Below are 72,089 nucleotides of genomic sequence, written 5' to 3'. Positions count from 1 at the left end.
CAAAATAATTTAATACTTCAGTATTTTAAAGCTAGAATTTTAATTAAGTTTGAGATACTTTTGCAATAAATGCAGTTCAACTATTCAGAAATATATGTTCTTGTCCTAGCATGTAATAAAGTTTTTTTTCTCCCTGACCAAGAATATTTCACAAAAAATCTGGGGGGATGGTGGGGTGGTGGTGGTGTTTGTTTTCTGTTTATTTTTTGCTGTTCCTATAGAACATAAAATAGATTCCAAGACAGTCACCCATAGATACCTTAAAGTTTTTATTAGAACAAGTATAGTTTTGACCTAAATATAGTGTACACAATATTTACTGTGAAATGATGCAGATTTTAACCAAGAGAGAAATACAGTGGGTTTATAAGTGCCTTAAGAGCTCCCCCGCAGAATTCAGATTTCTGAAGAACCTTGGTGAATACACCGACATTTAATTTATAGCACTCATAAGACACGTTGAAAAGTACTATACTTTCTCTACTAGCATATCAAGAAAAATATTTTGTCACAGTTACTGCCATGAGTCAACATGAAACATTAATGCTTACTTAAAATGACACTGTTCAGAAAATTGTGCGCGTTCTCAGCATTGCTAATGACAGATCAAACCCAGAAATATTTCGTGCACACACTGAATAATGTGGCAAAGGCATACCAATGAAGAGGCAGATGAACACAAAATGAATCCTTTTAAACTAGCAGAATTTGATGCTGAACTAATGGATAAAACCGACTGGAGAATTTTTAAAAATATTTTTTCTATTCATTCTCTAAACTCTGACACTAAACAAAAAAAAATTTGACTAAGGAAGCCTTAAGTACAGACTTGATTTGAATCTACTTGTACATGGCATGGAATAAACAATAGTTCTAGAGAAGCTAAGATTTGTGTATTCCCTGTGTTCTCTCATGTTTCCCCTCTGATCATCTTCCTATCTCTTCTGGTAAGTGTTTCAGTACATTTATCGCTCTACATCGGATACCACCCTGTGAAGCACTGAAACTCTCCTGCATGGAATGTGGGTTAAGTAAGAGCCTGTGGGAACAGCATTCCTCATGGATGGGGGTACTGGTGGATGAAAAGCTGGACAAGAGCTGACAATGTGTGCTTGTAGCCCAGAAGGCCAACCTTACCCTGGGCTGCATCAAAAGAAGCGTGGCCAGCAGGTTGAGGGTTGCCCCTCTACTCAGCTCTGGTGAGACCTCACCCGGAGTACTGTGTCCAGCTCTGGGGTCCCCAACATGAAAGGAGATGGATCTGTTGAAGCGAGTCCAGAGGAGGGCCGTGAAGATGATCCAAGGGCTGGAGCACCTCAAAATGAGAACTGGGGTTTTTCAGCCTGGATAAAAGAAAGCTCCAGGGAGACGTTACAGCAGCCTTTCAGGATTAAAAAGGGACTTATAAGAAAGATGGGGACAGAGATTTTAGCAGGGCCCATTGCAACAGGACAAGGGATAATGTTTTTTAACTAAAAGAGGATAGATTTAGACTAGCTATAAGAAAGAAATTTTTTACAATGCGGGTGGTGAGACACTGGAACAGGTTGCCCAGAGAGGTGGGAGATGCCCCATCCCTGGAAACATTCAAGGTCAGGTTGGATGGGGGCCTGAGCAACCTGATCTCATTGAAGATGTCCCTGCTTATTGCAGGGGAGTTGGACTAAATGACCTTTAAAGGTCCCTTCAAACCCAAATTATTCTATGATTCTATGAAGGCAAGGCAGATATGGCCTGGAGTACCCACCATACAGAGAGTAGCACTCTCACCTGCCACAAAGATGCAAGTAAACTGTGACCATTTATTTTACCTGATGAAGGCATGCAAAATTATCTCTGGAAAACTCTGAAATATACCCTCAAAGTGCAGGAAAAAAAAAAAAAAAGGGAGAAGAAGAAAGAACTCGATGTATGTGTCCAACATATTGCTAAAAATTTATAATAAACCTAATTTGCAACTATAGATAACTTTTACAGGTTTCTGTATTAAAAAAGACAAAGTATTTCTATTAGGTGCGGCTGCCCCGGTGCCGGCGGCGGGTGCTGCGGGGCGGCCCCTGTGTTGCCGGGCCGGGGCTGCCCCGTGCCGGACACAGCCGGTTCCAGCCGGCTCCAACGGCCCCAGCGCAGGGCACAGCTGAGCCCCTCAGCCACGGGCGGGCGCCGCGGGGAAAGCCTGGCTCAGAAAGGGCAAAACGCTGCCCGGCAGCCAGGGCTGAGGGAAACCGGGTGAGAAACAGCCCTGCGAGCCCCGAGGGGAGAGCGGGAGGAGGCGAGGAGGGGCTCCGGGCGCCCCCGCGGAGATGCCCCCGCGGCCCCGGCAGAGACCCCGCTGGGGCAGATGTCTGCACTGTCGCCTCTGTAGGACCCCATGACAGAGCAGGTGGATATTTCCTGAAGGAAGATGAAGCCTGTGGAAGGACCCAAATAGTTATTTTGTGTATAGCTAATTACATCCTTCTTCAACATCCTTTCTGTTAATGGGCCAAATAGCAAATTTCTGAGGATTTTATTTTTTAACTTTTTTGGGGGAGTTTGTAAGGACGACCACTGTACTCCAATAAAGTAATGATAATATAAGACATTTTACTCAGGTTCTCATATGAAATGGTAAAAAACTTGCACCTTTGCAGAGTACCCTCCCCTATGCCCCAAAGGTTTAAATATCTACATGCAATACTCAGACAACCATATGACAGAGAGTTAGCTTTTATTCCGGTAACTAAAGACAACGCCTTCCCTCCAGAGGAATTTAAAAAACATTTCTCTTCAACCTTTCATATATGGAGCAATACCTTTAATTATTCTGTTCCAGAACAGCTTTGACTACTTTCCTGTTATTCACAGTCATGGTTTTTTGATTCAAGTTTAGCACAACTCCTTGATTCTGATACCAATATCAAAGGAATAGCAAGCAAATTTTACATCTGCATACGGGACAGTGACATTTCAGAGAAGAGCTTGCTATACTCACCAGTAAATGGATTATATCAATTTGAAGATGCAAATATTTATTTTGGAGTATGAAGCTCAATTCACAGTTTATTCAGGAAAACTATGGTAAGTAAAATGATTCTTACTACACTCTAAATTTTCAGTGAAGACGTAATATCCCTGGTCTTACAGAATGTGCCTAATGCACAGTGATTAGGAAAAAAAAAAAAAGGAACTTAGTGAATAAACTGATTTTTAAATATATTTCTTTTCATTTGTAAAGTTTTCCTTGATTTTCTTTGTTTTACTACAATGTCTGCATAGAAATAGCCAGATTTAAGAATATATCATACAAACTAGACATACTTTATTTACTTTTTAAATTCATTATTAAAGCATTTGGCACCCTTACTTGCTTTTCTTTAAAGAAAACAAATAGAAAAGGTTTTCTTCCCTGAAAGTTCCATTAAAATATTAAAAACATTAACAAGATCATACTATTGAAGTATGAACTACAATATGATCAACTTACTGTTGATCCAGGGGAGGGCCTGGTCCAGAGGAAGGCCATGAAGATGATCAGGGGGCTGGAGCACCTCTGCTGTGAGGACAGGCTGAGAGAGTTGGGGTTGTTCAGCCTGGAGAAGAGAAGGCTCCGGGGAGACCTTATAGCAGCCTCCCAGTACCTGAAGGGGCCTACAGGAGGGATGGGGAAGGACCCTTTATGAGGGAATGCAGTGATACGATGAGGGGCAATGGTTTTAAACTGAAAGAGGGTAGATTTAGATTGGATATCAGGAAGAAATTCTTTACTGTGAGGGTGGTGAGACACTGGAACAGGTTGCCCAGGGAAGCTGTGGCTGCCCCATCCCTGGAAGTGTTCAAGACCAGGCTGGATGGGGCTTTGAGCAACCTCATCTAGTGGAAGGTGTCCCTGCCCCATGGCAGGGGGGTTGTAACAAGATGATCTTTAAGGTCCTTTCAAACCCAAACCATTCTGTGACTATTTCTATTTTACAAACTGTTGCTAAAGCAAGTCTGAAAATATCTGAAGTGGTTGAGTCACCATCCCTGGAGGTATTTAAAAGATGGGTAGACATAGTGCTTAGTGCTATGGTTTAGTGATGATTTTTGTCAGTGTTAGGTTGATGGTTGGAGTAAATGATCTGAAAGGTCCCTTCCAACCTAGGAAATTCTATGATTCTATGAAAAAGTGTTGAAAAATGCATTAAAAACTAAAAATATAAGGGGTTTTTGCATCTACCTGTGGCATGAAAATATAGCTACTAGATGCATATCTAGTGCAAATTCAAGGCTGGATAAAGAACAGCTGCATCAAAAAGTCCCAACAGGTGGAGATTCTTCACAGATTCTACAGGCACTTAGCCATCAAAGAGGACAGAGTGCTGTATGACACCTGATTATGCAAACTCTTTTGTTTTGCCACGTACTAGAAAAGAAATGCAGTCACTTGAGTTCAGTATAGTTGAAATCAGGAACACCTATGTTAAAGACTGGTGAATAAATCGCATCACATATGCAATTATGATAGTGATAAAATCACTTTAATTCTGATAGTTTTGAACTAATAAAGCAAGTCTTTAATCACATCTGACTGATATGTATTCACAATACTCAATAGCTGGACAGCAAATGATAAAATATAAACACAGACTTTTAGCAACATAAGTGTTTGCCCTAATTCCTCATTTGGTGTGATTCTCTGTTTTTAAATAAATGATTTCCAATGTAATTGATTTTCAAATAATATAAAGACTTCAAGCAATACTAGTCAGAAACATATTTTAGGATAAAAGTGAACAGCCTAGAAAAGGCTACTGCAGTTTATTTTCATTTTTAGGTCTATGCAGAAATACAAGCAAATCCTACATGCAGTTCTTCTCATCATACTGGTTACTATTTGGCAAGTCCCATATCTGTTTTTCATCACGTAGCTAATATAATTATATAATTCCTTTATCCCCTGTGACCCTATTTGGTTGGTTTTGGTGTTGTTTTTTTTTTTTTTTTAAATAAAATATGGACTGCCTGTTGTTCTTCTCCAGTTGCCTTAGGACTCAAGCTTACTGGTCCTCAGCAGAAATAAAATGAAGACTAAGTGTGGACCACATATACCTGTTCCTGCTCCTCTTCTCATTTCCTGTCTGAATTCAGGACAATGGAAATGAACCAGGTCTGTTAGCTCACTGGTTCTGATGTAATGTTTAGTAACTAGTTAATAGTGACTTTCTGTCCCAAATCCTGAGTAGGTATCTTCTCAGATAAGCATTGTGTACTCCTGAAGCAGGAGCAGATTAAGCAAGTTATGCTTGACATTTGCTTCTGTATTGGGCTTACATGGCAAGGTTTTGGTAGTGGGGGGGGAGCTGCAGGGGTGGCTTCTGTGAGAAGAGGCCAGGAGCTGCCCCTGTGTTGACAGAGCCAGGTCCAGCTGGCTCCAAAACAGACCCACACTGGCTAAAAACAAGTTAATCAGCGATGGTGGTGGCACCTCTGTGATAACATATTTAAGAAAGAGTAAAAAATTCTGTACAGCAGCTGTGAGAAAAATGCGAGAGCATCAGGGTGAATGCAGAGGGAGGGGGAGAAGGTGGTTCAGGCACTGGAGCAGAGATTCCCCTGCAGCCCATGGAGAAGACCATCATGAAGCAGGTTGGCCCTCTGCAGCCCATGAAGGCCAATGTCAGAGCAGATATCCACACTGTATCCTGTGGGAGGGACCCCACGCTGGAGGAGGCGAACAGTGTGAAGAGGAAATAGTGGCAGAGACAGTGTTATGAACTGACCAGAACCCCCTGCGTTGCTCGGGGCAGGGGAGTATGTAGGATAGTTAAGAGTGAAGTGGAGCCTTGGAAGGAGGATGATGAGGTGTTTTTGGTTTTATTTTTATTTCTCACTATCCTACTCTGTTATTAATTGGCAATAAATTAATTTTCCCAAGTTGAATCTGTTTCATCCATTACAGTAATTTGTGAGTGGTCTCTCTGCCTTTATATCAGTCCACGAGCTTTTTCATTGTATTTTCTCCACCCTTCTGTTGAGGAGGGAGGATTAAGAGAGTGGCTTGGTGGGCACCTGGTAGCCATCCAAGGCTAACCCACCACAGCTTCGCTTGAACCAAGGCATAGAAACACGGATAACAGGTGACTCTACATAAGCTTTTGTTAACACTGTAATGCCACCAGGTATAAATAATAAGCAATCACAAAAGGACAAATAGGGACTTGTGTTATAGTTGTCCAAACAAGGTAGAGGAAAGCATGCACATAGTAAAATATGCAAGATGAGAACCAAGGATGAAAGCAGGCAGGAAAGATATGTGGTAAAACCAAAATAATCCTGCAGAAGGGTGTCTGGTGCAACCAGAATAATCCTGCAAAACAAACAAGAAAAATTACTGACAAAACCAGAATGAGTCCTTAACCGAAAAACTGAAGATGAGCTACGTCAGAAGCAGACAGATTCCCCCTGTTTTCCCCTGGGAAGGAGGCTGAGGAACATAAAACAATGACACTGGAAAGGTGGGGAATAAAGAAGTAACCCAGAGCAGTTCCCTCATTGAGAGCTCTCAAGCCTCATTACTTTGATCTCCACAGCTAAGACCATCAAGGATCACAGCCATCAGTGCTAACTTTATGGCATCAGCTCCCTGGTGTAGCATACTAATGGTAATGGGTAAGAAATAATTATTAGCAGTGTGTATTGTTAATTAATGTCGATCCAGTGGTGTTCTGAAATTTGAAACTCACCTGACTTGTCAGTCTTTTAAACACTCTAAAGACAGTGATCCCCGTATGTGTATAGATAGGCATGTATTCAGTTGCAAATACCGCACAAATCCCAGATTATCTATTTTTAAGGATTAAACAAAAATTTAGTGTGCTCAATGCCACATTACACTCCTCAAACATCAAAACTTTTGATGCATATAGAGACAATAATCCTTCAGAGATGATACCCTAGGAGAATAACAAGGTGTACCTTTTTCTGAGCAACCAAAAAAAAAAAAAAGCTTCAATAGCAACAACTAATTACTGGTCTCCCAGTTTTGCCATTAGACCTAGCTGCTGTTACTAAGTGTATAATGTTGGGAAAAACTCCATGTTTCTGTCTTGCAGCTCTCAGACTAATTAACTGCTCCTTGATTCCCAAGAAAGGCTGACATGCACACAATGAAGTGAATTTTTTCTATTGTGTCAGATACAGTTACAAAGGGTCTGAAAAGCAAAGTAGATGTGTAATACTATCCTGTAATACAGCAAACATTCTAGAAACAATACAATATATTCATTCTCTTAACATTAAATATGCAGTGTACGCTCTCGTTCTTCTGACAAGCAAATCTCATTGCAGCTTTAGAACATGTCATAGAGGGAAAAAGACATACTCTATTGAAATTCATCTAGTTGAGAGAGCAAGAGGAGGTCTGTCCTGTAGGGAAAAGGATGCACTACTCGTATTACTGAATACTTGCATCTAAGCATAGATTTTCAATTGCAGCCCTTCTTTCTCCACAATTACTCAGGGCCTAAAGCCACTTAGGGTCTTACATTACTAGAGCAATACCACAGATGCTGCAGCAGTGGCTGAAGGGTCTACTTGTAGAGGTTTCTTTAGTTATTAACTGTCTCTTTGACTTCATCTTTTTGAGTACTACTGTGTTCTCAGATGGGAGTTTTAAGTAAGCGTCTTCTGTCTAAGACATTAAAGTTAGATAAGGGACAGATAACATGTTGCTGATTGCTGAACGGTACGAAGGTCAGGATTTCATCTGGAGAAGATCAAGCTAGCCCTAAAAGTTAAGGTCAAAAAGTCTTCTAGATTTTAATTCTCATACTAAATATTAGCAAGGTACCTGGGTACAGAAATGCCAAGTGCTTTTTTGAGAGAAATAAAAGATCTATGTTTTCTGTGGTAATGATATAATGACAGATAATGCCGTATTATTGAAGTAGTTGGTCAATACCTATGGAAATCCTAGCTGGATCCAAAAAAAATCCTAACGCTGAGATATTTAGGATGTAATTTTATGCCAGGCATCTGTACTTCTGTTTGCTAAATCTGTATACATTCTTCTTGTAATAACACAGACTAGGAAGTACTGATGTACCTTGTTCTTATATACAGCAGTTCTTATGCTACTCCCTCATTTGCCGTCAACCATCTGGTCAGAGACGTCATTAGGAGGTCCAGTGACCTTATCTTATATCATGAAAAGAAGTATCCTTAAGCATACTGCAGTATACTACAAGGATAAGCCTAGTTTGTCTGATGTTGACTAGCCCACCACTTTCCCAAGTGCTTTTACTGATCCTGGGGGCCAAATTTTTCTTTGTAATTACAGATACAGAACTCAATCTGATGTCACAGCTGGCAGTCTTTGTAAGACAGGTACTAAGTAGTTACTAAATGATAAGCACAAAGACGATTGGTTGTGGCAGAAAGGAAGAGTGAAACACTAAGTAAAACTGAGCAAACGGTAAAAAGTAAAGCAACAAGTCCCAAGAAAACTAGTTAGGGTACTGTCCTGGTTTCAGACAGGAAAGAGTTAATTTTCTTTCTAGTAATTGCCCTGAAAGGAATGTCAACAATGCATATTGTTTTAGTTGTTGCTAGGCGACGTTTATACAATGGAATGGCCAATAGAATGTTCCATATGTAGATGTCATGGTCAGTATATACATGGGGGTTGGGCAGGGGGAGGTCCATGATCACTGCTCGGGATGGTGCCAGTTCACCGGGTGGTGAGAGTGACTTGTGACATTATTATTATTATTATTATTATTGCTATTGTTATTATTACTGTTGTTGTTATTATCGTTGTTGTTATTATCATTGTTGTTATTTTCCTTTTCCATTATTGTTCTGTTAAACTGGCTTTATCTCAACCCACAAGTTTTTTTTTCCTTTTCCCTTTCCCCTCCTTTTCTCCCTCTTCTCCTCCCTCTTCTTTGGGGAAGGTGGGGTGAGCGAGCAGCTGCGTGGTCCTAATTCCCAGCTGGTGTTAAACCACAACAGCTACCTAACATAAAACTGCCCAAAGTTTGATAGATGCAAACTTTTGCCCTCAGCTCAGAAACATTACAATGAACTATCCCTGTCTACTAGGTAGAGTATGAAGCATATAAAAACAAGTCTTTCCAGCTATAAAAATTATGTTGACAAAGTAAAATAGCACTATAACTCTTTATGGTTTTCTCATTATTACTCAAAATAAAGGGGAATTACACCTTGAAATAACCTAATGAAAAAAAAAATTCTATCCACATCTCCAAAACATTGATAAACTCCTCCATTAGAAGTATTCTAAAATTAAAATTCCACACCTTACTGTCATTTCAGAGTTAGGTTCTCCGCTGCATGTTTTCTTTATATGTGCACCTTAGTATTCATACTACTTTCTTAATTTATCAATACTGCAAAGATACCCTCCCTTTACTAAGTCTCTGGAAACTAGACATAGTATTTTTCTTTGGAAACACATACACTAAGGCCCTATGTGAAGTTTCAGGGACTGTATTACGAATCCTTCTACTTTATCTCATCAGAGGTGGAAAATATTGATGTAAGCTGCCATCTGCTTCCTTGCTCCAGTATCTCCAAAATACTGGTATCCATAGCAATAATAGATAAACATTATGATTTTAGCTTGTATTATTTTATCTCATATTATTTTGTTTATGAAGCTTTAGAATAGTCACAGATGAATGAAATAGATAACTACCATTAGCTAAAAAAATAAAGATAACAAGCTAAGTTTACACTGAAATGTCATTCAACTTACAGAAACATCAAACAGCATCAGAACATTTGTCAAGATAGAATATATGCTAAATATATCTAAAGTCTGCAAAGATAAAATAAAGCAAACACTGTTTGCACAACAAGTCAAAAAACTAAGAGTCAGAAAACTAATGGGTCAGATTTTATCATCCAACTGCAGGAACCAAGAAGTATGGTGTCATGGTAAGGATATGCTGTAAACTAATAGTAAATGTATTATTTTCAACAAAACACCTTAAAGGTCCAAATTAAATTGGTAATTTACATACAGTTACACAGGTGAGGAACAGAAAGCACTGAGAATAGTTACAAGGAAGACCAGCTGACAGAGGCCAGATCTGACCTTCCAGGACAGTACAACGGCAAATTTCTATAAGCTGTAACAGTGTGATTGTAAAGAACAAGTGGGAAGCCACATGTGATCTACACATGTCATGGTTTCAGTTGGGATAGAGTTAACTTTTTTATTAGCAGCTGGTATAGGGCTATGTTTTGGATTTGGGATGGGAAATGTGCTCTGGTGTTTTCAGTTGTTGCTAGGCTCTCAAGGCTTTTTCTGCTCTTCACACAACCCCACTAACAAGCAGGCTGGGAGGGCATTAAAAACCTGGGAGGAGACACAGATGGGACAGTTGACCCCAACTGACCCAAAGGATATTCCATACCATGTGATGTCATCCTCAGTATATAAAGCTGGGGGAAGAAGAAAGAATGGGGGGATGTTTGGAGTGATGGCGTTTGTCTTTCCAAGTAACCATTACACATGATGGAGCCCTGCTTTTCTGGAGATGGCTGAACACTTGCCTGCCAATGGGAAGCACTGAATAAATTGCTTGTTTTGCTTTGCTTGTGCGTGCAGTTTTGTTCTACCTACTAAACCATCTTTATTTCAACCCATGAGATTTTTCTCTCACTTTTAGTCTTCTGATTCTCTCCCCTATCCAAACTGGGGGGAGTGAGCACACAGCTGTGTGGTTCTAGCTGCTGGCTGGGCTTAAACCATAACAACATGACTCGTCTTAAAACCAGATGCAAGCAGAGCAAGCAAGCCTAGCAACAGAAATAGAAAAAAAGTATATGCTGAACTTGAGGAACTTTGAAATGCTTTGGTTCAGGACACACAGTCCACTCTCCTACTGAGGATGCTTGAGAGGGGTCCCCAGAGGATACAGGTAATTGCTGGCAGAGTGGTTACCTGATGGGATGAGAGGACTCCATCGATTGCTGCACAGGAAGAAAGCAATAGTGTAATACAAATAAAGATAACACTCTTGGTCACTTTCATTTTCTTGTGGGAAGGATCCTAGTTGCATAAGGGTGCATATCCTATGCATATCCAAGGCATAAAAACTGATACAGAAAACAAGAGAGGAACATATGTTTAATGACATAAACCAGTGTAACTAGACTTGAGAATTTGCCTTCCAGTTTGGAGATGATGGGCTGCAAAAAACATCTGAAGATTCAGAAAACCCTGAAGAAAAAATGCCCCGGAAGAATGAAAAAAAAAAAAATCAGGTAGGTGAGTATTCATTTGGTTTATTAAATTGTCTAGAAAGATAGGGGTTTGGTTTTTTAATTATTATTAGGGTAAGAATGCATTTATTTTAGACTGTAGTCTAAGATTTAATACATTAAATCTTACTAGTTCCAAACAAACAACGAAAACTCTAAACTTCTAAACTAGTTTAGTTCTTTCATGAAATGATTCACTGGTACTGCCTAATGTACAAGTTATTAAAATACATGGGGTTTTGATTTCTTAATTTGCCTGTTATTTACAGTTTACTTACTAATCCAGAGACCAGGACCTCTTTCTCATCTTTCTTGAAGTCTATGACAGATGTGAGAGGTGTTCCCATTCTGTAAAAGTGGGAACAGGCTCTTTTGTCTACAAGCCATAATCAAAACAGAGAATTGGCTTTTTACATGTAATAAAGTCTGGTATCCTCAATATGAATATTTATACAGTACTGCTGTACTCCATATTTAAGTTGTTTTGCTATAAGAAAAAATAGAAAACAGATGGTGGTGCACACAAAGAAAGCACAGAAAAACTGCGGAGTTTGCAACATGTTTTAAAATCTGAGTTCAGAGGTTCTACACTGGTACCTTTTAAATAGTAGCTTGCATGGGACTTTGAGCTCTTTATTGTACTAATTTGGTTTGTCCTTTAAAACCAACCCATCACCATCATTATTTCCAGTATATAAAATGAAAACAAATATTCCTCAAATTGCTTGTTAAATAAACAGTAATATTTCTGAGACTGACAATTTCATTATTAGCTCCGTGGTTTTGTCATGTAACTCTTAACAAATACATTGCCTCCCTAAAACAGTCCTCTAGAAACCACAGCTCGACCTACTGTAACAAAAATGTGAAACTTTTAGCAATTACTTACTTAAGCATGATTTCCTATTAAACTGTATAGTACCTCTTCTGGCTCAAAACATTCTATACAGTGGTATTACCAGTCCCTTCCCAGTAGTAAACAAGTTTTACTAATCTGCTTGACTGTAATTTAAATATAAGGCTATCAGGAATTATAAAAAATGCAGCTAAATTGTAGGGAGATAAGATCCTCCTAGAAGCTATGCTAAGACACATGGAGGACAGGGAGGGGATACGAGACAGCCAGCATGGCTTCATCCAGGGCAAGTCCTGCCTGACCAACCTTGTGGCCTTCTATGGTGGAATGACTACATCAGTGGACAAGGGAAGAGCTATGGATGTCATCTATCTGGACTTCTGTAAGGCCTTTGACACAGTCCCCCACAACATCCTTCTCTCTACATTAGAGAAATATGGATTTGATGGATGGACTGTTTGGTGGATGAGGAATTGGTTGAATGGTCACATCCAGAAGGTAGTGGTAAATGGTTCTATGTCCAGATGGAGGTTGGTGAGAAGTGATGTCCCACAGGGGTCCGTATTGGGACCAGTACTGTTTAATATCTTCATGAATAACATAAACAGTGGGATCAAGTGCACCCTCAGCAAGTTTGTTGACAACACCAAGCTCAGTGGACCTGTTGGAGCTGGTCCAGAGGAGGGCTACAAAAATGAACAGAGGGATGGAGCACCTCTCCTCTGAGGACAGACTGAGAAAGTTGGGGTTGTTCAGCCTGGAGAAGAGAAGGCTCCGGGGAGACCTTATATCAGCCTTTCACTAATTAAAGGGGGCTTATGAGAAAGATGGGGACAGACTTTTTCGCAGGGCCTGTAGTGATAGGACAAGGAGTAATGGCTTTAAACTAAAAGAAGATACATTTAGACTAGATATAAGGAGGAAATTTTTTACGATGAGGGTGCTGAAACACTGGAACAGGTTGCCCAGAGAGGTGGTAGATGCCCCATTCCTGGAAAGATTCAAGGTCAGGTTGGATGGGGCTCTGAGCAACCTTATCTACTTGAAGATGTCCCTGCTCATTGCAGGGGGTTTGGACTAGATGACATTTAAAGGTCCCTTCCAACACAATCTGTTCTACGGTTCTATGATTCTATGATAACTGCAAGTTATCACAATCAAAATGGGTTGAGGTAGATATATAAACAGAAACCAGTGCATCACAGCCCCTATATATAAATGGGGTAACTTCACCACTGAGTTTTACATAAATATATTAACTGCAAGATTACTCAAACTGTAAATATGAGTAAACATAATTCAAACTCAAACATGTATATTACTTGCAATTTTCCATAGATGTTGGTGTTTTCCACCTAGCCTTAACGAAAAGAAGTAATTGATTATAAAATAAATTCTCATTTTGATGGAGGTAATAGGACAGCAAGACCTAAATCAGACTGCTTTTTTGTCTAGACTTTCACAGACAGCTAGATAACTAGAAACAGTTTACGATTTTCTTCTTTTCTCCATGGCTGTTATAATCACATTGAAGAATACAGAAGCATAACCTTTATTCTTATGAAGTTAATTTAAAATGAAAGCATGAAACAGTGAATGAAAAGTCCACTTGATACAGAAAACTGAGGTTTTGAAAGGAGTTTTTCACACGAATCTTTTTTAATCCTGCAGTAAATCTGAATATTGAGATGATAATTCAGGGATAGTTTTGAAGATCACAGCTGCATATAACCTATTCAAGGTTAGAAATCATTAAACGCTTTTCCATCCAAGAAAGTTTCTAGTTTTACAGCGTAAGTCATACATGGAAGAGACAGAAAGGCAACCGTTCCCTCTGTAGCTACAAATGAAAACAAACAAACAAAAAACCAAAAAGCAGTACAGATTTTCAACTGCAGATTTTTTTGAGAAAAATTATGAAGTGCTTAATGTTAAAAGGATAGGTGTATTTTCAGAGGTACAAACAGAGACAACACCAACACCTCTGACTGCCTTCTAATAAACCATAGTTTCTCTGAACATAATTTCAGCCACCCCACCTACCAAAGGCCTCGCAGGTAATCTAATAAAAATTCTGGACAATCATTTGCCTTGTGTCATTAAAATGAAAAGGGATAAAATTGAGACTGCACTTTGATGCTATCCACTCTGGGGTAAAAACTGCATCACTGAAGAATTAAAGAGATACACTTAACACAGGGAAAGATGAAATAATACTGGGTTTTCAGTGTTAGGGAGGCCTTGTGAATAAAGAATCAGTTTTCCTTCAATTCTCAAACGGTAACAAGTCTCAAGAGTAGCACTATTCAAATTTTGTAGTGGAAGCTCTCAACCAGTCACCAGGAGTGTTAAAATAGCATAACTATTTTCACATTCCTTATTGATCAGAAAAAAAAACCCTATTACGAAGGACTATAATTTAACTTGTTCTCCCCACAAACTTCCTTTACTCAATGTGGAAAGACTAAACAGCTTGCCATTGCTCCAGTAGCCACTAGATGCCAACAGAGTCTAACAATCTAACACACTGTGCTTTGTATTTTAAATGAGGTGCAAAGAAATAGATTTGAAGCTATCTTTGTTACACGCATTTGAATTGATATATGCTTAAGCAAATGTATACTACTTGGCTCCATACAAAATCCAATCCAATCCAGTCCAAAATCCAATCAATTTAATGTAGTGGAAGAATAGTAATTATCCCCCCTCCTTTCCCAAACGCTTCCAAGTTCACACAGGGACATGTAGCTAATCATGATGTAAATACAATTTCTGAGGTATCATCTAAATAAGCTGATCTTCCTTGCCTGGATAAGAAGTGAACCAGACCAAGTGCTCACATTCTACTGTGAAAAGGCTAGGATAATTCTTCCTTTTCTTACTTTAAGGTCTGTGCAATTTTATGCAATAAAAGCCAATGAAAAGAGCTGTGGCAGATTTGCCATGACCTACATAGCATATGCAAATGGGACACTTTCACCCTCCGTGCTTTCTTTCTTGAGCACCTTGCTTCTTTATGACACATTTCTGTTATGCTAAAGTACCTTTGTCTACTCTGAGTTGAGAGATGGAGCTGAAGCTTTCTTACTTTTGTGCTCATCAGGGAAGTTGGAAGGAAGAGAAATAGAATCTTCCCTATGAGAAGAAAAAAAAACACGGAGCACTCCTTCATTCTGACAGGAAAGGGGAGGCTTAAACTTACACTGCCAAGAACTAGAAAATTAATGACCCTTTTTCTCTTTGAAGTTCACTGGCCTAAATATCAAGATGAGCATATACTCTGATGACAGCCTCTCTCTCACAATTGCACCAATTTAAGTGATAAGAAACCACTCCAGATCTAGCTGATGTCAACAGATGCCTCAGCTGTTTATCAACCAAAATAAGGAGGCCACAAAAACCACCCAGTATGTGTCCTAGTTTGAATCTCCTTCCACATTTTGATGAATTATTTTTAAAGCATTCAGATTCTGAACAAAATTATTCCTCCTGATAACAGATCAGGTTCCAGATAGGATATCTGCCAGTCTTTAATTTATAGTATTTCTAGAGACACTTGTAACTGTGCAATTGCTAAATGTGAAACCTAGTAGAATTTTGTAATAATTCTAAAATCGGCATTATTACTCTGGTAGTTAACCAAGAATTCATACCACAGCTGTTTCAAAGAAAAGCTGATTAGAAACCCTGGGATCCAAAACGTCTCAATGCTATTAATTTTGTTCAAAAATTCTATGGTATATTACACTTTCTTTTAATTGTGAAAACATTAACATACACATGCTTTCCATTTACTATCAAATAGCTCATTCCTCAAAAAAATTTGTGATATTTTTCCATGTCTAAATAAAGCCAACTAGGAATGATAGACTGTATAAATAAAAGGGCATATATAACTTCCAAAGAATGAGTGAAAATGTGAGTTCTAAATTTCTTTCCTTCTGGACTTTTGAATAGTCAGGTTTAGTACCTTACCAGATGAACACAATACTCTTCAGAAGAAACCCCTCTGTTGCTTCTTTCTGAGTTGTTGCAGCAAGTATGCTGATTTTTAAAATTTCTTTGGAGTAGCAAAACATGCAGGCATAGAAGCAGCATCTGAACTCTGATGCAGATATCAGGGAAAAAAAGCCCATAACCTAGAATGGACAAAAGAAAACAAACAAAAAAATTGCTTCAAATCTACTGAGCTATCAGTTTGTTTTCTTCTTTCCTAATAATTGTTGATGAAGTTTAAAACCAGATAAGTTAACTACAAGCAGGGAGAAAATGCTGATGACAAAGCAGAACATACGAAAAGATTCAAAGATCTTGCTTTTGTTCTCTGAACTTCTTAAAGAGCATTTTCAATTTAGATTTGGAATTAAAGAGTTAAACTGGTATGATGTATTTTCTTTTTCAGTCTCACTTTTAATAAGAATTTCTAAGTCTCACTCATTGTCCTGGTTTGGGGTGAAGCAGAGCCAACTTTCTGTTAAATCCTACTCTATGAAGGATTTGAGAAACATGAGGAAAGACTTCAGTCATCAAGAAGGGGAGACGCTTATCTCCTGGTTGCTGCAACGGTGGGATAATGGAGCTGTTTCTATAGACTTAGATGGTAGAGAAGCTAGGCAGTTGGGAAACCTGGCCAGAGATGGAGGTATTGATAAAGCGATTGGGAGAAAATCAAACACTCTCAGCCTCTGGAGGTGACTGCTATCAGCTGTAAAGGGCAGGTATCCCTTCAAGGATGATATTGAATGGGGCCTCCAGGAAGGATGGGGAGGGACTCTTTATCAGGGAGTGTAATGATAGGACATGGGGTAACGGCCTCAAACTGAAAGAGGGTAGATTTAGATTAGATATCAGGAAGAAATTCTTTACTGTGAGGGTGGTGAGGCACTGGAACAGGTTGCCCAGGGAAGTTGTCAATGCTGCATCCCTGGCAGTGTTCAAGGCCAGGCTGGATGGGGCTTCGAGCAGCCTGGTCTAGTGGGAGGTGTCCCTGCCCATGGCAGGGGGGCTGGAACTAGATGATCTTTAAGGTTCCTTCCAACACGAACCGTTCTGTCATTCTGTGAATGCCGTCCAAGTAAGTGGACAAGCATGGAAAAAGGTATCAAGTTGGCTGTGTGAGAGGTGATTCATGGTGACTGGCAAGTGAACGTAGACCCTGATGAAATGCCATGCAAACAATCTGTGCTAAGAAAATTTGTGCAGAGTGCACCATTGATGTATTCCCATACATTGTCAACAATGGTTTCGGGAGGATTTGATGTTGATGCACCAACTGTTAATGAAGTGGCTAACAGGGTACGCCAGTATGAAGATAGCCTCTCTCGTCCCCTCACTGTGGCAGCTGTACTAAAAACGACTGAGAAAATACAAGCAATGACCAAGACAATAGCTGAGCAAAATGAGGCAATACCTAAGAAAAATTATAAGCTGTTTGAAAAACTGTCCAAAAAACTGTCCGGGATGGAGAAAGAATCCCCCTCTTCCCCTCAACAGGCCCATGTCTCAGTCATTAAGAAAAAACACCCTCCTACAAAACCAATTCAAGAGAAACAGGACCTGCTCCGGGATTTCCTGCAGTTTTGCCTCTGGAACTATGGAGATGATATGAGTAAATGGGATAAAAAACCTACTTTGGTCCTACAAGCACGAGTGCTTGAGTTGCAAGGTAAAGCAGATGGAAGAAAGAATTCTTCCAGCAGGATGGCTGCTCCAGCTCAGGTTAAGCAGTTTTCTGGTCTGCACAGGAGCTCATCTGCTAATCATAGATGGTGTCCTCAACATTAGAGGTGCCCTGCCTCCAGCCAGGAGGAGAGGGATAACCGAGTTTATTGGACTGTGTGGATTCAATGGCCTGCACATTAGAGCCACAAAAGTATAAAGCCCTTGTGGACACTGGTGCACAGTGTACCCTATTGCCATCAAATTATAAAGGGGCAAAATCTGTCACTGTTTCTGGTGTGACAGGCGGGTCTCAAGACCTGACTGTTTTGGAGGCCAAAGTGAGCATAACTGGGAATAAATGGGGGAAGCACCCAATTGTGACTGGCCCAGAGGCTCCATGCATCCTTGGCATAGACTACCTCAAAAAAGGGTATTTCAAAGACCCAAAAGGGTGTCAATGGGCTTTTAGTATAACAGCTGTAAAGACTGAGGATATTACACAGCTGTCTACCTTACCCAGTCTTGCAGGTGATCTTTCTGTGGTGGGACTGCTGAAGGTTAAAGAACAGCAGGTGCCAATTGTTACTGCCACGGTGCATCAACAACAGTATCGCACTAACCGAGACTCCCTGATTCCCATCCAGAACCTGAGAGCTCAGGTTCACTCCAGACCCAAGGAGTGATCAGCAAGACTTGCTCACCCTTTAACAGTCCTATATGGCCAGTGCGAAAGTCTGGCAGAGACTGGCGACTAACAGTAGACTTTCATGGCCTGAATGAGGTCACACTACCACCAAGTGCTGCTGTGCCAGACATGCTAGAACTGCAGTATGAACTGGAGTCAAAGGCAGCCAAGTGGTATGCTACAATTGACATTGCTAATGCATTTTTCTCTATTCCTTTAGCAGCAGAGTGCAGGCCACAGTTTGCTTTCACTTGGAGGGGCATCCAGCATACCTGGAATCGACTGCCCCAGGGGTGGAAACACAGCCCTACTATTTGCCGTGGGCTGATCCAAACTGTACTGGAGAAGGGTGGAGCTCCAGAACACCTGCAATACATTGATGACATCATTGTGTGGGGTAATACAGTACAAGAAATTTTCAAGAAAGGGAAGAAAATAATTAAAATTCTTCTGAAAGTGGGTTTTGCTGTAAAAAGAAGTAAGGTCAAAGGACCTGCACGAGACATCCAGTTCTTGGGAATTAAATGGCCAGATGGTCGTCGCCAGATCCCAATGGATGTGATTAACAAAATAACAGCTATGTCCCCACCTACTAACAAAAAGGAAACACAAGCCTTTTTAGGTGTTGTGCATTTCTGGAGAATGCATATTCCAGGTTATAGTCAGGTTGTGAAACCTCTCTATGAAGTGACTCGAAAGAAAAATGAGTTTACGTGGGGTCCTGAGCAATGACAAGCCTTTGAGCAAAATAAACAGATTATGCATACAGTAGCACTTGGACCAGTCCAAACAGGACAAGACATTAAAAATGTGCTCTACACAGCAGCTGGGAACAATGGCCCTACCTGGAACCTACGGCAGAAAGCACCAGGGGTGACTTGAGGTCGACCTCTAGGATTCTGGAGTCAAGGCTATAAAGGCTCAGAGGCCAACTATACCCCAACTCAGAAAGAAATACCAGCAGCATGTGAAGGAGTTCAAGCTGCTTCAGAGGTAATTGGTACTGAAGCACAGCTCCTCCTAGCGCCCCGATTACCAGTCCTGGGCTGGATGTTCAAGGGTAAAGTTCCTTCTACTCATCGTGCCACCGATGCTACCTGGAGTAAGTGGGTTGCCTTAATAACGCAGTGAGCTCGAATAGGAAACCCAAATCATCCAGGAATTGTAAAAGTAATCACAAATTTGCCTGAAGGCAAGGAATTTGGAATGCCACCAGAGAGGCAGTGACCCGTGCTGAGGGTGCCCACCATATAATGAACTCTCAGATAATGAGAAACATTATGTTCTATTCACTGATGGATCATGTCATATTGTAGGAAAGCATTGAAGGTGGAAAGCTGCTGTATGGAGTCCTACACAAAGAGTTGCAGAAGGGACTGAAGGACAAGGCGAATCGAGTCAATTTGCAGAGGTAAAAGCTATCCAGCTGGCGTTAGACATTGCTGAACGAGAAAAATGGCCAATACTCTATCTCTATACTGACTCAGGGATGGTGGCAAATGCTCTGTGGGGATGGTTAAAGCAGTTGAAGCAGAGCAACATCGAAACAATCGGAAAGTAGATCAAGCTGCTAAAATTTTCCAGACAGATTTGGACTGGGAACATAAAGGTGGGCTATTTTTAGCTCGGTGGGCCCATGACACTTCAGGTCATCAAGGAAGGAATGTAACATATAAGTGGGCCCATGATCAAGGGGTGGATTTAACCATGGATGCTATTGTGCAGATTATCCACGACTGTGAAACATGCACCGAAATTAAGCAAACTAAAAGGTTAAAACCATTGTGGTATGGGGGATGATGGTCCCTCAAACCCACCAGGGTAAGCGTTATGTGCTTACTATGGTGGAAGGAAGCATCGATTGGTTGGAAACCTATGCCGTGCCCCATGCCACTGCCTGGAATACCATCCTGGGCCTTGAAAGGCAAGTCTTGTGGCGATATGGTATTCCAGAAAGAATTAAGTCAGACAACGGGACTCATTTCAAAAGTAGTCTTATAAGTACTTCGGCAAAAGAACATGGCATTGAGTGGGTATATCATATCCCCTTATCATGCACCAGCTTCAGGGAAAATTGAGTGTTACAACGGACTATTAAAAACTACCCTGAAAGCAATGGGTGGTGGAACCTTTAAAAATTGGGACCAGCATTTAGCACAAGCTACCTGATTAGTTAACACCAGGGGATCCATCAGTCGAGCTGGTCCTGCTCAATCAGCCCTTTTACATACAGTAGAAGGCGATAAAGTCCCTGTGGTGCATGAAGGGAATATGCTGGGGAAAACTGTTTGGGGTTTTTCCTGCCTCAGGCAAAGGCAAACCCATTCAGGGACTGTGTTTGCTCAAGGACCTGGATGTACTTGGTGGGTGATGCTGGAGAATGGAGAAGTTCAATGTGTGCCTCATTTAACCCTGGGTGAGAATACTCAACCCTGAGTCTGCTATGATGGATGAGACTCTGCAATTATGAACTAAATGGACGTAATGAACTTTTGTGTATATATATGTATATGTATATATTTGATGGATAAGAAGTATTAGGGATCTGAGCATGATGCAAATGATTTGCAATAAGGGGTGGAATGTCCTGGTTCAGGGTAAACGAGAGCCAGCTCTGTTTGGTGACAGAGACTCTTGCTTACACTTGTTGGTGTGACAACCAGGGTCAGCTGACCTGGTTGTTTACCCTGTGGAAGGGTTACACCTGTGGATGGGTCAGGTGACCCAAACTGACCAATAAGGTATTCCATCCCATCTGCCACGCTCAGTATAAAAGCTGAGGGATCAAGGGGGCTGGGTTGGCTCCTCTCCAAAGCTTATTTTCTAAGGGCTCTTCTTCTTTGGATCTTCTCCAGTGGGCTCGTCTTCAATGGACTGCTTCTTCAATGACTGATGTCTGAGGAGGACCCCGTCAGCTCATCTGCCTTTTAATCCTGGTCAGTGTGTTCCAGTTCCCATTTGTTCAGTCTGGAACTTCCTCAGTACCTGCCAGTGACATCTCCTTGGGAGCTTGATACGGTTTTCTGTAGATTTGTACATATTGTATCTATTTCACTATTTCTTTTTTTTTTTAATTTTATTATGACTATTTCATTAAAGTAGTTTAAGTTTTTTTCCCAAACTCATAATCTCTTTATCTCTCTTCTTCCTCTCCTTGGAGCGAGAAGTGGGGGAGAGCATCTGTTGTCTTGTCATTGTCCAACCTGGCCCAAACCATGACACTCAACTATTCTGGCTTTTAAAGCATTCCATTTGCTCCAAAAAGCTCAACAGCGTTCAGTTACCTGACTAAGGTTATTTTTGCTGTCATCAGCATTACAGGAGAGACAGCCATATTGGTTCTCTTCTCTTGTACTGCTCTGAGTTCACACTAATGGGTCTTTTGCTCTTTGGTCCATTTCAGCTGTGGTAAATTAAACAACAAACAAACAACACTCCTCCCCCTCCTTAAAATCATATTATTTGCACTGACATACTACTGGATGCTTTGATATGCATTCTGAAGAGACTTCCATGCAAAATTATTTCAAATTAATGCCATGTATCAAACTTTGAAAGCTTGGTCTAAAATGTCTGAGAAAAAAAACCCTGGCGTTCAAAACTGCCTCAGTTATGATGACAATCCATTTCAGCAGTTTAGTAACAGGGTGCCCCTTAAAAAATTAAAACCATTTTGTGGTGCTTTGGAATTTTTCCAATTAAAACTAAAGATGCATTTGTATGGAAGTTGCACCTCAAGATTACAAGTACCTAGAGTTATTTAAAAAAAAAAAAGTTTCACTACCATGAACTAAAATAGCTCCAACATACAAGAATTTGGAATTCCTCACTGTACTGCATCTACCTTAGCACCCTTGAAGGTGAAGGTTTTGACAAACAATATCTAAACAGCTTTCCACATTGATTCCAGAAGAGATAACAATGATAATTATAGCACAAGAGATTAAATCCCCCAAGAGGAAACTGGAAGGTGTGACAGAGAGGAAGAAAAACAAAAACAAACCCAAGAAAAACTAAAATCATCACAAAAAGCCTCTTAGAACAGTATGAAGAATGAACCTCTTTAAGTATCCAGAAGATGATGACAGGAATTGGAAGAAGGGAAAAAGAAGCAATGATGGAAAGCAGCGGCTATTGCAGCAACTCATCTTTGACAAAGACTACAGAATACTTATCCCTTTAATGAAAATCTGACAAATATAGAGGGTTACCATCAGCATCTTCTACCTGCTGTTTTTTGTACTCCTATGCCAGAAGAAGAGTCTTGCTTTTGCGAAATAGAATGGCAAAGCTGTTATTAACGTAGATTCTGCTTCAGAGGCAGCTGCACCACCAAAGGCCACACTGTTTGGACTGAAATTCAGTTGCTCTTTGTTAACTCTTCCACAGTAACATAGTTGGTCAGAGCCCTGGCAAGCTGAGAAAGTAAGATTGATCGGTATATAAACACCCATGCAGGTATATTTGTACGTGTATATATATATTTATACATATATTTTTCCAGTAACACATCTCCCTACAGCAAAGGCCTTGCATGGTGTTGACAAACTTCACCTCAAGGCATAATTTCTGTCTTCAAACAGTCACAAACAAAATCATTGTTCTGTTATTTGTGTTTATACACAAGGGAAAAAGCAGAGTGGATTATAAATCCCCTCCCGTATCCATAAGAATAGATGGTACAGGATGAGCCCTATAAATCCTGTCTCCTGTTTCATTGTCTTTCTCTAAATAACTAGACTGTATGTGATTTTGCACGTGCTGTATATCATTTCTGAATGACCAAGGCTGGCAGAGCAAATTTCATTTTCATATGTATTATCTATTTTATGCATGCATGTGCACATGTCAATCAAACCATAAAGTAATTGGGACAAAGACACTATTATTTTCATTACATAGTAAAAGACTAATTTTATAGTCTTGTAAAGCTGCTAAATTTCTCAAAGAGCTGTATAGCATTACATAATCCATAGCAATTAGTTTAATCAGGCAATAAACCTTTCATGAGCAATGTGGTACCCAGTAAATTATATCAGGAATGAAAATTTGGAGAATGACAGGTTGACATATACAGTGCGAGAAAAGAAACGAATATGTATGTCTGATACAAATCCAAAGCAACTTCATAAAAATCAAGAAATTTACCCCAGCCTATCTGAGAACCACCCCACGTAAAATAGATTACAATGGATCATATAGTGACTCTTTTTACATGCAGAGAGTATATAAACATACTATACTTTTATCATTGTGAATATTAACAAGAAATATAACTGAGAACACTTGTCTTTTTTTCCTCCATTGTGCTAATGTTCCCAGTGCATATGAACTACAAAGTACTCCAGGCACAATGCCGGAAGGTACTAAAAAACACACCCCGCTTTCTTCTCCACGTCGCTTCTCACTATTAATAAACAGGTCTCAAACAGGACTAGACAGCCTCCCAAGAAGAAAACTTTTGACATCTGTGTACACATCACATGGAAAAGGCAATGCAGTCATATCAGCAGAAAAAAATCCATCTGTCAAAAGAAGTCATCTGCACTGGCTTAAGGTCTGATAGAACTTCTATATCAACAAATTACAATCCTTACAGTTTAGCTAAAACTTTTCAATCACTCTTATTCTCAAACTGTCAGGTTTTTTGCTGATACTTTTCCTTGTAAGACTGCCTGAAAATTAGTTTATAAAATTATGTAACTGCTTTACTTTAATAGGTCTCTTGATGAAGCAGTTACATGGACAAGTGAACTTCTTACCTAGCAAAAGAAAAAAACAGATCCATATTCCAGTGTTACACTGCACCACTTCCAGTCCAGTGCGAGCAGGACAAAATTGTACAATCAGGTTTCCTTTGCTTTTCTTATATTAAAAATATTAGAAACTTCAAGCACAGAAAAACAAAACAGAAAAGGATTGCATAGTCATCACACTCATTGATCACAATCATTCATTGTGTTTGTCATTTTAAAAGAATAAGATCAGCTTGTGGTTCCTCCCACACACATCTTTTTCTAAAAGCCACAGAAAAAATAAGACTTAGGATGAATGGCAAAATAGACTAGTCATCAAAAGGCTAGGGTTGTCTCAATGTCTCTTACTCCTTACTTATATATCTGTCACTGGGAAAAGAAACAAGAAACAGGAAAGAAACTGCTCCATTTAACTTGCCCATTTTACATTTAAAAGAACAATATGACAAAGTGCAACCAGAATGAGCTGTATATGCTGCTATATAACATGGAATATATGAAAGGAGGTCGCTGTCACAGTGTGACATAAAAAGGTTCAATAATTCTAAATTACAGAAATTACAACAAATTATACTAGGTTTTATTTCAAATTTCTTCTAAAGGCACAAACCAATCACTATCTGAAATGTGTCTGGAAGAAATTTCATTTAAGGTCTTTATTGTTCGTTATGAAGTCTTGCTTTTTTCTGTGGAAGAGGTGGTATCAACCACCATTAGATGGGGGCTACTCGTGTCACCTGTGGCTTACGTGACCTCATTATGCATAAAGTCAGCATGGATTTTTTCTGAAACCAAAAAAATACCGTTTTTTTTCCCTGCTCGCATTTTGGATGATAAATTTAGGATTGGCCAGCTTAGAAGTATCTGTGACAACTGTGAAATTCACATCAAAGTGTTCAAGAAAATGAACTGCAAATAATTTGAAAGGCATAGGATTTTAAGCTAGCTTTTAAGAACTCTGCTTTGTTTGCTTATGACATCTTCAGTTATGACTATGTGTTTAAAGACCAATGTCTAGTACACTTCCATCAAAGATTCTTTATAAAAGAAACAGTGCTTGTGCTATGTCAGTTATGGAAAGGATTTACGATGCGGAAAAATGTGTGGAAAAACACTGACAACTCTGAAATTTTTGAGTGTCAATCACAAGATAAGTAAATATATCTCTGTCATTAAATATTAATCACCACAAAACTAAGTTACAGGAAAAGTATTAATCAAGTAATATCAAAATCATGATGAATGCAAATAGGTATAGTTTAGCTTCTCTCAGGGGAACTACATAGATTTGTTCTTGAGACTCTCTCTCTAAGTGTAAGAAATTAAGGATGTTAGAAAATGCTTGTGAATGTAAGTGAAGTCTAAACTTTGACTGACTCCTTAGTTCCTTAGATATAAACTTTTGTTATGGATTTATGGAATCCCTTATTAGTTCAGGGTGCTTCGTCTCTGTCCTGGATTATCCATGCCACAGACTACTTTCAAGAAAGATGAAGCAGCTCTGAATTATTTTTTTTTTATTTTTACCTTTAAAATTTCCTATATATTGATACAAGAATCACCATCAACCAAAGCCGCATCCTAGTCCTGAGTAACAAACTGATAAAAAACAAAAGAAAAATGAGTTTTCTGTCATAGACATTTAGATATCAATAGTTTGATTTAAACAAGGGATTACTAAGCAAATCAAAATGAAGACAGCAAGGTATAGCAAGAAATTATATGTCTGAATAATCAGCGATGCTTATGATCTTTCATTTTGGAAGCTCTGGCTGGTTAAGGGCAAAGCTGACTTAACTGAATGCTTTTCTCTAGATTTGCTTGTGCTGTTTAACATAAAAAAAAAGAATGGTAAACAAAAATGTTAGCACAAAAAAAATTCAGGTCATATACTATAAAACTGTTTAGATAATCATTCTATCCCCCCGTATATAATGGGAAAAAAGTCCTTTAAGGAATCCTGAAGTAGAAAGTTTTATAGCTGGAAATAATATTTTGAACATTTTGGGGATCTATTAGCTAAACTAACATGACCAACTACTGCAGTGAAGGGACAAGATTTATCATTCTTTCATTATTACAATGTAGTCTCAGTTTATATCAGAGACTTCTTTGGAATCAATGCATTGGCCTCTCATCAGATTTATAACTAGACATCTTATGACTTGTCTCAAAGATAGCATACCCAAAGACATACATAAAAATAATGTTGCAGCATTTTTTTCTAGCGTGAGCTTTAAGACTTGATTATTCCCATGACAGGAAATGCAATATTTAAAAAAATCATCATATTTCCACTAATATTACATCTGCACCTCATGCACTCTAGTTCATCTTCTTGACTAAAAGTACCACCTGATATCCAGAGTTGTATATCAAATGACCTCGTGCTTTTTAATGGGTAATGCATGAGATAACTCAATCAATTCTCATTCCATCAATGTGGAAAACAGGTTTTGTAAGTCTCCCAAACTTGCAGGAAACAAGCCAAAGAGTCTACTGAGGAAAACAATAGTCAATACAGAGAATTTCTTCCAAAATTAGGAAGGGCAGCACATGCAGCCAACAGAGAAAGGAGGGTTTGGCATGTCTTGTCATGCAGTTCAAAATAGCTCCATTCATGGTGGCTATTGGAATGAAATTTCCTTTTCACTCGCTGTCACGAAAACAGCAATAGCATTTGAGGAGCTCATGACTGTGCAGTTACTAGTTTGTCATGGCCAAGATAAGGTGCATTTCCATAGTGAATGCTTTCTTTATACAGTCAGCTAAGTTCTGAAGTATCCATGTAGAAGAGATCATTGCTTTAAAGCTCCAGAAACATTGCTACTAGTTGATGATAGAACGATGCTTGGGGAGTGAAAAGCATAATTTAGAAATGCTAGAGAAGAAAATGCAGCCAGCTGTGATTGCTTTCTGCAGAATACAAGGGAAAGACTTAATTTTTATTTTTTCTAGCGTGCTACTTCTCCCCTGTCCAGCACAGCTGCGCGGCCACTTTGCCCCATTTATGCATGCTTCACAATGCAGCTGCCCAGAACTCTTGGCCTTGGGCTGACAGGTGGGACTGTGGGAGGTGTATACACCTGCCAGCCCAAATCGGTCCGTAAAGGCCTGGGAATTAGACCATTTCATCATAAAACATGTTAATGATACAATACTTACATGAGAAAGACTATTGAATGGCACATATATCTTTCTTAAATAACTACAATCAGAATCACGCAGATCAGATTATTACCTATCAGGAGCTATTAACCATATGCCAATGCCTGGCAGTGTATTTATTCATTAGAAGTATGAGCAATAGAAATTGACAGAGAAGCAGAAAATTTCTGATTTGATCGTTGTTATCAATTTAGTCCTGCAGTGAAGACAAGGCTGAGAGTAGAATTTCTCTGATTTCTTTTACAACAGAAACATACTCGCAGGACTAGGTAAGTTGAAAGAACAAAGCTCTCAGCCTTTAGTTGTTCCTTTTGCAGTAACTTTTCAAACAGCCAGTAGTACTCTTGCAGAACTGTAACTCTTCATCTCCTATGACCATTATCAGATCTGAAATATGAACATCCTCACTATGAAGCTTTTTTCTCCAGACCCAGTATCTTACTGGAAGATTTCTGAATTACAATGACCTGTAGGATCTACGGTGCTAGTATGCAAGAAAAGCAAGCTGTTTCAGTGGAAGTTATTGTTACAGTCAGTCTGTTAGAGACAGACTCCCCTTCCAAAGTGCAGAGTAGTGGTTGTGGCCTTCTGGAAATGACTGACTCTCTCTCCAGAAAAGCAAAAAGAATATTTCTTTTAAGCTATAAGACATGTGTTAGATGCTACATCTCATCAGCATGTAGGACTAGAATCAGAGGAGCAGCTAACAAAAATAATATTGGAGTCAGAGAATTTAACGAGATAAATACAACAAACCTGCTGCTGAAGGTGCCATTATCATGCAGTATTAAGAAACATTGCCAATGCTCAGACTTTTTCTTTTTTTTTTTTTTTTTTTCCTTTACGGTCCTGAAGAGACACCAGTGACAAGAATTGACCTTTTGGAAAAGGCCATCGTTCCATTTGAAGTCTATCTCCAAGTTTGATTTCTTTCAATAGTGGTCCAACAATAGTCATTCCCAGTCATGGCATTCCACTACTACTTAATAAAACATACTTTAAAAAAATAATAATAAATGAAGCTTATTTAAGCTTCCAGATGTCATATTTCCTGTGCAATTCTGAATTTTCAACAAGTATTCATCAGTTCTTCATTTTTTCATTTTTTCAGAACGTGCGTATATATAGCATACCACATTATACATGTTGAAATATACCTCCTGACTTGATGAATTAATATTTTCAATCTCAGTGTAAACAATTACATTGCAAACCCAGAATACTAAAGAGTATGGTAGTATTATCTGTATCTTTCTTTCTTATAGTTACATAAAATGAAAAATGGATCTTATTACTCTACTTTCTCAGCAATAAATCTGTCCTGCATTTAAGCTTCCAGTGGTAGTTTGATTCAGTTTTTATTTCTTCCATATTCCACAATCCTTGGGGGAAATACTGATAGCTTTTGTTATCCCTGTTTCCTTCCATCTGAAAGGACTGTGTTAATATAAAGAATTAACAGAAGAAAACCCTGCTCCCACTCAAGAAAGTGTCTGATGTGCTCAATTCTTGACCGGTTGAAGTCGTATTAAGCTCACTCAGTGGTCGATATTCCAAACTGAATATATGTTTATTGTTTCGTATTTGTGAATCTAAACCCAGAATACTTCAAGGTAGGGAGCAGATTTATTTATCAGAAAGAACAAAAGAAAATTTCAAATAATTACATACTGGTCTAACACCTCTGTGCCTTAGAGAGGCCTAACTTTTAGAGGCTAACCTGACTACAGCGATTAAATCAAATGAACACAGATGGTTAATGGAGTTGATTATGAACATAAGCCACACTCATATCCACCTTTATTCATTATTCCATCTCATTTCTAAGAACCCATCATTGCAGAAAGAAAATTAAAAAACCTGACTAAAAATGTCTAATATTATAAATAAAAAGAGCAAGTGGGAACACATTTAATGTACTCCATGTTGCACAAATAAACTACAGAAATAAAATAATATCTCTCTACAATATACTCTGAATGGGAGATACAGTGGACAAGAATTTTTTTTTGCAGACCTCTAGCACTTAAATGGCTAGTAAAGTAAAAATGGAAAGTAAAAATGAAATATCACATGATCATTCAGATATGAATATTTACAAATACCGGCATTTTATTAGAGTAACATCTGTAATGAGTGCTCAGGACCATAAAGAAACAAAAAAAGAAACACTTTGCTTTGCATTATACCTAAAAATCTTCAGTATTGCTTAACAATCTCAAAGGAGTTTGGATCTCTAACTGAAGAAATAGTCTAACAACTAAAACTCAAACAATTTACCCAAACTTGAAGTTTCTATCGCAGAACTACTACAAATTACTTAGCAGAGTTTGTGGAATGATAGATTTCCACTGTTACTACTGTTATAGACTTCCCATTTCAGAACAGGAATCAGCCTTGGTTCTGCAACCCTGCCCAGTCAGCCACTCAGTAACACTCTGAATTATGTTCCACTCTCTTTTTTCCCTATTTCTTTTCTCCTATGCACTATTTAATGGTGTAGGCCAACTACTAGGAGATGTGTATCCAAACAGATGTTATCTTCCTTACTACACAAACTGTATATTTTATTATTTTCTACATAAATAAGCATTACCCTAAGACAGATTAATGCGTAAATTGGTATTTAAGCAATGTTTCAATGTTTGTATCTCAGTCAGTCAAATATTATCACTCAACACTGCTAGAAATAAACAGTGGAGAAAAAAAAAAAAAGAAAGTTTTGAACTCTTGGCTTCTCTTTTGATGTGTGTACATACCTCAAGGAAGTGCATATCTTCTTAAATGGATTTAAAAAAACCTCAACAAAACAAAACAACAAAAATTACTACTCTCTCTCAATATGAAACATGACTAATAAACTTTCAAATGCACTACCTTTTAAAAATCCGTTCTGATAATAATTTCACTCTCTACCTTATTTCTATACTTATGATATTACAGAGTGAAGCTCAGAATCTCTAATTGAATCTCAGAGAGAGGGCTGCTGCTGATGGTGCAGTGTTTAATATCAAGGATTCTGTGTTAAAAGATCTTAGCTCATCATACTTCAGAACTACTCTGAGGTGATACAACCCTGCTTGCCAGCATATTTCTGACAGCTGTTTTGCTTGTTAAGTTTGTGAACTACCAAAAAATCCCATGAATAAATAAGACAATTACTATGCCTTAATTATAATCAAATTCCAGCTAAGATATTTTTTTACTTCTTAGTTTTTCTCTTAGTCTTGTGAAATGATTTCAAGTCCCTATCAGCTTGCATTTGTAAATTTTACGTCTCTTTATAGATTACCAAAATTGAAATACAAGGTAATCAGATATTATGGTAATAGGTGTCCAAATGAAATACTTGGTTTATAGATAATGAGTTTTCAGTACATATGATAGGTAGAGGCAATTAGAAAACAGGCTTTGAGAATTATCATTATCAATTTCATTTTTCAGCCAACCAGTTGTATACCTATTTGTCAGCATGGAATACTTCTGTGATTATGTTCAGACATGCAAAATGTTTTGCCAGATTCTTAATAGGGTCTCCAAAATTGACTCAGCACCATTATTCCATTGTTTTCTCTTATTTTCAAAGGATTAGGAAAAGATTCCTTTGTCACTGGTAATGGTTTTGGCTGGGCTAGAGTTAAATTTCCTCATAGGATCTCATATGGTGATTTGTTTTGGATTTGTGATAAAAACAGTGTTGATAACACACCGGTATTTTAGCCATTGCTGAGCAGTGCTTACACAGCGTCAGGGTCTTTTCTGCTTCTCATGCTGCCCCACCAGTGAGTAGGCTGGGGGTGCACAAGAAGCTGGGAGGTGACACAGCTGGGACAGCTGACCCAACTGACCAAAGGGATACTCCACACCATATGACATCGTGCTCAGTAATAAAAGCTGGGGGAAGAAGAAGGAAGAGGGGGATGTTCAGAGTTGCGGTGTTTGTCTTCCCAAGTAACTGTGACGTGTGATGGAGATGGCTGAACACCTGCCTGACGATGTGAAGTAGTGAATGAATTATTTATTTTGCTTTGCTTGTGCACACAGCTTTTGCTTTCCCTATTAAAATGTCTTTATCCCAACCCATGAGTTTTCTCCTTTTCCCCCTTCTAATTCTCTTCTCCATCCCACTGGGTGGCAGTGAATGAGTGGCTGTGTTATACTGCTTAGTTGCCAGATGAGGTTAAACTATGACATCACCTTTGTCTATAAATTTTGTGGACGTTCAAGCACATTAATGTTTGCACACATTCAGGCATCTAGAAACTGTATGCCCCTGTGTCTTTCCTTCAGAATCAAAAGCATCACACAAAAATATAAATTCATATAAGGACATTGTCTACTTATTATATTTATTTAACATTTTTTTTTATTTGTTTTAAGGTTGATTTTAAGTTGTACTTCCTCTGTTGTTCCTCTTGAAGCATCACAATTGAGGCACAAATCAAAATGAATAGAGAACGTATTTCAAGTAAACCACGTATTCTCTGATTACCCAGGTCTGTTGCACTTCATCCTAAGGTAGTTAAAGAGCTGGCATGTGTGATGTCAGAATATGGCCAAGTATGTCCCAAAGTATGTCATATCACACTGCGGTCCAGGAAATACAGAATTACCAGGAAAAAAAAAAAAGAAAGAAAAAAAGAGATAGCTTTCTGAAGGATCTGCTATTCTGTGAAACATACAGAAAAGACAACATCAGTCTCTTGGAGTGTAGTTCAATTTTATAAACCCTGACACATCAGTTAAAGTTGTGTGTGTTATCCTAATCTCTTTTTTGAAAAGAAATATCTTGACATGTCTCCCTTATTTGACTTTACCAAATACATTATTAATCAGAATAAGACTATCTGTTCCTCATCTTTGCTATACTCAAGACTCATGTCACATTTGGTGATTTATGATTCTCATAAAAACCTTCACCATCTTTTACCTTTTCAGATCTTTGTTCTTGCTCCTGCGTTGCTCCTGTCACCTCTAATGCCAATACAAAAGTGCTTGTGCAACATTGGCGTGATAAACCTTGCTACTGAACACTTTTTTAAAACAAGAGACTGCTCAAGAAACAACAGAAGCCCAGCAGTAGCAGCACCCAAACTGGGGCCGAAGCTGGATCACAGCAGGCAATCTTAGGCAAACCAAACCATAGGTTCAGCTGGACAGAAATCTGGCTTTAACTTGTAAATGGCAGCATGCTGTTGCACCAGTTCTTGCTAGGAAAACAGAAAGATATCCGATGAAAGGCAAGATGTATTTGAATAGAGAGGTCCAACACAGGGAACCCGTTGTACTACTACTTAAACTGGCTTATACAACAACATACCTGTCTCGTTAGTACTCGTGAACAATAACAAACAAATGAACTGTTGGATAATTCCCTAAATACTGATACTTGTCTTATGAGATAACTTGAAAATTACTCTTTTGTTCTGCTGAACAGTTCTGCTGAATTGTTTTGCCAGCTGAACTTTGCATAGGAGAGGTGTTCTTTATTATATAATCTTTATTTTAGTTTTATTTACATAAATTATTAAAGGTTTGAGAGTACAATACAACACTTTTAAGTTGTGGAAGAAAAAGAAGAGCCAAGAGTAGAGCCTAGGTAGACCTAGTGAAGAGGAAGCAGTAAAAAGCATTTAGAAATTTAGCACGCAATCAAAAGCTTCTGGACAAAAATCTTTTTTTTTTGAGATGTATGAGAAAATTTGGACAAAACTGGTTGCTTGTACAAATGATGCAAATACACTATCTCTGCTGAAATATTGCAGTACCTATTGAACATCAGTGTGATCAAAGATGCATCCACTCTGAATAAAACATAGACCTTGAACAAGTTTCTTCTTCTCCCAAGAGGCAGTTAAACGTGTTTGAAGTGAAAGTATTTAGAGCACCATCTTGTATTTCCACATAACGTCTAAACTTGTATGGGCATTTAAATTGATTTCCCACAAAAGATCAAGAAAGAGAGAATTTGAAGGACAGCACCCCAGAAAAATTATTTTCAGATTTGTAGTAACTGTGACAGATAAACACAATCAGAAAACAAGTGAACTAGCCAAATGCATGTTTGAGCTCTAAGTATGCACTTACATAAATAAAAAAGCTCAAATATAAATTGCAGAAAAATTGATATGCAAGGTGAAGGCTATTTGAGAAGCAGTTTTATTACAATGCATGGATTTTTAAAGTCAAAACATAAACAAACCCTCTCCTCAAAACACCACAGAAAACTCTGGCTGAATAAGTTCATTTCATGTTTAGATGACAAGGGCTTCACAAACACTCCATCATATTGATTTGCGCAGCCTGTGCTGAAGCCCAGCCTAGCTGAAGGACTACTGAGAATATCCAGTCCAAAAATGAAGAACAGAGGAGACATCTGCATTAACAGTAATTCAAAAGGACATTTTCGGGTAATTTAACATTCTTGCAGCACACAGTACATTTGATTTGAATAAGCAAACTAGAGGTCCTGCCTCTATTAGTTCCCATTTTTCCTTAGTTTAAGCAACACAAAAAAACATTTATCGTACAAATAGCTCCGCAATTATGTGGAATCTTAGAGAAAGGCTACTATTTTTTTAGTTCACTTCGCTCACCAAGACTTTGTTATCCAAATGATAACAAGGAAAGATAATTCTGAACTAAGATCCAAATTCATAATCCAATCAAATGGTTAAAAGCACATTGAACTTCTAAAACTAGCTATTGCTCAAGAAAACATTAAGATTGGTACTAAGATTATATCAATATTCCTTTAAAATATAATCATTAAACATGAAAGCCAGCTTATTTTATCTCCAACAGATGCAATTTATATTCCAAAAGGAAATTAGTCAGATCACTAAAAGACACATAGGAAAAGCCATCTGCGCAGAAAAGGATTTTTTCATTTAAGTGATCACAAAAATGACAGCCACTGAAGTGTCTTTGTACACATCAGGAATTATCACAGACATGTTCAATCATGCTCTGCAATACTGAACAATATACTTATTTTTATGTGAACTAGTAAGATCTATGGCTTGTGTTTAGTACTCATTTTAAAAGGTACTAAAACAGAGCCAATCATTGTACATAAGATGAAGTGATAGTTTGGGAAGAAAATGTGATGAAATAGTAACAAGAGAGGGCCTTTACTAACCCCAATGTGATAAGAAAAATACTTCAATAAGTGAGATATCAATTTGTCAAAACTAAATTATAAGAGCTGTTGAACTGGAACCTAATACATAGCTGATGGTAAATGTGACGACGTTTAGGAAAATAGTGTCTTCTATTAAACTCTTAGAGATATGTCAGAAATTTCATTGCTTATTCCACATTATTGGATGAGTGCAGATAAATGAAATAAACTGCAGTATTTTCCAAAGTTTCCTAAGATTGCTTACCTATCCCTGCTTTGGCGTGTTAGACCAACTCAGCATAATCTTAGCAAACTTTTGACCAATTGAACTATTTCAACCAGACTTGCCAGAACAATAAAGACCTCAAATAAGAATCAAATTCCCACAGGCTTTGTAGAGGCAGAGCAAGTCCCTGCAGTGGGAAATGCAAGAAGAATGCAGCCATCACACATGATTTGGCAACAGACATTGGCCATAAGAACCCAATGATCCACAAGGGCAGAGCCACTCCTGTCTTCTGTCCAGTGGCAGAAGTTACAAACTTGAGGAACAGCCAGGAAACCCTAGAGGATGTAGAGCACTTACCCATAGGAAATGTGACTTTATTAGTTCAACTACTTTTGAAACAGTAGTCTTTCATGTTTTGTCTGCTAGCATACGAAAAAACTAGAACTGATCTTGAGACGGAATGCTTTGGGGAAGCAAAAGACGTGAGATCCAAGTGTAAAAATATCCCATGAGAGCTACACATATTCTGAAGTAACACAATACATCAGATATAAACAAGTATAACAAGAGACACCGATTTATGTTGCTATTTCATTGGCAATAGCCTCTCACTGTAATTATTCACTCAGATCTTCTGCAACTGTAAGTTTAGGTTGAAGATAAAAAGCCAATTTAAAAAAAGCAACGAGAAAATCACATGTACACTAGCAAAAAACAAATTCTGAGTAAAGGAAAACTATTCATTTACAGATAAAATACTTACACTGTAAACTACTTTGACTTGAAAAACTGCTTTTATATCAAGCTGAGAATGTAAAGGTTTGCTATTTTCAGTATTATAATTACAAAACAAAGAGAGATCACTAATGATGCTGAAGGCAAGTCTAAGACCTTTAAAATTAATATTTCTAAAAACACACTTCCTGAAATTTTTAAAGGCTTCCTTCCAAATCATTATTCTCCTCAGTTAAACAAGGGCATTGACATTAGCGCACAAGCCAAAATTTATTCCTGAGTTGGACTTCCCAAAAGATCATCAGCTGAGATAATTGGTAGGTACTTATCAACTTTCTACTGTCAGTTATACCAATGCCAAGTATGCCAGTAATTTAAATATTTGATAACATAGGAACTGATCCACTAATTCTAAACATCTTTTATGAACACGCAATCATCCGTTACGGTTTTATCACAGTAGACTGGTACTCTTGATTACATTAGATCACATCCAGTTGTCTGAACAGTCATGCATTTCAATGCTATACACAAAAATAATTGAAGGAATCTTTCTCTGTCTTGCAAAATCGTTTATGTTGTTAATAAATGCAGAAGATCCTTTGAAGGAATCTCATTTCCCTATTCAGTTTGAAAAAAAATTATTTTGTTTTTTTTTTAACAGACGTCTCTTTTTTTTTTTTCATCATGTAGAAGCAAACGTTCAGAATCTATCATTGTCAACTGGAACATTTTATGGGAAGTCTTTTTAACATATTTTCATAGAGATAGCTTGCAGACTGATTGCAAGCAATGTCACACATTCATTGTTTGCTTTTGCAGCAGCAGTGTGGGTGACACACATCTAGACAAAGTCTATCCCAAAGTGACTGTCTGCCATTTCAGTGGTTTCCCTACTGTAATCCCCCCATCGTTCACTTCCTTTCCGCTAATTACTTCACTACCTTCTTTAGCTCTTATTCCCCTCCCAACATAGAAAGGGAACTGAAACCATCTCCATATCTAGTAAACAGATCAAAACCTTTCCCTAGCACAATTGCTTCCTCGCTGATTGCTCTTCAGTGACATATGTGACACACATACATATAAAAATCAGCATTTACCAATATTTTTGTGTACTTAAAGTTATATATATACACTACAGAGCATTGTATCATCTAATAGGTAAAATTACATTTGTTACTACTAAAGCCATGAAACAGATTTTCATTCATTTTTGTGTCCTATACAAATAAACATTCAGGAAATTGTCAAGCATTCATTAATATGTCTCTGTTTTTAAGAAAAGCTGAATCAAATCACAGCTCAAGGTGTGGATTCACAGCAGCAGCACATCATGAATGAACCATGGTAACAGGGGCAAGACCAGGTCTAGCTATTATTGCTACTGCTAAGAAGATCCTTAACCCTGCTTGTGCCTACCTCCCACTAGTCAGAGGGGCAAGCAGAGGCTCAATCTGATACCAGATCCTATTACCAAGCATAACCATGTCAATGTCACCATGGTTCAAAATATACTAAGTCTTTGAGGGGTGCAGATATAGCCCTCTCTTCAGTCCGCTTGCTTAAAACTTCCTGCTCTCCACACAGAGGTTTAGCTGCTTGTGTATCAAGGATCAAGGCCCAGCTCTGATGTGACAAAGCTGCATGACCCTAGCTCAGATTTCACTAAAAATCGTTAAATAGTGGGGAAAACGGTAGGAATGCTTGTATAATAATAGGCTACAACTCCAGACAGAGGTTAAATTGAGTGAGATGGGGATCTTTAGCAGCTAAAGATTCAAGAGGAAAAGCACCAACAGGGTATGGTATAAAATAATTTAAAAATAAATAAACGGAGAGGCTAGCTGGGATACATCTGGCCAAGTCATCAGCATCAGAGCTAGTGGCAGAGTGCAATGCAGGAATGGTGAGGCCATTGGAGACAGCCCTTCCCCTCCTGACCTCACGTGAGGAAAGCTTCTTGGATAGCTTACTGGTGTTGGTGAACATAAAAATGCTTAACCCAACATCTCATTAAGCCCTGGCTGTCTTTTATGTACATGTGTGTACCAGTAAATAGTTAATTTATACATTTAAGTTGTATATAGCCTGTCTGCAAAATCTCTCTGCACTCATCTCGCTGAGGCAAGCAGCTTTGGTGCTGGCATGACCCACAGCCGAGCACTCTAGTGCAATGCACAGGAAGTTCCCTGAATGAGGGAAACCTCCGGGGAGCAGAGAGACCCATCAGGATCCCACAGCTCACATGACAGTGGCTGACAAGACCTGGGCAGGGCCAGGAGCAGTGGTGGCCAAGCCCCCACACCTATAAAAGAAACCCCAGGGAGCACCAGCAGCTGCCCAGTTCCTGCCTAGTGCAGCAGCCATGTCTCCTCCGTGGCTACCCCACCTTCCCAGGTGCCGTTCCGTAATAGGTACAAGGTTCTGTAAGCGGAACCAAACAATGACGAGGACAATGGTCCATGCAGGTTGGAGGAATTGCCAAGGTTAAGTCGGCCTGCGCCCTGCATCAAAACCACTTCCATAAAGAAAAAAAGGCGGGTCATTGTTGTGGTAGACCCTCTTCTGAGGGGAACAGAAGGCCCAATGTGTGTCCAGAGGAGGGCGACCAAGATGGTGAAAGGCTTCCAGGGCAAGACTTATGAGGAGCAGCTGAGACCACTTGGTTTGTTCAGCTTGGAGAAGAGCTAAGGGGTGACCTCACTGCAGTCTACAACTTCCTCAATGGGGGCAGCATATGCGGAAGTGTTGACCTCCTCTCTCTGTTGACCAGCAATAGGACACGAGGAAATGGAATGAAGCTGCTTCAGGGGAAGTTCAGATTGGACATTAGGAAAAGGTTCTTCACTGAGAGGGTGGTCGGTCACTGGAACAGGCTCCCCAGGAAGTAGTTTCAGCAGCAAACCAGTCAGAGTTCAAGGAGTGTCTGGACAACGCTCTTAGTCATATGGTTTAATTTCAGGTAATCCTGTGAGGAACAGGGAGTTGGACTTGACGATCCTTATGGGTCCCTTCCAACTCAAGATATTCTGTGATTCTATGATTCTATCTGAAGATCTGTGAACACAGTGGCCTAAAAGAGGGGTGGCAGCACTGCTTGCTTAAATCAACACTCATTTTAACCTATTACATCAATAGGAGGAATGCTAAGATATCCAATATGTTTATAACCAAGTCTGAATAAATGAACAAAGTAATTGAAAAAAAAAAGCACCATGTTTCCATTGCCATAAGAGAGTGAACAAGATACATCTAACCAAGGTAAGTGTCAGCATGTGAACATTGGAACAATGCACAAAGAAGCATGCGCAGAAGTCACCAAGAAATGATTCATTTTGTCTCCATCCCTCTCAATTCACTCTTCTCAACCGGCTCCTCCTCCCCCTGCAACACTAAATTCTGTTCTCTTAAAGAATCAATACTGAAGATTTAATGTGATCAAGAGCTAAGTTTCTTATTGGAGCAGTTCAAAACACCATATATAATTAGACATGTATGAAATATTGTTGCCAGTACAACTGCATGTTAGCTTCCCAAAACAAAACAAAGAAATAGTTTTAAAGCAAATCAGTATGACAGATAAAGTAGGTCAATCAACAGCTTAAGTTGGTCAGGATATGTCAAAGCAAGAAACACAAGTTACATTCATAAGACTTGGCTAATAGCTAGGTATCTATATTAAGCATCTAGACAGCAGGTGCCCTGATTTTTCTTCAGTAAAACAGATAGGAAAAAATTAGCTATATGTAGGGTTCCATATATATGTCAAGAGTCCTTATATACTTAATAGTTTTCTATTATTTTCCTAGATTAAGGAATTGATCATCACAAAGTATTGCCTATTGCTTAACTAGCTTCAGACAACTAAAAGGTATTCTAAACAGACATTCCCAAGAACATCTAACTTGAATTTTTGATGCAAACTCTGAAGCTGAGATCTCTTCTCCAGCTCACACAGCTCCAAATTCTGCAAGCATGGAAAAAGCACATTGCAAAGAAAATTTCTATCCAAATTTTATGCCAACTCATTTCATAAAATAGCAAAGAGCAGATCTTAAAGAAATCCAAACAGTTTGTAAGAATGAGTCTCATGCAGGATGTTGAGCGTAATGCATGCTATGAAGTTAAGAACTGATAGTCAAATACCTGTTTTAAGAGACCAATAACACAAAATTTTAGTCTATGTGCAACACAACTAGTTCAAATTATTACAGGAAAGTCTCAATGATACAATTAAATTTCTTCTATATCAAAAAACTTAACCCTGTCTCTACCCCTTTTGCTTTGATGTTTTGCTCACCCTTCCAGGGTTCCTCTTGCTCCTAAAGCAGAGAGTTTCAGTGCCCAGCAACAAGAGCGGGGATTGTTGTAATAAGGCATCCCCTTCTTGAGATTTGTCCCAGGAGAAATATGGTGTTCACTATCTATGGAAGGGAATTTCTCCTCCTCAGCTCTAAGCCTGCCTAGGTTTATTTTCATACCTTTGTTCAGAAACCCTCCACATCCTTCTCCAGGCACCTAAGGCAGCATGGCTGGTGCTCGCTGGCCACCCTCAGCCTCTGGTTCACGCCAGGCTGGAGTTTGTCATGCAGCAATGACCACTGCTGTCACACCGTTAGCACAGACGGTATCGCACAGTCCCAGTCCACCCCAGAGAGGCAAGAGTCACCCCCAGGGTGTCACAGCCAGGGTAGCCAGCGCCACCTGCACCAGGCCCAGGCTCTGCTGATCCTAGACCCTAGACCCTACCCCTCAGGGCACTGGGTGGTCAGGGAAATTCTGCTAGTGATGGCAAAAAATATAACATTTGCTGGGCTATGTGTGGAGTTCCCACACTTTCATTCTGTTCTTGAGAGGTGCTTCAGCTTTCCTGCAATCTCATGGTGTCATAACTTGACAAGAACACTGTCTACAGCCATTTTCCTGCATGTTGTCACAGTCAACATCTTTCTTAAACTGTGAACTAAAGCTTATTTCTTACTAAACCTTTTCACTAAAAAAAAAAAAGTCCTGGAGTTATCACATTTACAGAAGCCTTGTGGAAGGAAACAGGAAATAAAGTTTTCTCCTTTGAGGCAGACAGAGCAGAAGTGAATTTGTAGGAGCATAACTACATCAGGCACAGGATGTCCTGAAACATGTCAGAAGCACAGCTCCTGTGTCATTTTTAGCATTTCCAATACCTTCAAGACCTATTTGAGAAGCATTTTTCTTATACAATTAAAGGTTCTAACAGGAGTGAATTCAAAAGCTGTATCCTCCAAATATTTTAAGACACCATTTTAATATTTGAGTGCATTGAAATAAACCAAGTGTCACTGAACAGCTTTTGACAACAAGTTTAGGGACTCAAAGCTGATTTTTGCTGGCAAGGTCGGGTAGAAGATGTATTTAAAAGACGGGTAGACGTGGCGCTTAGCGACATGGGTTAGTGGTGGTTTTGTCAGTGACAGGTTGATGGTTGGATTGGATGATCTGAAAGGTCCCTTCCAACCTAGACGATTCTATGACTCTGTTGCTGAGAGTTTAAATCAATGTTCTCTGAAGTAACAATAAATGCAATACCCTTTTACCTCAGGGTAGCTTGCTGAAAATTCAACTATGACGTTGGTGCTTGTTACAAGCTGTATGAACAACCATCACTGCAAACCAACTTTGAAACTAATCTGCAACAAATCTCAAATTGCAATTTAATAGATAAGCCTACAAAAAATACCCTACAGTAAGCTAAATAAAAACTCATAGTACTACAGAAGTGATAAGTGAAGAGTTTAGGAGTTTCAAATATGTGTTGTTTTCAAAGGTCTGTGTAATGTAATTTCCAAAGAGATTCTAGAAGGCTACAGTAAAAATTTTACAAAATAGGACTCATAACAATGAATCTGTAACAAAAGATGCGTGACAGGCCCTGACTAAAACTTTTTAATTCCTTTTCAGTGTACTTCTCTACTGGATGTCCATGGCAAGGTGTTGGTGGGATGGTCTACCGGGTGGGCCCCTGTGCTGCCGGGCCGGGGCTGCCCCGTGCCGGACACAGCCGGTTCCAGCCGGCTCCAACGGCCCCAGCGCAGGGCACAGCTGAGCCCCTCAGCCACGGGCGGGCGCCGCGGGGAAAGCCTGGCTCAGAAAGGGCAAAACGCTGCCCGGCAGCCAGGGCTGAGGGAAACCGGGTGAGAAACAGCCCTGCGAGCCCCGAGGGGAGAGCGGGAGGAGGGGAGGAGGGGCTCCGGGCGCCCCCGCGGAGATGCCCCCGCGGCCCCGGCAGAGACCCCGCTGGGGCGGGGGTTTCCCTGCAGCCCCTGGGAAGGGCCCGGCCTGGAGCAGATTTATCCTGAAGGACTGTGTCCCATGGAGCAGAGAAAAGTGCGAGGAGGCAGGAGCGGCAGAGAGGAGCTGCCGTGGGCTGACCGCAGACCCCCGTTCCCCATCCCCCTGCGCTCCTCGCGGGGAGGAGGTCAAGGAGTTGGGAATGATGGAGTGAAGGTGAGCCTGGGGAGAAGGAAGGACAGGGGGAAAGTGCTTTAGTTTTTGTTTGTTACCCACCATCCAATTCTGTTTTAATGGGCGAGAAACTAAATTAATTTTCCCCAAGTTGAGTCTGTTTTGTCAATGATGGTAATTGGTAATTGATCTCTCTGTCTTTATGCTGACATGCCTTTTTTATCCTATTTTCTTCCCCTGCCCTGTTGAGGATGGGGAGTGAGAGAGCAGATGTGTGAGGTCTTGGAGATGGCTACGGTCAACCCACCACATCATCAACATTGACTGCAGTGGAAGAGGGCTGTAGTGTTTTTGCACAGTAAACAAAGTATTGCAGTTCATTCTTATAATCTGAGCTACCAAAATAATCACAACATAAATTATATAAAGATGAGTAATTTGACCTCTGACCTTTTTTCCATCTGATCTTGAGAAAATTTTTAGGATTTTCAAAAATTGAAAGCTGATACATAACATAGCTCATTCAGGTGGCAAATAAGGCAATATCACTAATGGCTATAAAAGACTGAAACCTTTCAAGTGTTCTTGGAATTAGAAGCGGTTTCCAGGAGACTATTTCTAGGGAATTTAACTACTATAATTACTATATCAGAAACTACTTTGATTTCAATGAATCATTTATTCAGGTAAAAAACCCAGCAGCAACACAACCTGAAGAAAGAGTAGGGTAACCCAGTAACCAAGCAGGGGGAATGAAAACCCTTTATCATCTATGACACTATAAGGTTTAGAGAATCATCACAGAAGTAGTTTTCCTTCCTTCTGGAAATAAAAATTATCAGTAAAGCTATGCAGCACATGAATATCTAAAGATATAACAGGGGAAGAGAAGTGGGGGGCTTATATGGGAAATTACCCTGTATGATGCACAGAGCAGTTGAAACGAATCTGGGAACTGTCAAAGGTAACTTACCTCCTTCCTCAATAATAAAAGACTGGGGGGAGAGGGGAAGGGGAAGCCAGGGAATATTCTACCCCTTTAATTAGTTTGGAATTTTAAAAAGATTTTTTTATCATAACTTCACACTGAACTTCATCAGATGCGCTATTCCAAAGGAATTTTAAAAATTTCCATCAGTGAATTGAGTTCCTTGGTTAACTCCATCCATAGTTTGTAAACATTACTTTTTGGCTTGAGTTTTAATCACAGCCTGTCAATATTCAGAGTTCCATAATGGATTGATTGATTTAAATTTTTTTAATTAACTCTCTCTGATGACAATACAGTAATCACAGTTTCACTCAATGACTAAACAATAATTTTATGCTATTAATTATGATAGTTCCATCCTTAAGAAAAAGAGGGGGAAAGATATGCGTCTGTTCATTCGTTTATAGCCCTTTTTCCTTTATGTGCCTTGCCAGTACTTTGACTATTACTACTTAATGAATTCCACGTGCCACAGTAAGAAAAAAAAAAAGGATTATATAACTCAGATAAATAGCAGTCATGTAATAAAATGAGACAGCAATCATGCAGAAGAAAATGGATACTTTTTTTTTCCTTAAAAACAATCAAAAAACCTCAACAATAAAAAACAGCTGCAGCCTGGAGTGTTGAATAGCTTACAATGTCAGTAGGAAACATAGTCTATTAATTTTCAGCATGCTACTGCTTAGCAAAATTCAGTTGTCCTATCACTGGTACCAAAGGGAAGATTTCAAAAAAGAACATAGATCAGCTATATTGGCAGTTGAAAAAGAAACATCACAAAGATCATTGCTAGTGACTTGGGAAACAAATGATAATTTTAGAGGATTTGTAAACACTTGGAAGAGTAAATGAAAAGAGGTTTTGAAAACTACTGATGGGAATTCATCAAAATGAATTCCCAAGTTATATAAACTACATCTATTCCCCTGATTTGATAACACTGCAAGGAAGGGACTTAGGAAAAGAATACAGCTTTAAAAGAGGAAGAAAATGCTGACAGCAGGGTGTATGGGGATCTGTAAGGCACTTTCAGCCTTTAGTATCTCACACGCATGGGAGAGAATTTAGCATAGAACGTATAGCTTATTGCTGATAAAAACATGTCACATTTAGAAATACCCACAAATAAGAAACAAATCCAAAGATTCCAAGTCTATAAACAGTCTCTAATTTTGTAATGGGTGGAAAGAAAAGTAGTGATTCAAGAGGGCGTGTTTGACCTGCTGAGACATACTCCACCACCGATATTTGGACCAGTCTCTAGAGGAAGCAAGCTGGTATTTGCTTCAGATCTTGATCAAGTCAAGTCGTTATTTTCCCATTTTAATTAATCACTTACATGCATTTGACTTTTATCTCGAAAAGTATGTTAGGATTAATTGATACAAAGCAGTTGAAGTATTTTTAAGATGCAAAAGAAGTGATGACAGAAGATATTAGAGATCAAAATCTCTTCAAGTCTCAGAAAAATTTAGGAAGCTATATCTGTATGTCTGCTATAGCAAAATGCAAGCATATTAAAACTAAAACAAATAAAGCATATTAAAACTAAAACAAATGACACTAATAGGTGTCGAAGTATTACCTACATTAAATTTCTGAATAGGATGAGGCAGACTAGTACTATTTTAAATTAATTAATCTTAACCAGGCTTCAGTTTCTCTTATCATTTCTTCTCCCCCCTAAAAAGGTCGGATTAAAAAAAGGACTTTGTTCATCTCCTTGAACCTTTAGAATTAATCCAGGAAAACTGAAAAAAAAAAAACAACCCAACAAACAACAAAGCTATGGCAAAGTAAACAAATGTATTTATTTATTTTATTTACCCTCAGTAATTATAGTTGAACAAGTCACATACTTAGCATTTCTAATCTTTCACTTTGACTAGAAGAACCGAAAGACATGATTCACAGTGGATATTTCTTAAATATTTTTCGATTCTGCACTTGAGAACTAATGACTTTCTGTCTTCAGACATAAAAAAAAATAATTAAAAAAATCAAGTTACACCATAGTAAGAAGGAAAAATACCAGCACCACAAGATCCTTAAGGTGCTTTAAATACACAGCTAAACTTTTTTTATGCATTTGCAAGAATTGAAATGCAACCAATTGATATCTGATTTTGTATGGAGTAATTAATTTTGTACTAAAACAGTTTTAAATATGCCTAAAATCAGGTTCAAAAGAGTTGATACTCAAATACTTGAGTAAGAAAAGTATTCCTACACAAATCTTCATCAAATAATTAAATGATTTTGGCAAGTGTTCTGTGGGTCTTTGGTTTTTCAAAGCCTCAGGTTACTAAACATAATTTTTGAGAGCATTAGCAATTCATTGAACTAAGACCTATGTGTTGTTTTTCTACTTTTCAGTTTTGTACAAGGTCTATTACCAGGTTCTACCTCAAACTTTTTCTTTAAAAAAAGCGAGGAAACATTTCTTATGGGAATTGCTGTATTGGCTATTACTAGTAGAAGTACTAAAACCAGTGAGAGTTTCATTTAAATCAGCCTTCTCTGATGCCATCAGAACTTCTACAGAAAGACACCTACGAAGATCTTTTACAAGGTACCAATGAGGATTATTAATCACTACGACTAAGAAATGACATTTTTTGCAAGTACTGAAGCATTCAAAACATTAGTCATAAGCAAGCAGCCTTAAACACATTAGTGAAGCCATCTATCAGGGACAGTTTCTCCCTGTACAGTCCCCTCTCCAGCACCACAGAAACCAACTTACCCTCCCTCCAGGTCTCGGGGAGTTGGACACAGCTGCCAGCAACGCTCATCCAAGCTGGATCCAGCTGACCCCCCATTTGGGCAGGAGGTTGGACTAGAGACTTCCACGGGTCCCTTCCTCCCTGAATTATTCTGTGATTCACTGCAGCGGTACTATAGATGCTCCGAAGGGAGCTCAGTTTCAAAGTCTCATTCAGTCACAGTGGTCTTCCTCAGGAAATTTGAGGAGACTCAAAACCAGAGTTACTTCACAAAGTCCTCCCTTCATTTGAGACCCTGTTCTTACCTAAGAAATACTCTTAGAGATCTTCAGCAAAACCAGTACATTAAAATGTTCTTATGCAGCTTGCTAATGCTTGAAAACAACTTTTTTTTTCTTATTTAGAATAAGTTGTGATTGTAAGTAATGATAAAAGCCTAGTCAAGAAAACCTCTTTGCAGTGATTGCCCAATTAATGTATATACCATATCTAAAGGGCAAATATTGCTACGAAAATATTCAAAATGCTTGTTTTCCACATCAGAAATAATTTAAAACAGCTTACTATTCAGTTAATTTATTGCTGTTCTGGTTTTTAGAGGGCTAGCAAACCTCTGCATCCAAAAGAGTGCTACTTTATCACGTGAAAGTTTTTAAAAAAATAAATTCCTTTCCAGTACTCGAATTGAATGATTGAATTAGAGCATACATTGCAGTCTTTTAATTCACAGACAATTAAATTAATTTTTTCCACCTGATTTGTTCCCCCCAAGTTTCATAATGGGGAACCAAAGGGATTAGGGTGTGTGGCAAAATATATCTAAGAAGGCAGAAAATACCCTGTGATGTGGAAAGCATGGTAGGAGGAAAGCTATGAGTCTGTGCTGATGAATTTTAGATAACCTCAGGGACACAGTTCTCAGCACAGGTTCATGAAAATTTTTTAAATTTTTTATTATTCTTTTCTAAAATGTAGATTGCAAGCAAAGATTGTGAAAGGGAAAGATCACGAGGGAAAGGGAAAGTCTGTTTACTGTGACTGTGATACAAAAAGCGCTTTGTGTTCGTCTACTTGTTTTAATTCATGACCTATACAGTTTGACTTGCGATGTAGAATGGTAGATTCTTTTATTCAGCAGAAATTTAGTCTCCGAAGATAACCATGAAGCAGAGCACATATATTGGGAGAGACCAGTGGAGTCATACTAGATATATCTAGATTAATAAGAATAAAGTAGAATAGAATAATTTAATTAAACTAAACTTCAGGAGAAAATTATTCTAGTTCAGTAACCTTTATATTATGTTCCAAGGGAAACAAATCTTATTCACATAGCTTAATTTCAAAACAATAAACTGCTACAAAGTTGTAATACATGATTTTCAATAGGTAAAACAGTATCAAGGCTCTGAATAATAAACTTTCTTGTTGCTATAAATTTATAACAAAATTAGATGGGAACAGTGAAAAACAAGCAAAAGGTCTTTTTTAATATTCTATTGATAAAGTATTATTCAGTGCTACGTCTGATCTTTGGAGCTTTCAAAAGAGATGGAGTGTTTAATCTTTCAAAAGGAGGACTGTTGTATAACATTAGTTGGAGACAAAGAACTGAAAAAGACTTCCATTCAAGTATTCAGTTGTCTTTTGTTTTCATTTTTATAGTTCAAAAGTTAAATTATGTATACATTAGTTACTTGTGTGTGTGTGTATGTGCTCTTCTTAGAAAGAATACCGGAGCAGCCTCAAATACTTTCTCAAAAAAAAATAAATAGCATGGTTGAAATAACCAGTTTAGTTGAGAGCTAAATCTTTTGACCACATACTTAGGTGCATTAATAACAAGGATTTATTAGTCAAAATATTTGTAGAAGGTGTGGCGGTGCGCTTCCCCTCCCCAGGCATCAACCTGATCTTTATCTCCTGTAACTCTGCCCAAGCGATAACCACCTCTGGTGGTCATAATGTGTGCATCTAGTCGTGATGGCAGCACCAGGCTCAACGAGGTTTCAGGGAGACAGATAACAACACAATAGGCAAGGGCTAACTTGAACAATACTGGTACTGTGCAAATATGCAAATATGACTATAGGTCAATCATCTTACCCCCATAAATAGTGAACAGCTTAAGAGCCCTTTGAGCTCTCCTGCATAGCAGCGGACTGCATGCCAGGATCTCATCTTGAGCAGGGATGGCGGCTCAAGGTTACTTCACGAGATTTAGAGATTCCTTGCAGCAACAGATGCTTGCTAAGAGATTAATAGATGCTAAACTTGGAAATCTGAGCTAAGTGATATAAAAGATTGATTGCACATGAATAATCCTTTAAACATAAACCGTTGACCAAGTCTGGGACTAGGATTGGGTCCAGACGTACCTAGAGTCCTCTCTGAGAAGGAGTTTGGAAAGCAAGGGGGTCCTTTCTGAACCTCGTGACTCAACGGGAGGCTCTCCCTGACAGTTCTGTCTGACCGTGTCCTCTGTGCAGTAAATAACCAAGTGTGCCTTGCCATCTCGAATCTTGTTAAACCACTGTCACATTTACCATCAAACTTTGTTCGATCCCTGTTTTGTATCAATAAACGTATTGCTGCTTCTCTCTACAAGTGAAGTGCATTGCTCCGTCCGTGACAGAAGAAGAGAGAGAATGGCATTGCAAAATGAAGCTGTTTAAACTGACCGATAAGAAACACTAAAAAGAGGTTATTTCTGAAATTCCACCATTGTTCCAGACATCAGTGCAAACTGAATTAAGTGACTTCTTGAGTCTAGGAATCAGAGCTTGAATCTTTTCCTCTATTTGACTCCTAAATTGTTCTTTGGTGTACATCTGACTGATTTGTCCCTTCCTTTCAGAACAGGAAACTTCCATGGCTAGGAACAGGTTGATCCAGCTTCCATGTTTTTGAAAGCCTGAGGATCAAAACCATATTTTTGATATGATGTAGTTATCTGTCCAAAAACTGCCTTGTCTTGGAAGCTCTGCAAAGGAGTGAAAAATGCACAAAATCAAAAAGAAAAGGTGTGACAATATCCCAGTGTGTGGCACCTTACTTCTTTTTCCAATGCTGTATTTTATCTCATAGCAACCTCTTCCAGTGCCTCACCACCCTTACAGTAAAGAACTTCTTCCTGATATCCAGTCTAAATCTACCCTCTTTCGTCTTGAAACCGTTACCCCGTGTCCTGTCATTACACTCCCTGATAAAGAGTCCCTCTTCAACCTTCCTGTAGGCGCCCTTTAGGTACTGGGAGGCTGCTATAAGGTCTCCTCAGAGCCTTCTCTTCTCCAGGTTGAACAGCCCCACTTATGTCAGGGAACTTTAAAAATTCTTTTCAATAATAGGACAAAACTCCAGCATATCCTTCTCAAAGAAATCACAATGTTTTTAACCATTTCTATTTTAGTTCAAACTATGAAATATTTCTCACGTATCTATAATAATAATAATAAATAAGAAGTTGTGCAGCTGAAAATAGAAGCTGACAACATGACTCAAGAATGTGAGGAAAAGTTGATCACATTTGGAAGAGTGCTTCTGATTTTCTGTCAACTTTGAGCAACATCAGGAATCTCCAAATATATGTTCCTTAGGGATAAGAAGTGAGGAAGAAGTAGTAATTTATTTCTTCCATTCCCATATCAAATTAATGACACTATTTCTTAATACAGCACAGATTAAAAAAAAAAACAAAACAAAACCAAAAAACCTTTCCCTGCAAATTCTGCTACTATGATAGCATCACAGGGTTAAGTGAGTTATAACATTGTAAACTCCTACCTATTATCATATGGTAATGTCACAGTTGAAATTGTGAATAACGTAGAATACTTTTTTTTTTATAAGGAATTAGTTTAGCAGCAGTCGGTGTTATTATACTCTAACTTCGAATCCAAATTCCAATTAATTCATTGTTAGAATTCTGGCAATGTCTTCATGCATTGCTTGTAAGTCACAGAGCAGAGAAGCTTTGTCTCAGCCACAACATCATTTTTTTTCCTGGAAGAGTTGTGTTTTGTTTTCTCATTTTCCCAGCAAGTACATCATGATATTTGATATTTCATGTCAGGTTTCATCAGTATGTTGTCTCACAGCTGATGCTGACAGACCTTCACATGTTCTTGTGAGAAAAACATTTTTAACAGTCCCTGTTCTGGCTTCCGTCTTTGAATTCTTCCCAAAAATGATTAAGGTTACATGATGTACTTAATGTCATACGTAATCCTACAATTGAAATACGTCCCTCAAAAAAATTGACATCTAGAAAAGCTCATTGGACTGTTACATGAAAAAACAGCGCTTACCCAAACTCTGAAAAATCTTCCTCAATTTAAATCCAGGGCTTCTTTGCACAAATATTTTAGGCTCATACTTGTCACTCCTACCTCACAGCATTAACTCCTTAATGAATTAATACTGATGCAAAACAGTAGAGCAGACTTTCTATTCTAACATCTAAACCAAGGGAACCACCGTGTACTATAGTTGGTTATCAAACACTTGTTTGTATTGATTAATAAGAGCACAACTTCTTCAGTTGTTTTCAGGAGGTAAGCAAATAAGATCAGCAAACAGCAAACCTAGTTAGTCGACTAACAGAGGAAGCAATCCAGACACAGCCTGTCACACATGGTACTGGCATCCTTCAAGTATACGCGCTGTTGCTCTTGAGGAAGGACATATTCCATGAAAAGGCTTAAAAATCTAAAATGGAACACAGTAGAGCATTATAGACACATAAGTATGGGAACTATATTTCCAAGCACCCTCTAACTCTGCAGATCCCAAAGGCCATTATCATACAAGTCACTGCTATTAAAACTCCAGACAAAAAGTTGTGCTTCAGAACATAGCGAGAAACAATTTGTCAGGGCTTGAAACCTCTTTGTTTTTGATAGAATTTCAGACACCTCCATGAACCTGTAAAAGTCAGGAAAAGTTAAGTGCATGACTAGAATATAAACACCTCTGTTTCAGAGGAGGCCAAAGTGTATTAAAAACACTTTTCTTCTGCATTTTTGTGCATCTGCTTATGATGATGCCAGCTCTGCAGGATGAATTCTTGTACAGGGAACCTATGTGACCCTCTAATGGGCTAACATAACATATAACCTAAAAGTGGATTTAGGCCTACAGGTACAGCAGACATTTGTAAGGCCTGCAATGAATGTGCCTAATAACTCAACATTACTATTAGTGACTGGTATCCAGTATCTCGTATCCTTACCCTTATATTTCTACTGAGGAAAAATGATGCAGTTGTTCCTCTCGAACTTCACTGCATGCTTATGTAACCCAGTTTCTACGGTCACTCCTATTTGCAAGATTTAAAGGCCAGAGGTTTTAAAGTCTCTGGAGTTCTAGCAATTAAAATATTTAATTCCCAGTCTCCTAAAATGGGGCAGATGACCTAATAGAGAATGTTAAAGCGAGGAACCAAAAAGATTACGACAGCCAGGTTTTCCTATGAAAAACAGCACCATGGTTATTATAGTGAATTACTGCAATTGGAACACTCTTAAAGCAAATTCAAGTCTTCTGAGTCACTACAGCAAACTGTAGTTTCTGGCATGGAAGTAGTTCGTACACCTTGGTAGAAAGGTTGACCAGAAAAGCAAAACAAATATTTTATATGCAGTGCAGTCAGGGCAGATAATATGCCTCATTTGCCCATTTATCCATTAGCACGTTTAAAGAGGCTAAAAACATTTTCCTCCAGCACAGGATATGTGGTTTACTGCATCAACCAAACCCCTCAGCCACAGAACACAGCAGAGAGACTAAGTTTCATGTCCTCGAGAGACCGTGCCCTTCTTGTCAAAAATAATTTATGCATACTATACTCTACAGTTCCATACCAGCAATTACGAGACATGACAAGCTTGGCGTTACCAAAAGCTGCTTCCTCAACTAGCTCCTTTTCAGAGTTCATTCTGCCAGAGGTGAAGGAGGATCCTGGTAATACCCTTGCAGGGAGCCAGTTCATCTCAAGGGTGAATCTCAAGGTTATGATCTATGCCAAAGGCACCACAATCAAGTCTATAGCTGCTTTTATTGTTTGAGGAAAACGTTCTCCTTGTCAAATGTCAGGCTTCTGTGAAAAGATCCCATCCCAGGTAGGAGATCTCCTCTTCTGGGGTGAAGAACCATGTGGCTCCAATACAGATAGGATCCAGAGTATTATGAAAGATCAATTAAAAATCATATGAAAATCACTGAAATCTTTGGGAGTGCTCTGACCTTGCTCCAAGAGAAGACTGTTGTCCCCTTCTGGCAGTAAATACTTTTAACCATTTAACTAGTTTATGAGATAAATGGGCAAATGGGTGCTTGCAGACAATTTGCAGCACTCATGAGCTATATTATGTCTTGATTCCAACTCTCATTCAAGCAGTCAGCATAAGCTCTTCTTCAGATCCAGGTGCCACTTGGCATTAAGTACTTCACGCCTCAATACCAAGTTATAGCAAAAAGTGCCAGAAATCTTCATATTGCCATCTCCCTTTCTACTTGATACAGAAATCACTCGTTGCAGAGCAAACAGCTGACCTGCCACCACTCGATGTGTACTGAATCCAGACTTGGCAGTTAGCTTTAAACACAATGTGCAGAGCCAGCTCAAAATTTTATTCCAAAATAATTGTTTTTAATAACATTAGATAATGTCGAAGTTTTTATTACCACAGGAACAGAGGAAAAAAATAAACGTTTAATATTCTTCCCTCTGGATGTTAAACATCTATTCAGCATCTACTCAGATGATATACTAAAATTTTAAGATAGTGGTGTCTGTTTTGAGTCTTCAAACAGTACAAATTAGCAACCAAGCATGGGAAGCCAGGCACTTGGCCAGCCATAGCCACATGCAAATACTTGGTCTGTAATTGCAATCAAGACATTTTCATGCATATAATTATATACGTACACATATTACTGAAAATCATTCACATTACCTTAGACTAAAATATTATCAGATGTCACAAATTAGGTTCACTGACATCTGGTGATTAAAGTAGGCGTTCTAACAGAAACTTGGCAAAGTCAAGTGATTTAAAAGATTTCCACTGTGTGGGGTCCATAGTAAGATAAAATCCCCTTAAAGAATCAAAAGGCACTATGCTATTAGTGATGATGCATCTCAAATGAGATTTAAATGCAAGTCTTACAGATCCTTTTGTTGCTAAAATCCCCATGTCATCACTTTCAGCAGTTATAAAGCTCTGGTTCCGTGCACAAACTCCCGCTATTCCATTAATTTACATTTGTATAAATTCTCCTCTGCTTTTCAATTACATGTAACACATTGCTTTCCTTAAAAGCCTGTGTAACATTGCAGTCAGCAGTGGCACTCCTCCATTGTCAGAGACAGCTGTCCTTCAGAGGTAGATGAAGTGGTATTTGCCTGCAACAGCATTAGGATCATTTGGGAGGCAAAGTACTAAAATGTATTGCTCTCCTCTTCTCATAATTTATGAGAGACGTATTTTCACATTTACACTACTTGAAATCATATTCCCTACTCATTTACCGTTGTAAACCTAACTTGCATATTTAAAAGTGAAAAATGTGCACGGCACAATACAGTATTCAATAAATTCAATGTATAAATGAATAATTAGTGTTTCTCATTAGTTTTCAGAATTTGCTGCATTAGAAAACAATAAACAACTGCATCTGGAAATACCATTTTTCTCCATGTTCAGTGAAAACTTCTGTACTAATTTTCTGAGCTATTTAAATTTAATCTTTTCTACTTAGTCATGCTTCATGAGGAAGGAAGAACTAATTTAGAAGAAACGAAAGGAGCAATGATTATTTCCAGTAGTCCCCTTGGAGATGAAGAAATGCATACAGTATCACCTGAGTAGGTGAATGATCTTGTGGCTGACATAAATTAGTGACACGTGGTAGCTGAGGAGGATACCTAAGTGACAGTCCTCCACTTGCACTGGATTCTGATCTTGGCATTAGCCAATTACAAGACTTGAATTTCTATGTGATATGGAGGTACTCTCAGGAACTTCTGTGTACTAGCAGGAAAGCTAGTCCAGTTGCAGGTTCTGCTCCTACATACTTAATGTGGGAAATGTTAAATTATCTGAGAAAAGTGGAAGAGAATTTAGATATAATGAATGAGACTTAGCTGGGTTGCTTTCTGACTTACCTCATCTTGGAACGCTTGGGCAATAAATTACCCTGTTAAGGTGAGCCTTTCTTCCTTAATTGTAAGTACTTGTGGGATGACTAACATCATACCCCTGCCCTTTCCCTTCCTTGCCTTGCTCCATATGATAGCTGTCTGAAGAACAGTTTTATTGTTGTTGTACTGGACATAGGGTTGGGATTCAGCTTTCTGTGTCTGCAGTGTAGACGTTTACTTGTGAATTCATCCCTTCAGACTTACGGAGGGAAATTGCTGTTGCTAAAATCAGGAGCATATCGCAGCACTACTTGTCCCACAGACTCCAAGTGGAGCCTCTAGTGATCGTCTCAGATGTAGACAGCTAACATTTCATCTGACAAAGGCCACCACAGGAATCAAATCATACTCTCTAATCTATTTAAGGAATTCCTTCTCTCATCTACTTCCAGTTTCTGATTATCAGAGAACTAGATCCATTAAAAAAAGAGTACTTTGACACATTTGTGTTTGGCTTGGACATCGTCCTATCAACAGCATTCCCAGAGTAACAGCAACTGTGTTCTTAAGAGTCTCCAAAAATATATATATATATTGCCTTGATGGAGCGACGTGTCTCATTTTCCCTGAATACCTCAAGAACCAGATAATATTTTTGGTATGTAATCACCAGTACTCTCAAGGCAAAATTCATGTAGTTCCTGGTCCTGATAATGTATGGATGCAGGACAGCTTACATACCTTTCTTACTGCTGTATTCTTGCAGTCTATAAAGAAAACATGTAGGAGTCTGGCCTAAATATCTTTTCCGTCCCTTTCCCCAGCAAAATTCCAACACATGCATAACCAGTTATATTGCAACTATTGCATGTAGCTGTTTCTTTGAGGCTAAAATCCTGTATTAAGCCATCAGATGTTTTCAAAACAACCTCCTTAAAATAAAGTCACATTAATTTCATTCTCAACTATAAACAAGTGAACTGATGGTTCTCCTGAGGCCACAATAAATGGTGCTGTACTTACACATAAGATTATCAGCTCTTTTGGGACATTTTCTTGATTGTAACAAATAAGTAATCAGCAGAACTATGCTAGAGATCTTCAATTCCCAAGTATGGGGAGAGGAACTCACTGGAATATCCATAATGGATCAGGATCATGGCTTGTGCATTTCTCATGACAAATATTTATCAGACACTTAGAGATCTCAGTCAACAACTCTTTTACCTATATTCTGACTTTTTCACCAAGTGGACCCAAACACTTGGGTGGGTCATTTGTCTTTGTCTTGTTCAAAATCTCTAAATGAATTCTCACCATGAGTCATTTATGTCTCCTCTCTGTCAGTCCAAATAAAATTTTTAAAAAAATCACTGATTCCATAGCCATTCTCCTTGGAGTAAGTTACAGCTGCTTTACAATTACTAAGATTGCCTGGAAATCTTTTAGACTCAATTCCTCCACCAGAAATAAGTCAAAACCACAATATTGTCCTCCATCATATTGTCTGTTGTCACAGAGGCACTTCGAGTGGGGTAGATGAAAAAATAGAACTGCTCGACTCAGAGACACAAATTTCAGATTTTATTTACTACACAAGAGGGGTATAGTGAGTAGACAGTGATTTCTATTCTATGACACGTACATACTCTCTGTACAAACTACATTCACCCAAGGCAGGGCCTCTGGTCGATTTGTACCATGGACTCAAGGAAAGAGGACAGTCACTTCACCTGGTCAAGGCGTCCAAGTCTTGGCTGGTGACCTGGCCTTTAACATTTAGTGGGCCTTTGACTCATCCTTCTGTACAGTGTTGGATATGTAGATGTGCTTCCCTCCAAAGAGCTACTGTTTTCAGTGATTTAGCTTTCTAACGCAGGTGGTCAGCATAAGCCACCAACAGCCTCATCCATCCTGTCACTCTAAGCCCATCTATTTGACTTTCTCTCAGTAACTTATTATCTGGGTTACCATCACATTCTGTCCTCCCGCTCCAAATGGACTAAATAGAGGTAAAGCTAGGAGTAAATCTGCCCTGCTTTATTTTCCCATGCATACCGAAACCATTACAGGAGGGCAGATGTAGTCTGGATGCTTTGGGTAAGCTTCCCACCCTGCCACCCCCAACAGTTATCTGTACTTGGTTCATTTTCATAGCACGTACCAGTCATCTAAAGTGTTAGAACTGGCCAGATGGAGCCAAGCCCTGTCTTTCCTGAGTGATGCTTTCAAGTAGACTTTATCCCATGACACTTGTTCATGAATTCCTGAAAAGAGAGAATAATTAAAAAATAATTAAGCATAGAGGAGCACTGATTACCCAATAGGTGTCTCTATAATACATACATATTCAGTTGTTGCCATTTAGAGGGCATCCCCTCTAAGGTATGTATGGCTCTATACCAATCCAATTCTTCATAAAGGCAATTCACTGAACAGGAAAATCTGAATGACTCACGTTTTTTATCACTGCCATGATTATAATTGATTATAATTATTTCTCTCTGACAGTATCTTTTCTGGAAAGAAAAAATGGTCTGAAATTTTGAAACTCCCTGTAGAGATGATAGACACAGCATTGCACTTACTGCATTTGAAGGTAGCTGTTATTTAATTTTTTAAGTTGAATATAGAGAAAATTATTTTTTTTTTACTGTGCAATAAATGAAACTAAACTTACATACAAATAATCTGCTATATAAAAATAACCTATCTACGTTTTTGCTTGTAGTTTTGCTTTAATTCTTAGATGCTCCGATGCAAAAGTAACAAGAGACCTTGAATTCATGTGAATTATGTGGGAACTTTGTGAATGTCACCCATTTCCTTTCAGTGTGTTCAAATTACTGAGATACTAATGAGGCAGCAAGTTATACCTAACAATATATGATATCAGACTGTATTAAATGAAGGTTAAAGAAATGACGAATAAAATATCTTTGAGCTTAATATCCTTATAGTGCCTCTTGAATCAACCATTGCCAAATACATTTAAATCTGTGCATTATTAACCAGCTGCCTCTTGGGAGCCATGGAGTATTCATATTCTGCACAGGATGCCATTACACATCAGCTGCCTTATATGGCACTTGGTCTTTACATCTTGTAACTTTAAAATATAACTGTCCCTATATGAAAAGCTATTTCTGTAATGCCAAGACATTTGTATTCCCCTGCAAAGTGCCAGTTCAATACAAAAAGGGCATGTATACCATTATGCACCAGCTGCCTCATCTAGCTGTTCGCAATTGCAAAATATAATAAAGCTCTTTATTAGACATGCAAAAATTAGATTAGAATCTGGATAGTTTTATGCTTAAAGAGTCCTTCTTGCAACTGCAGAGAAGCCATGTACTTGTAAGGATTCCTATCCAGAGCACTGACTGGAAAGGAAAGGTCATTTTTAGACATCTCTTCTTGCTTTGAAAAATAAACGCTCTCTAGTCTGGGGTGTTTATTAGATTTTGTGTGTGGCCAGGGACACAAAATGTGAAGAGACAGAATTAGTACACCAGGAGAAAAGGAAGATAGAAGGGCAAGAGAAGACTTAGGATACGTTACCCACCCCTCCCACCTAAAATATCCTCCCCCTCCACCCCAACCAAAAAACACAAACCCAAAACATTCCTGTTAAACATCTTTTGTTTAAATTTGGGGGGGGGGGGGGGGACGGGACGGAGGGACGGACATCAGGAGGGAAAATGAATAGTAAGGATGTATTGAAATTCAAAATAGGTAGGAAGGGACAAAATGTCATTGAATTATAAATTATGATGACATTATATTTTGTACTATCTGTTTGTACTATCCTAATGCCAAATTTTACTCCACCATGTGATGTCATACGGTTTTAGCATGTGGTCATTCCTCACTTTATTACAGGAATTCATGAGGTAATCAATAATACGCAACTTCGTAATTATCTAATGAGTATATGTGAAGTCCAAACAGATGTTGTGGATCTATGTAGAATATGGAAATAGACATCATTTTGCAAGAACTCTGGGGTTCTAGAGGTCTAAAAGAGTCACAGATTTATAAATGGGCATTTACATTTTACTATCAGCTGCTGGATCTTTTCCTTTCAGGTGGTGACTGATGAATATATGACATGATCACAAGGAGTGCTGTTACAATATTATTCATGTAACAATAGCAGCTATCATTTAGAAAAGGAGCGATATGCTACAAGATGATTTTTGACTCATTTCATTACCAAGATTATAATATGCTCTCTTAACGTACTAAGTGGAGTAATGGTATGGTACCTATGCAGTGTTAAGACTTCCCTGAATTGACCACCTTGTGATTTCTTGCATGAAGCAATATAGTTCATCATAAAGCTTATAGAGTCAGGTCAAAGAGTGAGAAACCAACCTTCTTCAGGTAAGGAAAAGAATACCTTCTAGTGAGCATTCATGGGTTTCACCTGGTAAAACACTGAGACAGTGCAAATAAAAGATTTTATTGTAAATACTTCAGTACTCGATCTTGGAAAGAAACAAAGTTTAAAATGCTCTGCAACAGAAAGCTCTGCTATGTCAAAATAGACTGTTTTCTAACAACAGTTATGTGTTGTGTTGCCCCTTGTTGAATTAAAGAAGTTAATGTAGATTATAGGCTTTTGGGTTTAAGAAATACAGAAACAAGCATAATATGTTTGCTTGAATAACTGATCAGTAAAGATTTATGACTGCCTCTGCAATGATAATTGTTCCCTGCAATTACTTGAGGAAGATGGGGCCCCATTTTGTACAGCCGTATTTCGAATGGGTTCAATAGGATTGCTTAACTATTATTATATACAGGGAGACAGATACCCAGCATCAACTATGATTTAATATTCGATGTATTTGTATATGCACAAATTTGGTATTCTGTATATTTGTATATATGCATTTCTATACATGTCATTAGGGGACCAGGATGAAAAAGCAAGCAGATAAACAGATCTTTTACAGAAATAACTGCTACATGACATCCCTTTCAGAACCATTATATAATTTACCAAAAAATACATATTACTTTACTGGAAAAAAATCAATACATAGCACATCCCAAATCTTTTTTGGTGGCTATTTCCAAATTTTTAAGCTATATTGTTCACATTGTACTGATTTTTGGACAAAACTACTAATTAATTCCAATAATAGACACCGTGAGGTTTGTGGCTCTTGGAGATTAATAATACTAGTTATACCTTGTGATTATTACATTTCATCTTCATTTGAGAGTTTCAGAAAAATTTTCCTCAAGGAGTCTTATTCACAGCTAACATGACCTCTCAGAAAATAATTTAAAATACAAAATGGTGCTTTTTACGCAAAAAGAACTGAAGAGATTTTTAGCAAAAGAGCTAAACCAACACAAGACGAAACTGCTATGCCTTTCTCAAATCAGAACATCATTTCATATTTCCATCATTAATTCATTCTTTCAAAGCATTTCTCAATTGCCATGCAAATATCAACTCTATCCTCAGCTGCCCTGTGGTATCATCCACCATTGTATGCAAGGTATAATTTCAAAGCAGCTTTTTCATGATTTCTCCTGTGGTGCTTTCTCATTTTGGAGGATTTCCTTCTTATACATTGACTCAACTAACTCATTATCCACTCTATCATCTTTTCTCTGATGCCAGTAGAAATTTTGGCAACAATTAGGCTGCTGAAATGTTTAGCATAATGCCTTTGATGATGACTGATACTATCAGAGAGCCCCTTCAACCTCTCTCATCCAAATATATCTTTTGTTCTATGTTGTGATGTATCACAGCTGCACAATCTCAGGAGCTGCTTGTTTAGTGCAAAAGACATAATACAATGGCATTCTGGTTGTGAATTATGTTTCTTGAGGCTCGTATATAAGAATATCTTCATTCCTGCGTTGTGAGAGAGCAAGCCTTTCCTACACTTTCTCTTCCTCTCTTAAATCGCCTCCTTCTCTCAAAATTTGCAATCCATTCCACCTTCTTTCTCCCTAACTGCTTGTTATATTTTATATTAATTTTATATTTGGTTCAGATGCATAAACCTGAAAACTTGACTAGAGGCAGGCAGATAGAGAACAACGGGGTGGCTATTAACTGTGAAAAGCCTTTGGTCGTGTGGACTTTAGAAAAATAGAATAATCAAGCTGATAAGCTGCGATTTATCGGGTTTTTGAGGCTTTAGTAACTGAGATTACTAAAAATACTAATATTCCTCAAACTCAATGAGCAGTTTCTACTGAAATATTCCACCACCAGCAGCAGAAAAATGGCATTATTTCCTTCTGAGCTTTGATGCAAGCAGAAATCCCTGCAAGAACTGTTAGTTTTGTGTTGGCTACGAGGCTACGTTGAGATTAACAGAGACCAATAATTATTTTTTCCCCCTAGGATGAGTTCAAATCAGTCATGCCAAATTGATAACTAGAAAATGATTTGTTTCAGCAGAAATCAAAAGACAAAAATTAACATTTTCCATTTCTGTAACTAAGGAAGCACTGTTACAAAGGCAGACCTTTCTAAAACTAATACTGGCAGATAAATTATTTGGCAAATGGGCTTAACAATGAAGCCATCTTTGAGAAGCGTTTTTAAAACAAATCATCACATTTACATAATTATTTTTTCTATATATCCTGTAACACATTCGAAGTACTTTAGTCCGCTGACTAAAACATTGCTGTCAGTTCCACATTTACAGTATTGTTAAGGTGGAAATGACCCAAAAAAGATTTTGATACTTTATTTTAATTGAATTAGCCCATCGCAAATGTCTGCGTCAAAGACAAAACTTTCCAGATCTTGCTAAACTTAAATAACTTAAATTACTCATATTCAGTACCTAAACTACATGCTTAGCTATATGCTAACCCCATACCCTATTACAAAGGGTTTGGGCCATTCTCTTTGAATGGATCAGCGTTCTCTTCAAAACATGATAAGAATTACATGCTCCAAAAACGTACTCTTTAAAAATATTTTCCCATGCTAGGGTACTTTTGTTCCTGAATAAAATAACAAATGTGACAGACAACATCAGAAGAGTACAGTGAAGTTTTTTCACTCTCAATATTTGGCACTGGATATCTACCACCTACAAAGAACCAGAGACAGCATGAAACTACCCAAGTTAAATATTTTTTCAGGTCATTTATGAAAGCTCAGTTTCCAAAATTTCTTATGAACATTATCAGAAAATTTGGATGGAAGCTTTATACTTCAGGATTCTGATCCACTCCTCTTACCCATTATAAATGTCTGGGTAATTACACTGACAAATCTGAGTAAGGCTTCAATAGCTGTCATTGAATATATCAGGAAAGATTATCATTACACAAGGGCTTAATAACAAAACAGCTGGATGTAGAAAAGGGACAAGAAGGCTGGTCTATTGTAAAAGGCACTTTACTGACGCAAGACGATTGGCCCACATTTTGGAAAATTTCTTACATATAAAGGAATAAACACAAATTCCATTGAGGCTGTGTAGGCTCATAATAATGTAGTGAAAACCGCAGCCGTGCTACAGACTGCTGCAGACGCTATGGTTTTGATAACACAAAACAGAACTAAATCCAAGCTGGCTAAACAGCAACTCCAAATACACCATGCGGGAATTTTGGCTAGCACAAATGCACAGTGCGCTGTGTGTCTTGGCTGCTTGTGTTCAGAGCCATCTGTGAAGCAGGCAGAAAGCCTTATTGCAACTCAGTATGCCAGTGTCACCGGAGTTCCAGTGCCAAGCTAAGATAACTTTAGATAGACAATCTGCATGGCTAGCCTAAATGCTGCCTAATCTGCATAAAACAACTCTTTGCTGCTCTAGATAAAGCTATGACTAGATTTAGGATGTGCATTACAATACATGGTATGCATATGAATTGAAATGGAATGCTATGGACTGGATGGTATACAGATGTATTCCGATGTACATGGAGTGTATATATGGTATATTTGAGTATACACGTGCAAAGCATGCATATTTGTGTGGTCAAGTAAAAATGTTCAGTTTTAAGGTCACTTTGGCAACTAAGAAAATCTACATTATAATTACCATGCATAATATTAGTATATATGCCAGAAATTACAAAAAATGTGTAGCCTATGCGTGTTTCTCTACTCTATAAAAAAAAAATTACTGATGACAATGGGCACATCTGCTCTTGAGATATGAGTTTCTGAAAATCTTAACATAAACATATGATTTAGGCTGAAAACCTTAGCCCCCTTTCAAGTGCTGTTAGAATTTTGCCTTCCTGAACGGTATAGTTTTGCACTATTGTTGGTAGAATGCAAATATGTTACACAAAAATATCACTTATCATGTAGTTTTGTCTGTGATAAATCACAAAGTACACAAAATTTATATTGGATTTTAATGAGAAATTACTCTGTGTTTTTATGGATATAGTATTTGGAGAATATGATTTATAAATTTGTTTCACCTGCTGTATTCAACAAAATATTCAGGGTTATTAAAGAAACTCCTGGTAAATATCTGCATTCAGCTAAGATGCAATAAGTGTGAGAATATATTTTTCATAATACCTCATACTTAAGAGACCATCTCTTTTTTTCTTGACCGTAGATCTACATTGTTTCGTTCAATTGTACAACTTACTTGGAAATATTTTTATAAGTTTTTAGTTTGACTTCTTTTAAACAAATGCTGATCGGATTTGTATTGCATCAGACACAGTGAAACAACTTTTACTTCAACGACACAAACAAGAAAGGAAAGACTAAATAGTTATTGTAACTACCTAATATTTTCATTAGTAAACCTATATGACTATGGCTAATTGTATAGCTAATATACTTACTGGTAATATTACTGACCCTGGTTCTTATTGCCTGTCCCCAGCCAAAGGAGCAGCTCTACAGGTCTGCCCCTCAAACCACCTTTCTTGACTGTTTAAACTTTTATTTTTTAGCTGATTAGACAGGATGCAAGCCATATTTTCTCCTGTGGCATTGTGGGAAAGCTAAATTCAGATAGCAGGAAGGTAACAAGCAGTTTGGTGGTGGAGGTGGCAAAGCAAACAGAAGTGAAAACAGAATCATCTTTAAACAGCACATTCATTTATTAGGGGAATTGCTGAAGGCTTGAGTTAGAGGCAAAAGCACTGTGAGGTCAATGTTGGTGACCAACGTGAGGCTCAGGGATAACCTTGGCTGCAGTGACCACGAAGCAATAGAATTTAAGATCCTCAGGGCAACTAGGAGGATATATTCCGAGTTTATGACCCTAGACTTTAGGCATGCAGACTTTGATCGCTTCAGGGATCTGCTGGCCAAAGTGCTGTGGGACAAAGCTCTAGAGGGAAGGGGGGCCCAGGACAGCTGGTCAGTATTCAAGGATCACCTTTTCCGTGTCCAGGAGCAAACTATACCGACAAAGAGGAAGGCAGGAAAGAATGCTAGGAGACCTACCTGGATGAACAGGGAGCTCCTGGACACACTGTCACAGAAAAAGAAGCTTTATAAGGAATGGAAGAAAGGACAGCTAGAATGGAGGGCATATAAGGAAGCTGTCCAAACAGCAAGAGACCTGGTGAGAAAAGCTAAAGCTCAGTTAGAATTAAATCTAACCAAGGAGATCAAGGGAAACAACAAAAATTTCTATAGGTACATTAATGGTAAGAAGAAGACTAGGGAGGGTGTGGGCCCCCTCAGAAAGGAAGCGGGGGAGCTGGTGACAAGTGATACGGAGAAGGCTGAGGTTCTCAACAACTTCTTTTCCTCAGTCTTCACTGGCAAGGGCTCCAGCCACACTCCCAGAGTCACAGAAGACAATGACAGGGGTTGGACAGAACTGCCCATCGTCAGCGAAGATCAGGTTCGTGACCATCTGATGAACCTGAAAGTGAACAAGTCCATGGGACCCGATGGGATACACACATGGGTACTGAAGGAACTGGCGGATGAGGTTGCTAAACTGCTCTCTATTATATTCCAAAAGTTATGGCAGTCTGGTGAAGTCCCCACTGACTGGAAAAGGGGAAACATAATCCCCATTTTCAAAAGGGGAAAGAAGGATGAACCAGGGAACAATAGGCCAGTCAGTCTCACCTCCGTGCCTGGTAAGATTATGGAGCAGATCCTCCTGGAGGCACTGCTGAGGCAGAAGAATAACGAAGAGGTGACTGAGTACAATCAACACGGCTTCACCAGGGGCAAATCATGCCTGACAAACCTGGTGGCCTTCTATGAGAAGGTCACAACATCGATAGGCAAGGGGAGAGCAACTGACATCATTTACCTGGCCCTGAGCAAAGCCTTTGACACTGTCCCGCATGACATCCTGGTCTCCAAGCTGATAAAATATGGCTTTGATGGACTGACAATTCAGTGCATAAAGAACTGGCTTGATGGCCGCACCCAAAGAGTGGCTGTCAGTGGGTCCATGTCCGAGTGGAGGCCAGTAACAAGCGGAGTCCCTCAAGGATCAGTACTGGGACCGGTCTTGTTTAACATCTTCATCAGCGACATGGACAGTGGCATAGAGTGCACCCTCAGCAAGGGTGCCGATGACACCAAGCTGTGTGGGGCGGCTGACATGCTGGAGGGAAGGGATGCCATCCAGAGGGACCTTGACAGGCTGGAGAGGTGGGCCTGTACCAACCTCATGAAGTTCAACAAGACCAAGTGCAAGGTCCTCCATCTGGGTCGGGGCAATCCCAAGCACCGATATAGGCCGGGCAGTGACTGCCTTGAGAGCAGCCCTGAAGAAAAGGACTTGAGGGTGCTGGTAGACGAGAGGCTTAACATGAGCTGTCAGTGTGCACTAGCAGCCCAGAAAGCCAATCCTGTCCTGGGCTGCATCAGGAGAAGCGTGGCCAGCAGGTCGAGGGAGGTGATTCTCCCCCTCTACTCCACTCTCATGGGACCCCACCTGGAGTACTGCGTCCAATTCTGGAGCCCCTACTACAAGAAAGATAAGGACGTGTTGGAACGTGTCCAGAGAAGGGCCACGAGGATGATCAGAGGGCTGGAGCACCTCTCCTATGAAGACAGACTGAGGGAGTTGGGGTTGCTCAGTCTGGAGAAAAGAAGGCTCCAAGGACACCTTATAGTGGCCTACCAGTATCTTAAGGGGGCCTACAAGAAAGCTGGTGAGGGACTTTTTAGGATGTTGAGTAATGGTAGGACTAGAGGGAATGGATTAAAACTAGAGATGGGACGATTCAGACTGGACGTTAGGAAGAAGTTCATCATGAGGGTGGTAAGACGCTGCAACAGATTGCCCAGAGAGGTGGTGGAAGCCCCATCCCTGGAAGTTTTTAAGGCCAGGCTGGATGGGGCTCTGAGCAACCTGATCTAGTGGGAGGTGTCCCTGCCCATGGCAGGGGGGTTGGAGCTAGATGATCTTTAAGGTCCTTCCAGCCCTAACAATTGTATGATTCTGTGAGGCACAGCCTGAAAATGAAGCTGAGTCTGAGGCTGATGTTCAGGGGAGCAACAGCAGCAACCTGCCAGGATGATGTCAGCTGGATCACCAGCTAACATTTATTCTGCAGTTTAGCTATACAGTCTAGGTAAGAGGGAAATTAAGCAAAAAGCCAGATTTGAGAGCACTCCTTTGTTGACTAGAGGCACCAAAAAAAAGTAGGGGAATTAGAGAAGGTTGCTTCTGGAATCAGGAAAGATTACACTGGAATAATAAAATTAAAAAAAAAAAAGCCCTAATACCTTTTCATTATTTCCAATATGATGCACTGTTCACTTTAAAATATCTGTGGGTGAGCTCTAGCTTTTTTAATGATAGCCTGGTTGATCCCCTTCTAGTAAAACTTTTGGTTTGGTCTTTGCTTTTTTTTCATTTTAACTAGAAAACTTAAATGGAATAACATTAGATATGGATGGAGTAAGGCCTTGATCTGGAAAATATGACAAATTTTATGCAGGAAGCAGCAGTACACTTTATGACAAAATCCTCATGCACCAGGTGTATGGTCTTCCTCAATAAACGTGTCAGTAAATGCTGGGTCAATGGTACCAGTAAAAGAACATCTGCATTATTTCTGCTGCTCTTGATAAATACTAACAGGTGGCATTTATTTAAAGCATTACATGTTTAAGTAGCCTATCTGCTGCGTCACTGCTCATTTTTCCAAATAGTAGTGCACAAAGTTACAACTGTTTTCTACCCATGCTCGCATAAGGATATATAAACTGAATAAAATATGTGATGTTCAGGGCCAGTCAGTCATAGGGGACAGACTAGTTGCAACCCTGGATCTAACGATCTCTGATTTTCTATAGATTTGTGTCACATGGTTACAGACTTTGGTGTCTCAGAAAGGCCTCAACTATGAATGAAGCTTTTCCCCAGGTTACATCTTTGTAGAAGGGCATGCTCTTCATTTTTTGTGGATTCTCTCATATCTGCTAACACTGTGTCCTCAAGTTGCAACCCTTCCTTTACTCAGCTGTCCAATTTAACAAAATGTTAAAAGGAGTTATTTCCAAGATCTTGGCACTCTTGAAAAATGTTGAATTTCTTCAGTCAGTTCAAAAAGTAGAGAAAGAGCTTCCTAAGCATACTTAAAAATGTACAGATAGAGATCACATTGTCCTTGTATTTAGAGAAACAAAATCTAAGCACATACACACACACTGAATGAAAAGCCGCCCTCAAAATCCCACAGTGCTTAAAATGTATGCTTGCAGGAATATTTGGATGGAATCATTGATAAACAACATTTAAAAGTTTAAACTGGCTACAGGCAAAACCTTTTATCTTAATTTATAATAATAAAAATACTATGGAAGGAAAATGATTATTGGAAAAAAATACACTGATAAATTGCTTTCATGGCTATTTAAACACTGAAATGAAATTTAGTATTCAGTAAGCTTGAAAAACCTACCTACTGCTTTGCACATTCCCTGTTAACCTGACACTTCTCAGTGTCACCACCCAATAAGATGTTGTTTTAGTACTTGTCATATCACAGCTGAGTGTCATAGACTAAACCCTGCATGTAAGAAGCCTTTCAGACTGCAGCAATCGGGTCAGCCTTGCTGGAGGCGGCTGCTGCGAGGGCGGCACCAACAACAGCACTCACAAGTGGAGCCAAGGGCAGTGGTGAGGCTCTGTTATATGCTTATAAAGAAGCTGTGTGGCAGGAACGGGCCAGTGCAGGTGATGTTGTTTGCAGTGTAGCTTTAGGAGCACGGTGACAAGGTGCTGGTCTCCTTGGCTAGGAGGGCTAGGCTGGGTGCCTCGGAGGCTGCCGGTGCTGCTGTTTGTGATCGCTGCTCTCAGTTTGTACAGCAGCTTCAGTCTCTGCTGCCCATTCTGCTGGGGCTTTGCCTAATGTGCAGGCTGCTGCTGGGAAGCACTGACTGCCAGACGGGGATACTTTAAGCTGAGGGACAGTGGACAGACATAGACACTGTCATAGCAGTCATTGAAGGGAGGCACACAGGGACCTGGCGTTGCTGCTCAGGACTGAGCAGGACCACATGAAGACAGTGATGGTCTCAGCACGCCACAAGGCACATGCTCCAGTGCTGACTGATGTTAATGGCCTTGACACAGTAGAGGCTCTGGCCACAGCCCGCATTTGGTGCTGCAAAGATGGCCTTGAGTCTCTCCTATGGGAGGTGAGCTCCGGTCAAGGTACTGAGCTGCCAGATGAAGGAGTAGCAGGGAGAGATGAGAGACTGCACAACATCAAGGAGGTTAAAGCGGGTATTGGGAGGTTCTTTGCAGGAAAACTGCAAAGGCAAGAGCCTGAGCCATGCAAGGCAAGGAAAGAGCAGCAACAGTGGTGATCGTGGTCAAACAGGTAAAGGAGAAAAGCTGTCCAGACAGAGAAGGCTGAGACTTTTGGCAACTGGAGAAAAGCTCCTGCTCCATCTGCAACTTGAGCATATGTATAGTACTCTGGGCATTGGTTACAGACGAACGAGATCCATTGGGGGTTTCATCAGAGCAAGCTGAGCCTGAGCAGAGGTAAAAAGGCATGTGGTAGTTATATAAAACCCCTTCTTGTAGGGGATGAAGGCAACTATATGCCAACCTGACCTGATTTTTCATAAGGTTTCTTGCTTAGCAGTGGCTCAGATCCAAGATACTGCAAAAGAAATGCCAAGGCTTTTCTGGCCCTTGGAATATTACCCCCTGCTGCTTTTTCATATGAACACCCACAGTGCTATCAAGGGTAACCCAAAGTGCATCAAGAGTGCTTCAGAGCTGGAGGGATGAGGTAAAAGGTAAGGAGGTCAAGTGATGTCTCTGTCCTTCCAGTAAGGAAATTAACTCATTCAGTAGGTCAACGCATGCCTGATGTTGCAAGCAGGGCTTTGGCTTCTATAATCACAAAACCCTCTGTGATCAATAAGCACTACTGTGCAGGGATGGGATATCTGACAGTGTGACAGGGGTATCTTTCCAAACAAACTTGCTAAAGTAGTGAGGAGTACTTTACACTATGTACATAGGGTGGCATTGCCATAACCCGAAGAGATGTAAGGGCGCAAGGGGCAAAATAGATGTCTCAGCAGCAGCTTTACAGGGGATGCTCTCACAGTTGGAGAGACACGGGGTATGACTTGGGGCATAAAAGCCAAATACCTGGATACAAATGGATGTGGTATAGAGAACAAGCAGGAGGAATCACAAGTCCAAGCAAAACTGCAGAGCTATAATGTCACTGGGATTACGGAGAGACGGTGGGATGGCTCTGTAGACTGGAGTGCTGCAGTGGATGGATAGAGGTGTAAAGGCAAGGAGGAGGTTGTGCTTTATGTCAAGGAGTATCTCAAACGTAAAAAATGTTGCCTTGAAGCCAGAGACAAATCAGCAGAGTACTAGTGGGTAGGAGTTAAGGATCAGAAGACAAACTAGCACAGGGGATGGAACAGGTGTCTGCTAGAGACCACCTGATCAAGAAAGGAGGTGGAGGAAGCCTTCTTTAGAGAATTGGATAAAACCTTACCATCACAGGCCCTGGTGCCCATGGAAGGCTTTAAACAGCCCGATATCTGCCAGTGCAAGCAATCCAGGAGACTTCCAGAATGTCTTGAAGACAATTTTTGATACAGGTGAACAACCTACTGACTAGACAGGGTGCTCTGTTGGACCTGCTGCTCACAAACAAGTGAATGAATGTCAAGGGCAGGCTTAGCTGCCATGACCGTGAGACTGAAGTTTAAGGTTCTGAGAGGTATAAGGAAAGCAAACAGCAGAATTACAACCCTGGACTTCAGAAGAGCAGATAGCGGTCTATTCACAAGCCTATTTGCTACAATCCCATGAGAAGTTGTCCTGGAGGGAAAGAGGTTAGGAAACATAGTTGATTTTCAAGGACAGAATCCTGAGAGCACAAGGATTAATTTTCCATAACTGTACAATTCCCATTCTGAAGATCCAATAGGGTAAATTGTTTTACCTGGAAATAGAAACATGACTTGTTTCTCTGATCTATCATACCTGTTCAATCTTTTTTATGACTTCATAAAAAGGCATGAAACTTCTATTCCTTTATCACAGTTCAAAGCCTTTTGCCAGTGATATTAGGAAAAGTAATTCTTCCTTTCATTGTTATACCTGTCATGTAGTATAATGTCTGTCCTACTTTATATTTAAATTTCTTGCATCATGCCAAACCATCTGAGAATGTGTAAATTTGATGGTAAAAATGGAAATCTGCATGAGGTTAATATGCTAACTTCTAAAAAGCTTTTTATAGAAGCGAAACAGAGTAAACTTACACAGATACATGCTAAGCTTAGCAATTGTTTGACTTCTATGTAAAAAAAATAGATTTCGCTTATATTATTATGATCTGGTTTTATGTTAACAAGCCCTCCTTCCCTCTTGTTTGTTTGTTTTGGTTTTTTTGGAGGGGGGAGGTTGTTCTGGGGTGGTTGTTTTTGTTTGGGTTTTTTAATGCTGTTAGTGTGAGGTGGTTTTGGCTTCTTAGGATCTAACAATTCGATCTTCAGTGTGAGAAAGGTGTATTCTTACAACGGATTACAATTCCAGTTCTAATACTGCCCCTCATAGTCTTTATTTCATATTTATTTCAAGACAATAGCATTTATTTCCATAACTCCATTCCTGCAGTTTAAATATCTTAACAGGATAAAGAAGATACTTGATCTTCTGAAAGATTCTACTATAGAATAGAACAAGATATTTTTACACCTGACTATTTGGGAAAAGGATCTACATAAAATAATTTAATAAATCTCTATAACCAAGGCACGCTAATCCCAAGCAGTTGTCATCTTTAACTTCATTTTCCCTTCAATAAAAAGACCATTAGTAAACCCAAAGATATTATAACCTAACACTCTATTATTGCTTTTTTTTCCACTGCTTTTAGCATCTGAGAAAGTGGACAGAACAGCCTAGACAGAACGCTGTGCCAGATCATCTGATATTTTACTTACCTCACACAAAAGTAGGCAAGCTACCTTCTCAGTACCCAGTACAGAAGTTTGAATACGTACTCATGGTGAGGAGTGGGATATTAACCGGTATATTTTGTTCTTGTAAAGTCTTTTACTCTGCTCGTATCTATTGATATCCTCCACTCCTTTCATCAGTAATTGGAGAGAATTATGTGTTTTAAGAATAAGCCTGTTTCAAGGCTGAGGTTCTACACAGGTTATTTAATAATACGTTGAAGCGCTGTAAGCCTTTGCTAACCTAGTTGAAGACCTGGCATACAGGATCTCTGCTCCAGTGTGAAATCTGGTCTAATGCTTAAAATCTGTTCCATGTATACTGATGTATCTATTGCAAGCAAAATTAGCGTTTTGGAAAATGCTAATAGCAAATAACCTCTTTATTAAAACTGGAATTAAGTAAATCTGTAACACAGATAGGCACGAAAAACATCCCTGGGAAGATCTGTAATCCCCAAAAGTGTGACAGGTTTTCTAAGGTTCATAAGCGTATAAGAACGCTTGAGCTAGCACGTGAATGGAAAACAACATATTTATAAAAAAAAAAAACCAAACGCACAGCAAAAAGCTCCCTGAAACTGTCATGCTCATTTTTTTAAAACATTAATGGGCATTCTGAGTTTACAGTAATTTTTCATGATAAATACATCTCCCGGTAATCTTCCTGCCACTTTCACTTGTGACCTAATATTTATGCATCTTTTCTGATCATATAACAAGCCATAAGTTGTCCGTACAGTTGCTGCTGCCAACAAGAATGGTATTTGAATGCCTTAGCATATAGATATATATCCAGAGAGTGTGTGTGTGTGTATATATCTTTTCAACTATATATCTGACTTTACAATCTTCCTCTGAACACTATTTTCTATGTTATCTTACAAAAAGTCTGGATAAGGAAAAAGGCAGGACAGGGCTTCTCGACAGAGATAATACCTTATATTAAACAGCAAATATAGCTGGAAAAATCAGACAAGCTTTCAGGAATCCTAATTCTTCTTCAGGTCTAAAATAGATTCAGATTTCAAACCTATGTACCTACCGCGAATCGTAGGTTAGCAGAGGTTTAGAGGAATGTGTATTCTTTAGATCACTGTCTCTGAAAGAAAAGATACTTGATATGCCTATGACTGTTAGAAAAGGGACGGGGAGAATGGAAGAGAGAGAGAGAGGGAAATGGAGAGATGATAAATAGTTATCTCTGAGGGGAAAGAGAGTTCATAAACTGTGGAACACGGAGAATAAATTAGCGGGCTTGGGATTCAATGAGAACTATGACAATGTGCTACAAAACCATTATTTTTACTGAAGTTGTGGGTTTTGGTATCCAGTAGAGTTATGAATTTTAATTCCTAGGTTTATTTTTGTAAGGAGTTTTAGTTCCCTTGAGAATTAGGACGAAGAGATCAGAGATTGAACTGTCTTCTGAGAAATTTCCTGCTCTGGAAGGTGAGTGGGTTTTATTCTTCACTGATTATCTGTCAGGATACATTCCCATAGATAGCAATGGCTTAGTTTTACCTGTATAGTTACTCTGAGATTACTTGGTTCACAAAATGAAAGATATTGGATTCCTAGAAGCACAGGTATAGAAATGTGACAGTTCTGTTGTAAATGGTACGTTTTCACAGTTGTAAGTTTATGCATCTCATGCAGGAATGTTCTGGGTTGTTTCAGTTGTTTTAGACATTTGCAATGGTAGGCATGTAAATATTTGATCTAAATGGCTAAATAAAACCATTTAAACAGTGAATCAGCCATTTATTATTGTTAAGAATAGATTATTCAATTCATAAACTTTAACAAAACCCAATTTGTAACTTGCTATATTTTCTAAATCACAGTCTCTGCAAAAGAAATAGCAGTTGATTGAAATAGCAGCTGATTGAAGCAAGAAACCCT

This window comes from Rissa tridactyla, chromosome 2 (genome assembly GCF_028500815.1).
Source record: "Rissa tridactyla isolate bRisTri1 chromosome 2, bRisTri1.patW.cur.20221130, whole genome shotgun sequence".
Lineage (NCBI taxonomy): Eukaryota > Metazoa > Chordata > Aves > Charadriiformes > Laridae > Rissa > Rissa tridactyla.
This window is presented reverse-complemented; position numbering follows the sequence as displayed.